General features: G+C 46.3%; 1 protein-coding gene across 1 annotated transcript; it reads right to left on the bottom strand.

Moving 5' to 3' along the window:
• Nucleotides 1-20433: 20433 nt before the first annotated feature.
• DCP1A (decapping mRNA 1A) lies at nucleotides 20434-67101 on the bottom strand. The gene is made up of 9 exons (XM_027835874.1): nucleotides 66967-67101; nucleotides 63134-63174; nucleotides 61791-61918; nucleotides 42937-43003; nucleotides 40107-40245; nucleotides 35050-35172; nucleotides 30341-31012; nucleotides 25164-25379; nucleotides 20434-24212 (listed from the first exon to the last, which is right to left on the bottom strand). Exons 1-9 carry the CDS (start codon nucleotides 67099-67101, stop codon nucleotides 24132-24134), a joined length of 1602 nt encoding a protein of 533 aa, XP_027691675.1. The 3' UTR covers nucleotides 20434-24131.
• Between the last annotated feature and the right edge of the window lie 4988 nt (nucleotides 67102-72089).

Raw genomic sequence — 72089 nt, 5'->3', positions numbered from 1 at the left:
TCGAGATGCTCCAGGAACTCTCCGCTCCTCCAAGGCATCTCCAGACAGAGGATATCCTCTTTCATTCTTGTCTTCCTTCCCCCTAGCCCAACTGTAATGCTTAGTCATCGTGGCTTGCAACCATGCGGCCAGAGCCAGGACTCCACCCAAAGCTGGTGACACCAGGAGAACCCTGTGGCCATACTTGTGCTTCTCCGGAGGCAGGCGGGAGATGAAGAAGCATGCAAAGACAAGCGGCTATCTCACCAGAAATGGGAAGGCACCTGGAGCAAAAACCTTTCCAGTTGCTGTTGTTCAGTCTTTTCAGTTGTGTTCAACTCTTCCTGACCCGATTTGGGGGGTTTCTTGGCAGAGATACTGGAGTGGTTTGCCATTTCCTTCTCTAGATTATTTTACAGATGAGGAGCTTAGGCAAACGGGGTGAAATGACTTGCCCAGAGTCACACAGCTAGGATGTGTCTGAGGCCAGATTTGAACTCAGGGAGAGGAGTCTTCCTGACTTCAGGCTCAGTTCTCCATTACTGTGGCGCCACCTAGCTGCCCCAAGTCCATCCCAGAGAGTTCCAAAATGTCCCCAGTTGAGAGGAGCAACCTTGTTACCATAACCTGGGTTCAAATTCAAGCTCTGCTATCTATTGTCTCTGACCCCTCTCAGTCTCTCTTTCATCGTCTATAAATGAGGAGGGTTGGCAAGATTAGGAGTTCTTGACCTGGGGAACAGGAATGTTAGTCATTTTTTTGGTAACCATTTCAATGTGATTTGTTACTTTTCTAATCCTATGCATTTTATTCATTTAAAAACATGCTGAGGAGGGGGTCCGTGGGCTTTCCCAGACTATTACCAAAGGGGTCCCTCACACAAAAAAGGTCAAGAATACCTTGATTATATAATAGCAACAGCAGAAATTCACACAGAGTTTTAATGTTTGCAAAATGCTTTCCATACCGAATTAATTTCTGGAATTATTAAATAGGGGCAGACAACCCAGTTCTTTGGGTACTCCCTAGGAAAGACTCCAATGGCTGTGGGAAGCAGTGCTTCAATCACACTTCAATAAGGCACAGAGACAAACAGTAAGAAGGGGAGGGGACATAGAGGCAAACGGTGTGGGGACAGGATGGGGTGGTGGAGGAAGGCAGAGAAGAGACTAGGGAGGGGGGGAGTCACTTATGTAACCATGGATTAGAACTGGGAGCACTCAGCCGTATGGATCCAGGTGGTGATGGAAGAGGGCTGGGGGTGGGAGGAGTTTGGGGTTTCATTTTTATAGGGTTTGGTGGGCCACTTTGGGGTTGGTTCATTGATGTATCCACATCACCTCAGAGTTATCAGCAACAGTTGGTATTCTTCTGGTCTTGGTGCATGTCTTATTTAGAGCTCATCTGAAGCCTCCAGAGAGCATGGCAGTTAGTAGGATCAAAAGGATCTTACAGCAAGGCTGAGATGGCTGCCTCTGATTTAGCACATTGTCTCAGGATGGGATTTTTTACTAATTATATGGTTTGCAAGTTCTATTCCTTTGATCTATGGGACAGTATGTAAGTGACTGCAAGTAACCTTCCCCCTTAGCAGTCTTACTTCCTGCTACTGCACCTTCATGCTGGCTCCTTATAAATTTACTTACTGTACTTCTAAAAGTGGGGAGGTGATCAGAAGGACCAGAACAAGATAGTTTTAATGCATATACATTATCATTCAATCTAAACAATAACTCAACAAGGTAGGTATAAATATCTTTCCAGGTGAGGAAATTGAGGCACAGATTGGTGAAAGGACTCCCCCAGCTGTCACAGAGCTAGCCAATATCAGAGGAGGGATTTGAATTCAACTCTTCCTGACTCCAAGTCCAATGCTGTGTCTACTAAGCTAGGCCTAGGCTATGATGTCTCTCCATATATAGATGATCAAGAGTATGACATAATGCAGAGAACATTGGACCTGGTCATCATTCCTTATTACTGACCCTGATAAGGAAACCAGTACCTTGAGGTAGCTGGTGGTACAATGGATAGAGCACTGGGCCTGGAGTCAAGACCTGAATTCAAATCTGGCTTCAGACACTTAGTATCTGTGTGTCCCTAGGTAAGTCACTTTATCTTTGTTTGCCTCAATTCCCTCATCTGTAAAGTAGGGATGACAGTAGCACCTATCTCCCACAGTAGTTAGGAGGATAAAATGAGATAATATTTGTAAAACACGTAGCACAGTGCTAGGTACATAATAGTTACTTGATGAGTACTTGTGTCCCCAGAGAGTGGAATTACCTGGCATTAAAAAGTATGTGCATTTATAAAGTTAGTATTTTCGCCTGTACCTCTTCCATACATGGTCCTCAGCTCTGAATGTGGTTACACCTGCCCCTGACTCTGGTTCTGCCTCCTACAGCCTTTTCTCCATCCTCATTCTCCTTGACTTCTCTGTAGCCTTTCACACTGTGGATCACTTTCTCCAACTTGATCCTCTCTTCCCTCTGGGTCATTGGGACGCTACTGCCTGGTTCTCTTCCTTCCTAGGTGACCACCCCTCTCAGGCATGGTGTCTCTCAGGGCTCTGTGCTGGGCCCTCTTTTTTTCACTTTGTATACTATTTCCTTTGGTGATCTCATCAGCTTCCATGGACTTAATTACCATCTCTATGCTGACGATTCTCTGCTCTTCCTGTCCTGTCCCAATTTCTTTGTTGAGCACCAATTTCATATCTCCAACAGTCTTTCAGACAAGTTGAATTGTATGTTCAGTAGGCATCTTAAACCTGTAACTCTTGTCCCATTGGCATGGGACTCTCCTTGTTGGTGGAACTGAAGGCCTACCCTATATGAGGTGGGACAGAAATCGGGACAGACAAGAGCTTCGGTTCTCATCCAGTCTTGCCTTTGGGGGACTCTTCAAGTGAGAGCCTTCTTTCTTTCTTTCTTTTTTTTTTGGTGAGGCATTTGGGGTTAAATGACTTGCCTAGGGTCACACACCTAGTGTCAAGTGTCTGAGGCCAGATTTGAACTCAGGTCCTCCTGACTCCAGGGCCAGTACTCTATCTACTGCACCACCTAACTGCCCCTGAGAGCCTTCTTTGATTGTAGTCGAGTCAGCTTCAAGCTTTGGGAGAGAAGACGGAAGAGGCCAACCCCATGTCAAGTTGCAGAAGGAAAAGACTCTGGGAAGACATGAGAGAAGCAGGCAGTGTCCATCATGTCCCTGTTCCCAGCTTGCTACCCTAGAGACTTGGGGGAGTTTCCCCTTGGCTGAGATCCAGAACATTCTCTTGGTTGAGCTGAGTTACCTCACCCCCAATAGGAGAGGTCACTCTGCATAGTCCGGTATATATTCTCCTTTGTGTGCCTTCTCCAACTTCTGTTTTGCTAAGATTTAGATAAGTAAGTGGGCTTCTTTGCTATTCACTGTGTTCCTTGTGGAAGCAATAGTTGGTGCGAAAGAAATCAAGCCTTGGATATGGAGCTTGGGGCCAACCTTCCTCCCAAAATGACAAAAGTGATCAAAAGTTAGATGGAGCCTGATCATGTCCCCCAGATGAGCAATATTTTAGGGAGCAGATATACTTCTAGCCTGTATGCCCTGTCATTGAGGAAAGCAGAGTGGTGACCTCTGCCCCCAACCTCCTGTTTCTCTCCAAGGGAGATGGGGGGGGGGGGGGGGGGGAAACAGGCTAGAGAAGGCCTCCCTTTGAACCATACACAATGACAGGCCCCTCAGCACACATGTAGAGACCAGCGCAGCTCCTATCACTGCATGTGTGCATATCTCTACACTCGGGCATTCTGTCTGTAGGAATATAATTTTTGGTTGCTTATATTTTACAAGATCCTACAGTTTGAGGGGGGGTAATTTTTTTTCCCTAAAAGCTTGCACAGTTTACTTTCAGTTCAGGGCTTCTGCATTCTATCTTCTTAGGCTGGCTCATTGTGTTTCAAATGGAGCTAGCAGATCACACCTTTAAGACTGAATCTTTGTCCTGCCAATAAAAGCCCCCAGTCCTCCCCTGAATGGCTCCTCCTTTAGACCTTGATGGATGGAAGAGAGTGTAATTAGCAGTTGTTTTCTACCACCTGCCAGGTTAAGACTTGGAGGTCTTCCCCCATTCCCACCCCAACCCCCACTGGGTTTTGTTTGTGAGTGTGTGTGTGTGTGTGTGTGTGTGTGTGTGTGTGTGTGTGTGTGAGATGGTAAGTCATAAGCCTACTTCTTTTGTCTTCAGTGATTGAATGAGCATTCCCTTGGACAACTGAGGCCTGGGAAATGCCCTGGATTTAGGAAGGTGGTTTGTTTTTTGTTTTTTTATTTTTTTTTTTGGCATTTCCCAGGGCCAGGTTTATTTCCAAAACAAGATTAAGTCTTCTCCTTCTGGGAAGCATTTTTGTTTGCATTTCTCTCTCTCTTTTTTTTTTAATTAAGAGGAAGTAGAATTTTTTTTTAGAGCTACAGTTTTGTTTATGTTATATTATATTCCTGGTTATATCCTGAAATTATTTTTTCATTGTAATTTTGATTTTGTTATATTGAAAGGTGCAAGAACCTTATTCTGACTTGGCTTCATCCTCCTGTTATACAATTGCTATGTATTTCTTGAAAGTCTTAATGCTACTAAATGTATAATTATTACTTGCTATTTGCTGATGCATGAAAAAGTCTTTGGTTTGAATTCACATCTCTTCCTGTACTGTTGCATGGTTAAGCATACTAGACTAATCCAAGAGACCATTTGCTGCAGTACTGTACATTTGTCACTTGCCTTAACATTTGTGTATTAATGTGGGCATATGTGGAACATCTCTAGAAAATCCGCGAGTGGTTAGATCTCCTTACAGCAGGAATAGACCCTGACATTAAGAATGAGGACATTTTAAGGCTGTTGGGCAGAAAAATGAAAGGATTAGGAGAATGTACAATTAAGGCCACTGATGATGTCAAGGCAGTTGAGACAATTCAGGAATTTTTTCCAATTCTGCCTGAGGATTTTGATCATGGAAATATACCTGAGGAATTAACAGTAAGAAGTGGGAATTTCAGACTTATGCACATATTACTTTAAGAAGTAGGATGCCTCCCTTTAAATCAAAGGAGGCATCCCTGCAGAGAGACTGAATGCTGCAATTATACCCCAAACTCAACTTGATCTGCGGATAAGTCAGAGGCCATACTCCTTGTGGTTTACAATTACCATGGGTCCCATATGTCATTTTCTCTGGATGTGAACCATATTCCCTGAAGAAAAATTCTAGGAGACTTTGGTGGGGCAGGCAAGAGCTGCTGGGACACTGGAAAGGCCCCGAGACAAAGTGATGAGACTATCTGATAGTGTAAGAAGGGGATAACTGCAAAGGCAGTGATTACTCTTCTGGAGGCGAGGATCAGTGTTACATACAAATATATACAAACTTTAACTCAGATGTTGGGGGGGTCAGAAGATGCCTATGCTAATTTTGTATCTTAATATCGTGCATTAAGGAGGAAAGCCTACTGGGCTTCTCCTCAGGATAGAGCTGTGCAGAGATGGATACATATAGGTGCTAACTATGGATCCTGAGAATCCAGGACAAATTATACTGTAGATACCGTTCTGGGGCTTGGTACGTGACCCTTATGCAGCTGATGTCTGCAGAGCTATGTGGACACAAAAACTATGGCCAGCAATGGCTGAGGTGGGTCAGGGACTCTTGCACTTGAAGGGTCAATATAATCCACAGGGTTCAGCCTGAGCTAACTCCAGGCCTTCTCCACCATGGGCCACCAGAGCAAAACAAGACAACAGCCCCCACAGTGATGAGTTGTGGTCACAGAACCTGAGACAATCAGGTAAGAGATGGAACAAGAGATGGCCCAATTCTATTGGGCCAGGGGAATGGAGCCCCTGGAAGCCTGACGTAAGATCCTTCCCATCAGGTAATCATCAGAGTAACAGAGCCACTTTTTGTTATAACTAGATTAGATGGACGTACTTATGTTGGTTGTACTGGCAAAAAGAATGCAATATTAGTTACGAAGAAGTTAAAATGTGCTGATCTAGCTTTTGGAAACCAGAGTAGGGCCAGAGAAGGAGGCCACCCCAGGCCCCTAAGGACAGTCACGTTAACATCCTCCTCAATGCCCCATGGGTCTATTCCTCCTAAACTCACAGGACCTCATGCAGGGGTGATGGTGAAAACTGAGAATGTGGACCACAATGCTGTACTGAACAGGGGACCCCAAGCTGCTATCATTTTCCAATCTTTTTATGACAGGTATTTGGGTAAAACATCTTTAAAGTCTACAACAGGGCTTGGACTCAGTGGTTGGAGTGATGAAGAACGTCCATACCTGGGATACATCCAGCAGGACATTGCAAATGACAATTGAACCCAATCCTTATACATGTTGACCATCCATGCTCACTGTGCAGAGGCTTGCAAGAGGATAGAGGTAAGAGATTCCAGTGAACATCACAGGAGCTCTCTACTGGGTCCTGGCGTGTTTAACTTTGAGACTCCCCAGTACCTTGATCGTGGAAGGACAGCTTGAGACTGGAATTCAGCAACCGGACAAGTGTGTTCTCATTTCATGGGTGTGGGATGTGCTCAAGGTGCTACCCAGAGAATCTAGCTCACTGATCCAAACCATTCATAGAAAGATCTAGGATTCCTCCATCTGTGATGGAGGATCTCAGAAACCATCTGGAAGAAATACTGGTTAATGGGATCATCACAGAATCTTGGCAGCCTTTTTGCATCACCCATAGTGGTGGTGTCTAAGAAACATAGCAAGATACCAATGTGTGTCAATTACCAAACTTTGAAGGAAAGGACTAAAGTGGACCAGTAGATGATGTCATGGGTACAAGATGCCCAGGATTGTCTGCTAGGCAGCCTGTGGTTTTCAGTCGTGGACTTGCATAGTGAATACTATCCATGTTCAGTCATTTCCAACTCTCTGTGACCCCATTTGGGGTTCTCTTGGTAAAGTTACTGGAATGCTTTGCCATTTCTTTCTCCAGCTCATTTTACAGATGAGGAACTGAGGCAAAGAGGGTTAAGTGACTTGCCCAGGGTTACATAGCTAGTGTCTGAACTCATGAAGATTAATCTTTCTGATTCCAAGCCCAATGCTCTATCCACTGTGCCACCCAGCTGCCCCACAGTGGACATAACCCAATTCCTATGTCTGAGGAAGACAAGGGAAAGACTGCTTTCAATATCCAAGGGACTCATGAGCTAGCTGAGCAATGCAAAGCTATCCCAGACAAATATACGAGAGAGTGAGCAATCTGCACGTTCACAAAATAGTCCCAGAGAATGGAGGGAGCCCTATTAGGATTATTCACTGCAACCAACTTTTGACCATAGGAGAGTTAGTTGAACTTTTTAATGAACAAGTGGCGAGAACTGATGGACACTGACCTAGGAAAAGGCTCAGAAGCAGAGTATCTCTGTCAGCTGTTGAAAGACTTTCTTTGTACAGTGCCCAGAGATTGACACTGAAAGTAATATATCCAGTGAAGAAAACTGTGTGTATTATTACAGGGTCGGAGATTCGAACCCAGAAACAGTGCCTTTCATGTCCAAAACTGCTACAGAGGGTCACAGGACACAGATTCAACCCACAAAACCCAGAAGTACTGGTAGCCAACCTGCAATGGCCGTCGGCCCAGGGGTAGACACACAAGTCTACAATGACCCTGATGATCAGCCCGTGCCAGCTATTAGCTCTGGCATAAAAACTGGGAGATCAGACACTGACAGAAGGACTAGGCCTGTTAGACCAGTCACCTATTAGACCAGGCGGTAATGCTAGCGATGACTCATGCAAAAAGTGTCGTACGTGTAATTGCATGTTTACTGAATGTTTAATATGCTTATTTTTATTTTGCTGTTCTGTTCATTTGACTATATTTTGTATTATGGTGATGCTACAGTAATATCTGTTGATTGTTTCATGCATATACTATTTCGTATTACTAAATTCTATTTTATATATAGTGATATTGGTGCAGCTGGCTAGCTTACTTTGTTAATTAGCCAAGCTTATTGCTTTTAATTGATTTCTGTGTCCTGTGGGCATACATATACTTCCAAAATGTGCATGTGTTATATGTCCTGTGTGTAGTTAGGCATGTTGTCACTGTGATGTCCTCACAGGCAATGCTCTGTATAGCATCATATCTACTGCAAGTATTGTCAATGTGCATTTCTTTTAGTTTCAACAACACTGAAGATTGGTTACTCAGGAAAAATCATCACTGTTGTTGTGAAGCACTGATTTTTGTGTTTATACTATATACTTATTGATTTCGGACTTGCCTCAGCTGATCTCTGCAAGGGGCTGCAGTTACCTCACTCCCAATGGGAGAGGTCACTCTGTGCAGTCTGGTATATACTTTGTGTGCCTTCTCCAATTTCTGTTTTGCTAAGATTTAGATAAGCAGGGGGCAGCTAGGTGACGCAGTGGATAGAGCACCGGCCCTGGATTCAGGAGGACCTGAGTTCAAATCCAGCCTCAGACACATAACACTTACTAGCTGTGTAACCCTGGGCAAGTCACTTAACCCCATTGCCTAGCAAAAAAAAAAAAAAAGATTTAGAGAAGTAAGTGGGCTTCTTTGCTATTCTCTGTGTTCATTGTGGAAGCGGTATTTGGTGTGAAAGAGGTCAAGCCTTGGGTGTAGAGCTTGGGGTCCACCTTCCCCCTCAAACGACAAAAGTGATCAAAAGTTAGATGATCATGTGCCCCCAGATGAATGATATTTAAGGGAACAGATATACTTCTAGCCTGTATGTCCAATCTCTGCTGTATATAGTTTGATATTTGTTTCCATCTTATTAGACTGTAAGCTTCTTGAGGGCAGGGATAGTCTTTTGCCTCTTCTTGAACTTAGCATAGTGCCTGGCACATAGTAGGTGCTTGATAAAGCCAAGAGGGGGCCAGGAACACATCATTAGATCCAAGGGATGCTAGAGCTCAGCTGGTCCAACTCATATTTTATAGAAGAAGAGACTGAGGCCCAGAGAAAGAGTCAGGACTGGCCCCACATACTTGATGATTCAGAGATCTTGGTCTCCTTGAGGTTCCTCGGATAAGACCCTCCATTCCTTGGCTCCAGGCATTTTCTCTGGCATCCGTCCCCCATGCCTGTAATGCTCTCCCTCCTCATCTCTGCCTCTTGGCTTCTTTAAGTCTCCACTAAAATCCCATCTTCTACTGGAAACCTTTCCCAATGCCCTTTCATGCTCCTGCTCTGGCCCCGAGTGCCTCAAGGCCAAGCATGTTACATTTCATCCCTCATGTATTCCTAAGAAGGTGTGAGGGAAATGAGTCTCTGCCATCGGCTCAAGCCCCAACCAATTGTGCTTCCCCAATTTTAGGGGCTACCTGAACCCTAATTCCATTTTAACCACTTAAAAACCAAATATGCTTTTACAAAGGAATATTTACTTCAAAGGCATAGCATGCACAAATATACAACTCTGTGCCCCAGCCCCCCACAAATATATAACTCCACAGCCCCCTTCCCCCATCACACACACACACATAAACATACAACTCCACGCCCCCCTCCCCTGCCACAAACACACACACACACACACACAAACATACAACTCCCTGTCCCCACCCCCTCAACCTCCCCCCCTACACACACACACACACACATATGCACGCACGCACGCACGCACACACACACGCACACTACTTCTGCCTCTGGGAAGGAGAGATTGGATTTACATTTAGCTCAGTTCCTAGATAGCATCAGTCCCATCAAATTCTAAGTCCCAATCCTCCATGGACTTGTGTCTTGGTACCCTGGCTTCTCATAGCTTCTCCACTGGGCTGGGAGCAACATCTGTCTTGAAATCCTGGCTCCAAGGTCACCATGGCTTGAGTTCCCAGGCCTAAGGATTACACTGACTGGGATTAGAACTGAAAAAGGACAAAACAGACCAAAACCTCCAACCTGAATTTCAGGGCCACAGGGCCTAAAAGGGAGAGGGGGAAGGTGGCTCTTCCCTTATACCCAGTGAAGTGTACGGCGTCCATGCTTTCCCTTATACCCAGTGAAGTGTACGGCATCCATGCTTTGGGTGAGCAGGACTTTCACCCGCTGGACATTGCTGGAAAAGAAGAAAGACTAATAGAAGTCTCAATGAACTCACTTCTGCCCCATCTCCCGTCTTTCATCCCTGTCCAAATTTAGTGGCTGAAAAAGAAAGTCCCATTGTTTTCCAGGGGTATCCAAAGGAAGCAAAGATGTGATTAGGATCAGGGAGCTTGAGCAAATCACCTCTCTGGGCCCTTCACAGACATCATTTCAGGGCTCCAAAGTCTCTGATGAGCATTAATTGATAACCTCAAAGTTCCCCACCGGAGAGCAAATATGCTGTTAAAATCTTCAGCCGACACAGAGATAGGGTGAGTCAAACTCAGAAATAGCTTTTGAGCTGAGATCCTAGGAGGACTCCTGACCTCTTGATGATAATATTGTCATGAAGAATTACCAGGTCACTCCTCAGCTCAAGAAGCTTCAGTGGTTCTGTTTTCCTTTAGAATAAAAAGAGTTAAGGGGGTAGAACAATGCTAGCATTAAACTGTACTGGAAAACAGCAATCCTCAATTGATCAATTGACAAGTGTTTATTAAACACTTACTACGTACCTGGCACTGGCTAGGCCCTTGGGAAATAAATACAGTGGATGAAACAATTCCCAAGCACAAGAAATCTACATTCTGAGAAGGAAGACAACAATACATTGTACAATATGTAGCCCCTGGCTCAAAGTCCACTTTCATAAGACACTCCTCCATGTATGGGTGAAGGATGCAGTTGGTGAGGACTTGGAAGAAGAAGGATCCTGGTCCTCTGGCTTCCAGCTTAGAGAGAGAAGATAGATAGTTTCAGACTTTCTTCAGGCCCCGAAAGGGAGAAAAAGGTTCTGGGAAGAAACCAACACATAAAGGAACTGGCCTCTCCGTTAGGTCTCTATCTCCAGTTTCCTATACCGGAGACTTCGGGGAATTCCTCTTGGGTGAGGTCCGGCACCCTTTATTTCCATTAGGAGAGTTCATTCATTTTGGGTATTATCTTGTGTGGGGGCCATCTCCAGTCATCTTGACCTATGTCTTACCACTGGACTCTGATAACTCTGGAGAAAAGACTGAGACTGATGACTTTGCCCAGCTCCACCTCACTAAAATTCAATTTCCTTGCAAGTCAAGCCATCATCCTCTTCTAGAACAAAGGATGAACCACAACAACGTCTTGTATATATTCTTATCTGTGTACTTTCTCTGATTTCTGTTTGCTATAAGCTTGGACAAGTGGGTATTATTTACTATTCACCATGTGTAGTCTTTGTGAAACTGATATTTGATAGCATGTCAAATCTTGGGGATAGTAATCAGGATCTCAGACCTAAAAAATGACTGCCCCTTGACTAAAAATATTTAGGGGGCAGCTAGATATAATTCTAGTCTAGTGCCTGCTCTCATTGAGGGGGGCAGAATGGTCAGCTTCTAGTGCCAATCTCCTCTTTTGCCTCCTGGCAGGAAATCTGTTTCCCTTGGAAGAGGGTGCGTGGGGAGAGGAGACTAGAGCTATCTTCTATCTTCTCATGCTTCCCATGAGCCTAAAAAGACCTATGTGGACACTGCACCGTACATTGGGAGTGTGTGAGTGCATGCAGACACACACACACACACACACACGGACCTTATCCTCTTTTATAAGGAAGAGAATAAATCTATCACAGCTAAATTTGAGGGAGCTTGGGAAGAAAGGCATTAGCAGTTGGAGGGCTCAGAAAAGCTTCATGTAGAAGGTGATGCTTGATTTTCATCTTGAAAGAAGAGAGGGGAAGCAGTTTTTCAGGCAGAAGGGACACCCAATTCCAATGCAAGGAAGGGAGAGATGGAGTGTCAAATGTGAGGAACAGATAGGAGGCCAGTGTGGTTGAATTTCAGAGTGTGGGGGGTGAAATAATGTCCAAAGAGGCTGGAAAGATAGGTGGTAAGCAGGTTGCAAAGGACTTTAAAAGCTAAACAGAGGAGTCTGTTTTTTATTTTATTTTTGTTTGTTTTTGCTTTTTGTTTTTTTTTTTTAGGCAATTGGGGTTAAGTGACTTGCCTGGGGTCACACAGTCAGTAAGTGTCAAGTGTTCGATTTGAGGTTGGATTTGAACTCAGGTTCTCCTGACTTCAGGGCTGGTGCTCTATCCACTGCACCACCTAGCTGCCCCTCTATTTTTTATTTTAGAAGCCACAGGAAGACACTGCAGTTGGCTGAGTAGGGGAGTGACACAGATCTATGCTGTAAGACAATCCCTTTGCAGTATAAAGTATGGACTGAAACGGGCAGAGAGATCAATCAGGAGACTGTTGCAATAATCTATGTAAGAGAGGTCGATGATAAGCACCTGATCCAAGATTGGAGATACTTGAATGGATAGGGGTCAGAGGTGAGAGAGACATTATGGAGAGAGAAACAGAAAGAGCTGGCGAATGATATAAACCATAATCTGGATTGGGCAGAAAATTTAAATAAAGGGAGATGTGGAAGAGAATGAGGTGTATTCTGACTTCTATAGGATACTGTGTCAAGGGATAGGGATGAAGTGATAGCCAGTGATAGAAAGAAAAGCCAAGGATGCAGTGCCATCAGACAGAATCCATGTCCCAGCTAGGGCTAGTAAATGGATGGAATGTGAAAGAGGTCTAAGATGAAGGGAAGATTGCTTATCACGAAGTAAGAATTCTAGAAAGCACAGTGAAAGAGAAGGGAACGGGTGGAGTGGGATCTATAGAGAGTATGGTTGAGAGTATGGGAATGAAAGGCTAGTAGTTGGGGGTTAGGGAAAGATTTCTCCTGTGGGGTCCATGATGGACTATTGTAAGAATATGGAAGGAAACAGGGAGGATTGTTAACCATAGGGGTAATAGTGGTATGGGATTAAAGGTATTTAATATTTGTTAAATTGCTGTTTGTCATTGTTCTTTTTTGTTCTTTGTACTTTGTTCATCAGGGAGGTGATGCCTTGACATGCAAATAAATTGTATTTAAATGAGGGAGGGCTGTGTGAAGTCACCAGCTTCGATTTCTCTTCTGGAGCCATCTGGGTTCAGTGGTAAGAAATAGATCAGGATGACTGGAGATGGTCCAAGATGCAGTGAAGACCTTGGCCTTTTAAAGTTAAGGTCTTTCAGAGTTCTCACTTTGACTGAGGCAACACCCATTCAGTGGCCCCTTTTACCTAATCTAAAAAATAAAAAAATCAATCAGGAAGGAAAAGTCCCTTAGGGTTTCTGGCCCAAACAGAAACAATTACTATTTACATTCACTCTGAGCCTTCAGGGCCCAAACAATGACCACTAGGTGGTACTTGGGCTGGGACTTATTGTTGGCCAATCAATGAGAGCCACAGTGAATTGGGTTTAAGGCAAGAAATCTACTAAATCACTATTGATTAGAGAAATGCAAATCAAAACAACTCTTAGGTACTATATCACATCAATCAGATTGGCTAACATGACAAAACAGGAAAATTATAAATGCTGGAGAAGATGTGGGAAAATTGGAACACTAATGGGTTGTTGGTGGAGTTGTGAACTGATCCAACCATTCTGGAGAGCAATTTGGAACTATGCCAAAAGGGCTATAAAAATGTGCATACCCTTTGACTCAACAATAGCACTTCTAGGTCAGTATGCCAAAGAGATCATAAAAATGGGAAAAAGACCCACATGTACAAAAATATTTAGAGCAGCTCTTTCTGTGGTGTCAAAGAAATTGAGGGGATGTCCATCAATTGGGGAATGACAGAACAAGTTGTGATATATGAATGTGATGGAATACTCTGAAATGATGAGCAGGCAGACTTCAGAAAAACCTGGAAGGACTTAAATGAACTGACGCTGAGTGAAGTGAGCTGGACCAGGAGAACATTGTACACAGTAACAGCCACATTGTATGATGACTGGCTTTGATAGACTTAGCTCTTCTCAGGAATATAAGTATCTAAGGCGATTCCAAAAGACTCATGATGGAAAATGCTATCCACATCCAGAGAAAGCACTATGGAGGCTGAATGCAGATTAAAGCATACTATTTGCTCTCTCTCTCTCTCTCTCTGTATATGTAGAGCCTATATCATATTGCATGCCATCTTGGGGAGGGAGGCAGAGAAAATTTAAAACTCAAAAGCTTATGGAAGTGAATGTTACAAACTAAAAATAAATAAATTATTTAAAAAAGAAAGAAAGAAAGAAATCTAGCCAGCAAATCCCAAGTTATCTTGAGGGTTTCAGCCATCAAAATTTACATTTACTTAAAATTTACATACTTGTTAAATTATCTGTGGCTTCATGAAGTGGCCACACTCTGGCAAAACTGTCTCAGCAGATAGGCTAAACCAGGTTGAGGGTAACTGACAGGCCTCAAACCCATCTGTGAGTTAGGGAGATGTCTACTCCAAGCATGTGAAGACTTCCCCCAGTGGGATGGGCAGATGAAAACAATTTGTTCCAATGGCCATGAAGGTGGCTGAAGCAGGCACCTTGGAGTGCTTAGAATTTGGTCAGACATCGAAAACACCAAGGTCATGCACTGCTTCATGGGCCATCACCAGTGGTCTTAATTTTTGTCTTGTCACTGGACTTCAATGACTCTGGAAGAGACAGTGAGGCCGACAACTTTTTGCAACTCTGCCTCACTTAAATCCAATTCACGTACAAGTCAAGACATCACCCGTGATGTCATTGGTCCTCTTTGAAAATGAAGGATGAACAACAATAATAACTTTATTAAATAATAGATTATAGATCAAATTGGAACTGGCCAGTTGGGCAACATAGCTTTCTCTCTCTCTCCCTTCCCTCTGTCCACATAGGGTATAACACCCTTACCTTCAGGTGCTCTGCCCAAAGGGAATATAAATTTTAATCTCTGAAACTTTTTTCTCTTTCTCTTAAACACCAGCCTTAACCCCAAATCACTCCGGCTCTCATTGATTATCTACTGTGCCACCTAGTTGCCCCTTAAGAAAATGATTCTTTATTATCCCATTTGGGGTTTTCTAGGTAAAGATACTGGAGTGGTTTACCATTTCTTTCTCCAGTTCATTTTACAGATGAGGAAAGTGAGGCAAATAGATGAGTCTTCCTGATTCTAAGCCCAGTGCTCTATCCACTGTACCACCTAGCTGCCCTTGTTTGCTCATTTTTGCAACCTATTTCTTCTTTCTTTCTTTTTTTCTTTTTTTTAGGCAATTGGGGTTAAGTGACTTGCCCAAGGTCACACACTAGTAAGTGTCAACTGGTCTGAGTCCACATTTGAACTCAAGTCCTCCTGATTTCAGGGCTGGTGCTCTATCCACTGCGCCACCTAGCTGCGCCTGTTTGCTCATTTTTTGCAACCTACTTCTTGACTTGAACTTTATACTAAAGGTGAGCTATGTTATGGGGGCAGGAAATGAGGACAGCTTCAGCCTTTTTCACATTGCTGTTTTTGGAGCTAGTTCTGAGGATTTGGAAGTTTTGGGTGCGAGAGGTGTGGTCAGTGCTCCCTTGCAATCACAATTGATACCGTTCTCAGGGCCCCTGCTACCTTGGGCCTGCAAGCACTCCTCTCCTTCCAGGAAATGTGACCTGGAAGTGGGCACAGACAATGGAGTTTCCAAACTGAGCCTGGTCCTGTGCCTAATGCTAGTACAGTAGTCCCATGTAGTCTCTTTGTGACCAGTTGCCAATCCCCTCACTGCCTCTGGCTCAAGATGTCCCAAAGCTGCTGTTGTTGCTGCTGTCCCAGCCACCTCCAAGGTCTATAACTGGTGTTGCCACATGGGCTTCAGGCTGGCCCCCATCTACCACAGGTCTCTTTGGTCTGGAAAAAGGGTTCACCCTGACTTTCTGTTGGCTCTGCTGCTCCAGAATTCAATTTGAGGCATTATCTTACGTTTGTTTAGAGGGGAATGTTGGGAGAGCTCGTATGTAGTACTTCCTCTGCTCTGCCATCTTGGTCTTTCATTTCATTTAAAAAAAATTTTAAAACTTTAAAAATTCTTGTTTCATCTCTTCAGGAATTTCTGGTTGTACTTATATTTTTATTTGAAGTTTTGCTTGTATACATTTTGGAGTAATTTTCTTCTTATGGGTTTGTTATCTGAGCGTCCCAGTCACCATATTCTTCTCTGCCTCCTCTCCCCACCCCTCCATCCCCCCACCTTCCCCTCAAGCTTTGTTTGTAGTTGTTGTGAAGTTACTCTATTTCTCTGGGTTTATCCCTTGGTTTTCTCTTCACTTACATATTTATTGTGCTTGACATTTTCTTCTGTTTACTCATAGTTTTAGCCTCAGTTTCTAGATTGGGAGATAAGTGATCAAGTACTTTCTGGCATTCTTGGATGTGTTGGGTAAACTTTGGTTCTTGTCCCCTCTTTAGTCTGGATGCCACTGCCCCTGTTAGATCGGGTGGATAATATGAGGTTCTATCCTCTGCCTCAATTTCTGGATTCTGCGTCAGCCTCTTAGAGGTCAGTCCCCAGCAACTTTTGGCCTTGGTCAGTCTTTGGGTTCACCTTGCACAACCTCCAGTTCAGAGTTGATTCCATTCCAGAGTTGATTTCAATCCCAATAAGCCTCAATGAGATGGTCTCAGGCCTCTGGCACAGTCCCTCTGATGATGGAGCCCAGGACCTGAGGGACCTGTTTCCTTTCCCATATTGGTGTTTACATGGGAACCCATGGCTTCTCTACATCTTTTCACACAAGAAATAGTTTTTTAAAAACCAGAAGTCAGCTCTTTTGTCAAAATTGTTTGCTCTACCTAAATTATTAATTTCACACTGATCCATGACTAATAATAATAGCTAGGATTTATGTAGTACATTAAGGTTTGCAAAATATCTCAAAGTTTGCAATAATATCCCAATAACCTTGGGAGGTAGGTGCTATTATTACCCCATTTTGCAGATGAGGAAACTGAGGCAGACAGAATCTTCTGGACTCTAGATCTTATGCTCTAGCCACTACATTGTGTATATATTTTAACACCTATTTCTTCTAAGACTATGAATTTTTTCTTGATAAATTTCATCACTATGCTATTTGGTGTAAGAGGCAGGAAGACCTGTGACACTGAGAAGTTTGGGGATTTAATTTGCCCAAGTAACTGTTGAAGACTATTATGTTACAGTTGAATTGCCAGTCTGCATCAGTGGAAGGAGTTTGAGAAATTATAGGTAGATACAAAAAAAAAAAGAAAAATGCAAGATCAAAAAATTATTGGCGATTATATATTCAAAATCAATATACTATTGATTCTAATATCACATTAACAAATGGCATCACTTCCTTGATTATCCCAATGCTTTTTATAAAATTGGACTGTAGGGATAGCATCAATACCACTTGTGACTTTTATGAGCCAGCTATAATATAATATATTTTAATCGACCCAATTTAATCATAAGGTACATCTCACATTAGATGTATTTCCCACAACACATATTTCTACAAAGTCCATTCCATAACCCTTCTTTTCTTAGGGAAGGCTATCGCCATACGACATAGTGATAAAACCCCTAACAAGGGACGTGAGTGAAGTTCATCTGTCCTTTTCCATTCTCCCACACCATAGGAACGTACCTATTAAATAGGCCCTGGAAAAAAGATCACAGACCCTCTGGGTGGACAGTCCACTATGGAAAATCGATCCAATATGTGGAGGTCATCTTTTGATATTTCATGGGCGCGCCTGCAACACTGGGACTATCTGTTTCCCTTTTCTCATTACACGACTCAGGTGATACCTCCTTTGTGAAACCTTCCTGATGCACCAAGAGCACTTTGTCTGGATCTCCCCTCTGTGCCCATCATATCTTACCTAATCTGTGTCCATGAGATAGCTCCACTAACAGAATGCACTTTCTGAGGACAGGGATCATCATTTCTTTATCACTGTATTCTCTACACTCCCAGGACCCAGGACAGTGCCTTACACCATGTTAGGGAGTCACTTGAGATGATACTCAAACCATCGGTCATTTTCCAACTTCTTGTAGAGAAGTCCTCTGAGATCTTAATTTTCTAAATAATATGCTTCCTTCTAGCAGCTTAAAGGATACTTTCCTTTGTCATTGCAGTTTTGAAAATTAATGATGTACATGGGTGGGTTGTTTTACTGGGGGGCTTCTGCAAATGGCTCCACATAATTTTCCATTCTGTTCAGTTTGGCCATGATAATTGCCTGAACTTTCTAGCTTTATCTAGTTATTTTATTTCTCTCTCCCAGGCTGTCCTAGCTTATCTTTTTAATTCCTCATGTGTAGGTTCCCCTCCTTTTTCTGGTGTCGGTTCTTTTAGCTCCTTCAGTGTACACAATCCTGTGTGTGTGTGTGTGTGGGAAAGAGAGAGAGAGAGAGAGAGAGAGAGAGAGAGAGAGAGAGAGAGAGAGTGGAGAGAGAAGGAAGGAGGAAGAGAAGAGTAGGAAACTTGCACTGATGCTTTTCCGAGATGAGATGACATGGGATTCTATACACCAGGCCTGTACAACCTGTGGCTTGTGGGCCACGTGCCGCACGCCAAAGGATTTCCTCCACATACAAAGGTCCTCTGGCGTGCAGCAGGTTGTGCAGGCCTGCTCTATACGTATGCCAGGGAGGCTCTGAATACCAGCTCAGCAGTGAATGCATCTTTGGAAGAGCAGCCTAGCTAAATTGTCAATCAACAAGCATTTATTAAGAACCTACTATATGCCAGGCACCACGTTAAGCACTGGTGATACAAAAGCTGGCAATGAAAGGGATTACTTTTTCAGTCATCGCCATTTTTGAAGACCATCTCCTCAGCTAGGGTAGGATTTCAACATACAATAATGGAAAGGATTCCAGTAGCGATAGAGTCATTGAGTGGCGGGCCAGACTCTTGCTCCATTTTGCTGTTGCCTCATTTTGGCCACAGGTCCGGTAGCTTTGTTATTTACCTTCTCAGCCCACAACAGATTCAGAGCAGTAAATTAGGTGTGGGTGAAGGGGAGGTGGACAGCTGTGTAAGGATTAGAACAGCACAGCTTGGTCTGGGGCTACTTAATGTAAAAGCCAGTGGGTATCTACACCTCAAGATCCCGTGGTTTCCCTGTTGTGTAAAGGAAGCACTTGGGTCTTGGCTTGAGGTGCTCAGACCTGGGTTCTAGTCTCTGCTCTGCCACATGAAGGACCTTGGCCAAGTCTCTTAACCTCAAAGTCCCTGTTTCCTAAGTTACAAAATGGATTTTTCTTGCTAAATTTATACTCATTCGGTATCAAATGAAATAATTCTGGGAAAGTTCTTTGGCAAATTGTAAAGTGGTGTTGTAATGGAGAAATACAAGATGCTATTATTGTATTGCATCATTATTACAGCAATTATTGCCAATGATGTACCTGAGCCTATTGTCAGTCAATCCGCAATCTTATGTGCCAGGCACTGTGCTAAGCACTGGGGATACAAAGTGAGGCGAAAGACAAGCCTTGCCCCTGAGGAGCTCACAATGTAAAAAGATAGGGAAATGCACGTGTGTGTATATGTACACACACACAATATATACATACGTATACACACACAAACACACACATTCATTTAAAGATTGCCATAAAGGATAGGTTTAAAAGTTTTCTGTACTCAGAACAGGAAGATTCCTGAAGGAACTCCAACCTCAGAACCCCCAGCCCTGGTATCTCTGCCAGTTCAGAGTCGGCATGGCGTGGCGATGACGCCAGACTCGGACAAAAGAAGTTGCTCTAGCATTTGGAAGGGGTGCAACCACAGGCAGATCCAGTTCTCATCCAGAACCGAGGACTTCGGCCACCTGATTCACAGAGCAGTGAGGAGAAAACCGCTTTAAGCCATTTCAACCCACCCCGTGGCCCCCCACATTCGGCAGTTCTAAATGCCTCAGGGCGTCTTATGTTGTTTTCTGACCGTGTGCACGCATGTGCGCGTGGATGTGCAGGGGTGCACGGGCAGCTCCCCACAGGACCCTGGCACAGTGCTGTGTTCAGAGAAAGAAGGCAATGGTAAACATCACCGACAAAACACTGCCCACCACGCACACTGCCCTGAATGAGATCAGCAGAAGTAGCCCCACTTGCTGGGAAGTGTTAGGAGCCTGGCAGCCTCTATGCATTCTGGCACCAGGTCCACGTGGAAAGGTTTCCAGATGTAATTCTTCACATGGGCATGCAGGGTGGGGCGACCCTTCACTTCAAGCCACTGCGGGGAGAAGAGTATGCCTTTCTTAAGTAGTTCCCAGATGCTGAGGGGCAGACATCAACAATCATGACAGGGTGGGAGGCCAAGAGCTGGGTTAGCCGGGGCTGGGGGAGGGGTGGCAGAGAACTGGCGGTGACCTTAGCAACAAAGGTTTGCAGCTGGATGTTTCTACTTCTATAAATGAAAGGAAAATGCAGTTGAAAGTTTTGTAGGTGAGAAAACTTTGTTTTGAAATTTTATTAAAAAAATATACTCGCAAACATACAAAATTTAGGATGAAAAACGCTCAGTTTAAAACATGTAATAACTTAATATTTGCGAACACACATGGATGGTAGAAAATTTATATAATAAAAAAAGTTAGTGATGCAGTATTGATGTTGAAAAGAAAAGACCTATTTCCAGAGATTCTTACGTCCACTTCCTAAGAAGGGAAGCACACAGGTCACGTTCGTGAACGCTTGATGTGTGGAACAGCACGTCGTAAGAATGGGAAGTAGAGATTAAACAGTAACACACAAAAAACAGAAACCATTTCCAATCAAATAGAATGACCAAAAGAAAACGCCATTGCCTCACTTAAAAATGAATAACGCATCTTAACAGCTTTGATGACGTCAAACACAAACTGGAGGTGAAATATATTGCACACATTTTTCCTAAATTAAGCGGAAAAACAAATCAGGCCAGGATCTGGGCCCCAGGTCTGAAGCCGGTCACCTTTCCTTAATATTTAAATATGTTAATCCAAACGGCATTATTGGTTTCACAAAGGAACCTTGAATAATAAAATATCAACACAAAGCAAATGTTTGCTCAGCAGCAAATGTGCAAGAAGACAATTATTCATTCTTTGTTCAGTGAAACAATCTGAATCAGGCTGTAAGCTGCTTCCCCGGCCCTGTTCTAAAGCTTTTCCCAATGTCCCCTTCTCGTGGGTGGCTTTTATTTCCTTAGGCCCCCTGCATCTCTCCCACTTCCCTGTGAGCTGCAGAACAGAAGCCACTATCTGCAGCAGGTAAAATGAAAAAAGAAAAAAATCAGGACTAGGGTCTTTAGGGAAAAGAAAAATAAAGCAGCAGGTTTAAAAAGAGCTTTTTGATAGAAAGATGAATGGGGCTTGCTTTCTTTTTTAAAAAATATCACTGGAGAGAAGAACATGAAGTGCTTGGGTAGACAGAATTTGTTTGGAAAGAACTCTTTCTAACTTGGCTTCTGCATTCTTAGAATAAGTAAAATCCGAATCAGCTCCTTTTAGTGAAAACAATACATCCCTGTTGACGATGGTAATGAGTCTCTGGGAAGCCCTCCGTGTGGCAGGGAGTCTGTCCCGAAGGCCAAGGAGGCTTTCTTGTTCTCAAAGCTCGTTGGAGATGCCCTGGAAAGGGGAGTGATCGGTCTGGGGAGGTGACTGCACCGGAGAAGGCAAGACAGCAGGACACACCTCGGACCCTAGCTCAGCAGCTGCTCGACCAGGATGACATGGCTGAGTGAGACTTGCCTTCGGAGCGTTCAGTTCAATCTTCGGTTTTAAACCTGTGAGGATTTATCCCAGACACTGCTGAAAATGGAAACGGGCGATCCAAGCCGGTACGAGGTTCTGGACAGTTCAGGAGGAGGAAGTAATAAGGCGACTGAGCTGCAGCTTTTGAGCAGGGTCGACCAACAGCCACTACCCAGAGAGGTTGGCCTGCCCTATCCAGAGACTCCTGCCTGAATTACCTCAGGAAGTATGGCAGTGTAGACCTGGCTTATGTGTTATAAATAATTCTAATATGTAATTATAGAGGTTAAAACTAAATCATCTTTTTAAAATCTCCACAACTTGGGCACTTAAAATTTTAATGTTTCACACGAAGGAAACCTGGTTTCCTTGGATTAGCTATTTAAAAGATGTAAGTGTATGGAACAAATCACAGAAACTTGTCAGAGATGTTCTCTCCAGAGATTTCTCTCTGCCTTTCCAACGGGCTCCAAATCCCATTTTATTTTAGGCCTGTTACAAATCGCTAGCCGCTTGCTGATCAGTCCGATAGTACGACACAGGTTGTACTGTGATCAGACCCTCATCCCCCAACTTACCAAAGCACCCCATTCTGCTGGACCAGACCCGGGGATCCTGAGACTTGCTCTCTTGTTCTCTTTTTCTTGGCTGACCCAAATCATTTATTTTTGGTTGTCAAATGTATACACTATCTTGGAAGGCAAAGTACTGTGAGAGTGGGCACTCTCCCTTGCCTCCCTCCCTGAATTCAGCCCAGGGTCATCAGCAAGACTCAGAAGCTAGGACAGACAAAGCCGGAAGCTCATTAAATAAAGCAAAGCCAATAAAACCAAGTCCTTTCATGCAGAGAAACGAAGGCCAAGCTAAAGTTATTTAATATACTTAATATGTGTCACCTACAGAAAACTCCGCCAGAAAAATCGATGACTGAGTTGCCTCGAAAGCTCACAAGCTCGTTCCTAAGAACAATCCCGTTTGTCAGCGTTACCCACAGCGTGTCTTCAGGACGGCGGCCGGAACCAGGTGGGCTTCTCACCCTAGAGTCACTAGGACAGTGCTCGGAAAAGTGAGCCGGGCATCTTACGTGGTTACAAACGACAAAAGAACCGTCTCGTGTAAACCAAGACACTTTGATTTCAAAGGCGACTGTAAAATGACTATTGCTGAAAGAAATGGGAATCTACATTAAAAGGTCACATGCCCTATGGGAAGAGACACAAAGCACACGAAGGAGTGAGAGCAGCAACCAAGGTGCCTTTATATGTCATCCTGATACCTGGGCTGGAGGGCACCCACGGGTGCAGCAAGTCCAGCGGCCAAGCTCAGAACTTCATTCATCCGCTAGAGATGAAGCGATGGGCGTGTCCCTGTTCCCTTTCCTGCATAGCTTTATTCCTATTAAGTCAAAGGTGTGAGGAACAGTCGGACCCCAGGGGTCATGTTGTATTGGTCCAATGGTTGGTTTTTTCCTTACAGTTAAGAAGAGGGATCTAAATTGTTGTGAACTCATGCTTAGATAGAAAAGGACAATGAGGTTACATACACTTAGTAGTAGTTTTCATGTATAAAAAGAAACTTGATATCTCCTTTAAAACCACCTGGCAGTTAAAAAATGTTTTTAAGTCTAACAGGATTTTGGCTTTGCCAATTGGCCAATTAAGTAAAATATGAAAAAGAAAAGGTAATTCTCACACCAGCAGCCAGATTCGTTATGGTCTGGTCAGTATTAGGACAACAATTAAAAAATAATAAATTTTTACCATGAAACTTCAGGACCTTAAGGCCCAGTGACACCATTCTTATCCCATAACCTGCAGTTGAACAAGAGTCATAAATACGTCTTCAGCTTAGGTGGGACAGACAAACTGGAAACCATTCTGCGTTACAAAATTTCCATCTTATCCGAATTTCACTGGTAGGTCAAATCTCAGGACGAGGGGGCTAAAGGCGGCTCCCTTTTGGAAGCAAATGATCTTTGCAAGGTGGAGCACTGCATGAGGTCCCTGGGATGAGCACTTCACTTCCCAGTTCCACTCCCTGCCCCGTGTGTCTTCTGAACTGGGGGAGGTCACACATCTCCATCCTGGTGGACCACACATGCTTGACGCTGATGACAAGGCCCATGCAATTTTTCATAAATGGTCTTTTTTTTCCCACTACAATAAAGGGTTGCTGGTGATGCTTCACAGTGAAATCTCCATCATTTCTGAGAATATAACCTTAAAACATTCTTTAAGAACAAGTCTCTCTCTTTCTCTCTCTCATAGGCTCAATTTCAGGACTTTCCAGACTAAGCATTGTTTCTTTAAAAATGAAACCTCTCATACCAGTTCCATTAATGAGGCGTATTTGTTACTGAGCAGACATCCACCCCCTCACACAGAGTGCCCGGTGGCTTTAGCTCAGGTCACTAGAGCTGCAGGTTATTTATGTTCTTGGTCAGGACTTGCAAATAGACTTCGTGAAGTGTGCTGAGAAAGCTGGCATCATTCTGTGGGGGAGAGAGAGGGAAACACACGGCTCTGGTAACTGGCAACATGGTGAAACCTACTTTAGATCTGACTGACACCAAGTATGAGCTCAGAAAACACAACATACAAACCAAGAATGTGTAACAAAGACCACCAACAGGTGTCTCAACAAAGGTATTGCCTTGGACGCCTGCTGCCTGGGTAATCCTGGGCAAGGCCTGAGGCCACGCTCCAAGACCCCAGGTGGCAGAGAAGATGCTGACCCCGCTGCCTTCCTAAAAAGAACTCGGCTGTGAAAACAAAGAGGAAGGACGCTTGGCATGGATGTATGAGTTGGTTCTTGCCCCATTCTCAGCCCTCAGGCGAGGGGGCTCACACCAGCCACATTTGTGCCTCAGCTGCAGCCTGGCTCCGTGACACCCAAGCCTAATTCCATGAGAAAAACTGAGGTTCTCTGGCACCAACAGCATAAGCATCCTGTTAACCCACAGCTGTGCCAGGAAACCTCAGGTGGGATGCACTGACTTGGCCTGCTCCCTGCTCTGGAGCCAGTCCTCCACTCCTGCCCTGCTGGCTGCCACCTCCCAGGCTGAGGGCAGAGGCTGGTGATGGACACCGCACAGTAGGCCTGCAGCCCAAGCCAAGCTCAGCTCAGGCTGACTCAGTGACCGGTGCGGGGGTGTGTGTGTGTGTGTGTGTGGGTCCGCCTGCAGCAGCACCTGCCCATGAGCGCCGCTTTAGAAACCGGGGCCTGGACACAGGTGTACAAGTTCGATTAGGCTGGAATCTATTTTGAAAGCAAACAGAATTGGACCAATAACTGTGGGGAAGAAGGGAGCATTGGTCAGCTGACCCTGGCCTCCCTGAGAAGATGCAAAACCCCAAATTCCTTCTATTGAAAAGTGAATTACCTTGTGAATTACCACCCCCCCCCCCCCCCAAAAAGTGAAAAGTGAATTGCAAGCCATTACCTTGATTAGATGTATTAATGTGTCCTGGAGCTGAGACCGGCTGAGAACCAAAGGAGGTTTTGTTGGATGTTCTGAGGCCCCGCCTGATCGAGAAGGGGGACTGGCTTTCTTCTCTAGCTCTGGGGGTTTTGTCACGGACTGCTGGAAAACACTGGGCGACAAAAGGACGGAAGAAGACGCCGACGTCGTTGACGTAATGAATTTGGGCGAGGAAACCTGCCATCAGAAAAAGGCGGTAAGAGAGCAGTTAGTGAAGGAGACATTAGGCAGAAAGGAAACAAATTCTAAGGAACATAAGCTGTAAGACCGGGAAGGAATTAGGAGAAAATAAAATCTGAAAACCACATGCTTCACGAATATACATTTGGTGGAGGAGTCTGAAAAAATGCTTTCCAGTTTATTAAATTCTCCATTATCAACAAAGGATGAAAAAAATATTTTCACCACTGGAATGATCTTAGAGTCGTTACAAGATCCTGAGATTCAATCATCTTGAACTGAAATAAGCTACACAATGTAATTAAGAGCACTATGAGACTGTCCTATGAGAAATTAACGATAATAATAGCTAGCCCTTCATACAGTGCTTTGTGGTTTGCAAAGTACTTAAAAATATTCTCTGATTTATTTCTCATAACCACCCTGTGAGGTAGGTGCTGTTATTATCCCCATTTTACAGATGAGGAAACGGAGGCAAACAGAGACTTGCCCCGAGCTAGTAAATGTTGAGGGCAGATCTGAACTCAGGTCCTCTTGACTCTAGGCCCAGTGTTCCATCCACTGAATCTCCTGTTTCAGAGATTCAGATAACGACAAAGAACAGCATAGACTCGGTCCCACAATCCAAAGGCCCTTCACCACTCGGCCCACTCTGAACGAGGCACTGTGCCAGGCCTTGTGGATATGGGTCCTCCCCTCAGCTGAGGGATGGATGAGAGCTGCACAAACGTGCCCCACACACAATCCAACAGGATGAGAACGTAGGAGAGGGAGGCCAAGTGCTCTGAGGAAACATGAGGAGGGAGGGATCACTTTTGGCTGAGGGGATCTGGGCCAGGCTTCATGAAGGCCTGGGTGGTGCCCGAGCCAAGCCTGGAAGGAGAGGGAGGATTCAAATAAGCAAGCAACAAGCATTTATTAAGTGCCTACTGTATGCCTAGCACTGGGGATACAAGGACCGAGAAGGAACTGCCCTTCCACATCAGGAATTAACACAAAGCAGTTGATGCTGAACACATAGGGGACTGATTTGTGCCTAGAAAAAGCCCTTTGGCAGTGGGGCAGAGGATGGACTGTGGAAGCGGGGTGAGGCTGTACAAGTGAGGGGGAGAGTCACAGGTGAGAGGGATGTGAAAGGAGGAAAAGCAGCCTCTGGCAGCTGATCTGCTCTAAGGGCGCAGCAGAGGGCGGAGGCCAGGAGGCTGGCAGGGAGTGCAGGATGAGATCTTTCAGGGACACTCTGGGTTTGAGACATCTCCGGTCCATTCAGTTTGACAAGTGTGAGTTTGTGGTGTCGAGAGGCCGACGCTCAGGTAAGATGGGGGCAGCTGGGTGCCCTGGGCATCACCGGAGATAGGAACACCTGGTCAGCAAGAACCACAATGCCCAGGGCACGTGGCCACACACAGCACAGGGGCCGGGCCATTTCCACAGTCCCCCAGCTGCCTGTCTATCCTAGGTGTTTCGGGGCAACAGTAGTCCCATCTTGCCTTTCTGCTGCCTATCAAGCAATGAGGCTGGAAAAGAAAGGAAGGAAGGTAAGGGAAGAAAAAGAGAAGAAGAGGAAAAGAGGTCAAAGGAGGACAAAGAGTCAGGAGGTGATGCTTACACTCGGATCCTCTCAGCCAAAATGTCTCCTTGGTCACCCGCTAACCAAAGAGACCTCGGGTGGAGAAAGACCGTCAATACTCTCCAGACATGGCTAGTTCTGCAGGCCCACACGCTTACTGTGATGTGCCTGGAGAAAACCATGGGCAGGCAGCAACTTCACAGCCCCGATTTTACTACACAGAAACTAAATTAAATTAAATTTCTGTTAAACAGAAATTAAAGCTGGAGTTCATGGCAACTACTGATCCACCTCCAGACTCCCTGGTGGAAAATGTGTTACAAATCAGGGCTAGTTGGGATATTAAGGATTTGTGGAATTCCAATGATACAGAAAGGAAATTTGTTTCTTTTCTTTTTTCTTTTTTTCTTGGTGAGGCAATTGGGGTTAAGTGACTTGCCCAGGGTCACACAGCTAGTAAGTGTCTGAGGCCGAATTTGAACTCAGGTCTTCCTGACTCCAAGGTCAGAGCTCTATCCACTGCGCCACTTAGCTGCCCTCAGAAAGGAAATTAGTGACATCCTACCCAGAATGTCACCCACAAAGTTAAACTGCTAAATAGAAGGCCCTGGGAAAAGTTTAGTTGCAAATTTCTTGCAATATTCCGAGAACTATAACAATCATGAGGGCCAAGGAACCTCATGAAAACTTTGCCACTAAGTTGCACTGACATGGCAAACTGGCAACGACGTCTCCTGTTTTACAAACAGGTCTAGTGTTTCTTTACGTGTAGGGAGGGTTACCAGTCTTCATCACAGACCATCAGAACAACACACAATCACACTGTTTTCCATGGAGCTAAAGACAGTGGCTGATGGGAGAGCAAAGAGCTATTTACAAAACTCCAAACTAAGAAACTCCAAGGGCTACAATTTGGCAGAAGTATACATCTACCTAACTCCTCTGTCAGGAAGGAAGCTCCCGTAGAAGACAGCAAATAACTGATCCACCAGAGATCCAGGGGCAAGGCCAATCCACTGACGCTACACCATCTAGGGCAGGGAAGACGACTGTTCTCCAGCTGGCCCTTGTCAGACAGACACCTTTCTTTCCAGGAGCCCACGAGACTGTGCAATGTTACACCTGCCCAGGGGTGCAGCACATGAGACAGAGAGCCTCTCTCTGTCCTCACAATCTCCTCCTGTCCTAAAAAGGTCCTATCACCAGTCAGGGGTAAAAATGAAGCAGAAAAGGATCAGCTGCTAACACTAGAGCTTCAGGAACCTGGGTCTTGCAGTTTTCTAGGCTGGGTTCCAGACGAGTGGTTCACTTGTCTCCTTTTCTCTGGATTCCTACTGTCAGAATGTGTAGGTTCTTGTATCTTCTTTTTGTCTTAACTGTCTAGCTTGAGAGAGCATGAAACTGAAGTCACTCGTGCAAACAAAATCAGGGCTGACCAGCACCCTGAAATAACCCCAACCTACAAGACGGGGCTCTCTGAGACCCTACAAATGGACGGGCCAGGATGTCATGAGCTGCTCATTGAGGCATTGCCCCCCGCTGCATGCCTGTGCCTCGTCTCAGTCCCCAGCCTCAGCTGTTCTCACCACTGACCCTGCTCACCTCCGGCACCCTCTGCGCCACTCCTCTCAACTCTTCAGCGTCTCTTTCTCCCTAGTCTCGGGGCTTGACCTGGGCCTCGTTCCATCTCATCCAGGGTCCCATCATCCTCCCCAGCCACACCCCAACTCATGCATCTGGAGGGCCTCCCTCCCTCTCTCTGGGCTTCTTATCTGTCTACAAATATGGCCATACTTCCCATCTACCCTGGGGCACCTCTAGCTTCACTGGTGGCTTTGGCTTCCTCTCCACACTCTCTGGTCTCCATTCCTGCTGTTCCTAATGAAGCCCTTCTCTCCACAACGGCTAAAGTGTTCAAGAGTCAAACCCTTTGGCTTTGTGGCAATCTTCCTCCTCCTCGCCCTTTCGGCAACACTGGATAGCACCGGCCTCCTTTCCTGATCCTTTGACTCTTGTGACAAGATCCTCTCCCTTTTTCTCCTCCTATTTTTTTTTTTTTGGCTTTTTGGTGAGGCAATCATGGTTAAGTGACTTGCTCAGGGTCACACAGCTAGTAAGTGTCAAGTGTCTGAGATGGAGTCAGGTGGACCTGAGTTCAAATCCCAAGGCTTGAGCTCTATCCACTACACCACCTAACTGTCCCTTCTCTGACTCCTCTTCCTCCCAACTCATGACTTCCACGATCACCTCAATGTGGCCAGCTCCCAAATCACTCTTTCCAGTCCCAGCCTTCCCCAGGGCTCCAGGACACCCTTTCTTTCTTTCTTTCTTTCTTTTTTTTTTAAAACTTTTAGGCAGTTGGGGTTAAGTGTCTTGCTCAGGGTCACACAGCTAGTAAGTGTCAAGTGTTTGGTCTGAGGCTGGATTTGAACTCAGGTCCTCCTGACTCCAGGGCCGGTGCTCTATCCACTGCGCCACCCAGCTGCCGCTGCCCCACTCCACTTTCAACACTAATGGATGCCCTTCACCTTGATGCTCTGCCAACACCTCAAAACCAGAAGTCCAAACGTGCCCTCACCATACCTGCCCAGAATGCTTCCCTTCCAAGCTATCACTCCTGTCTTTTCCTGTTCTCCACACTCAAGCATTGTCACCAATTACCCAGACTGCGGCAATGGCCTTCCCCAATCAGGCTCTCTCTTCTCCAGTCCCCGCATCATACCAAGTACTTTACATATGTGACCTCATTTAGCTTCTCAAGCACCTTGGGAGGCAGGAGAGACCAGGAAATGAAGGCGTTAAAGGTCGGGTGATTTGCTTAAGGCTGGTTAGTGGCAGAGGTGGGATCTGAACCCAGGCCTTTTGACTCCAAATCAGCAGATCTGCCATCTGGCTGCAGCTACCCTTTCCAGTCCCACTCTCTCCAGTAGCTCCTCCTTCTGCTTGGTATAATTATGGATGACATTTGCATCGCAGTTCTGGGTCCTGCAAAGTCATAAACGTGACAGCCAGGACCTCTCTGAGAATGAAATGCCCTGTGGATTTTGCCTCTGGCACTGAAGCCAATCCACCTTGCCAGGACAAGGGGGTGGCTGGCCTCAATGCCCTCCAACGCCCTTCCCTCTCTAAATCTGTGACCATGTGCCCCGATGGAACGGCCTATTCAACTGAATGGAGCCGACTGACTCCTACCATGACCCATTATCTTTTACTTTGGCCTCTCACCTCCTTTGTGGAAATTACGTGCACTGAACTTCAGAGGGAAGACCCTTCAGGACCTAAAAACCAACTGGATGCAGGAATAAGCTCCCACTCCCACAGACTGCTCAGGGAGAGGGCTCTGAGGCCCAAATCTCAGTGCCTGCACTCACTCTGAGCCGACTCCTACCTTCAGGGAAGGCCTCCCAGCAACGCCGAGCGTGGCTGTGGCCCCTCTTCTTCTGGCGTGAGGCTCTCTGAAGCTCTCAGGGGTTGCGAGCTGGCTCGCCGACGAGGCAAAGTGGGGTGCGATGGGGTTCTTGGGGAGCGCCGCCGGCTGCGGGGTCAGCTGGAGCTTGTGCAGAAGGCTGGCGCCTGAAGTGCCTCCTGGGCCCGTCCCACTCAGCGGGGCCACTAAGTGGCTCTGGGCAGCAATCAGATTCCGGGCCTTGTGTCTCACTTCAGGCGCTGGCTGGGTGAGAAGAGAAGACCGCTGCTGGGGAGCCTTCTTCACGGTCGGGGAGCTGGTGGCCTCAGCTGCTGGAGCTGCCTTCACTATGGGGCTCCTGGGGACTGTGCAGTTGGACGAGCTCTTCCTGTCAGGTGGGGCCAGGGGGGCGGGAGCCTCCTGCTGCCCCACGCTGGGGCTGCTGGGCTGGACGAGGGGATTCTCTGGCTGATGTGCTCCTCTTGATGACTCAAAAGAAAATGGCGAGAATAAGTCATACTCTTTGGGGGAGGCGTCAGCTGGCAACTTCTCGGCTCCTTCCGAATTGGGATATACGATTGTTGGCTGTTCCTTTGGCAACGAGGTTCCGAATAATTCTTCCACTGTGAGGTGCTTGTGTCCCGATGGAGCAGGCTGCAAAACAAGAACACCACTGAGAACCAGGCCAAGTGACCAGCTTTCCTACTGCTCACCGACTTACAGCACTTAACAGTCTCAGGAGTGGTCTTCGTCATAAGCAAAAAGGAAGCCTGAGAACAAGAAAACCTAAAAACATCTGATGCTCTTGGGACACCAGGCAAGGTGCCTTTAACATGTCCATGAGAAACCATGGCACAACTGGGCTTTAATAACTAGGGTTCCATTTTGGAGACTTTGCTCCTGTGAAATACAGGTGGCTGGCATCGAGGGAAGAGGGTGGCCTGGGATCTAAGAAGCTGTGAGTTCAAACATGACCTGGGACATTCAATAGCCGTGTGGTCTGTGGTAAGTCTGAGGCTCAGTTTCCCCATCAGTCAATAGGGTTAACCGATGATATAATGCAAATAATCTTGCAAAGCTTGAGTGCTTTACCAATGTCAGCGGTTGTTACATCCACCACAGAACTGACAGAGACTTATTTTAGTAAACAAATGTAAGTGAAAAAAATTCTGATCTGGATTCTAGCTCTGCAATGTTGATTATTAAAAAGATCCAGACCTGGGCAGACCACCTGAACAAGGGGAGGTCATCAAGTACACGTGTACAGAGTATGAATTGCTCCATATACTTAAAAATAACTCAAGTACTCAGCAGTTAAACAGAGAGCCCAACAATAATGAGGAAACAAACCCCAGCTCTGCCTTTTAGGACAGGCCACCTTACCCAGAACATTCAACTGATTTGGTCAAAAGGTCACTGAGGATCCATAAGAAGCCTTGATTTGGATAAAATTTTAAGGCTAAGAATGAAGAGTTCCCATATTATCATTGTAGGAACTGCCTTCTTTACTACTGGAAGCTCTTCAAAAGAAAAGGCCTTCATGATTCCATCTGTAACTGACTTTTCTGATTTTTAAGACAGGCAGTCCCTGATCTTCAAATGGGTCATGTTTCAAAAGTTCACTTCCCATGTTCCTATAGAACGGTGTTTTCTACCCATTGCACTAAATGACTTCTTATTGCCAAATCCCCAGGTTCAAAGATCTGGAACTGGAAGGGATCCTCGAGACTGCCCCCGCCAATCTCTCATTTTAACAAACAAGGAAGGAGATAGAGGCTCAGAACACTGCCCAAGTCATGGCTGGCAAGCAGCAGGGGCAGGGGTTAGAGTAAGCCTTTTACTAGCTCCTCGAAAGCTCTCTGATGCGCTCCCCTCCCTCCAGTCACTCAGCTGCTGGACAGTCACAGACCTTCGTGGTCGCCACTCACCTGCTCTACTTGAACAGCTTCCTCATCGGCTGCCACAAAAAACCATCTTCCTCAGGCCTAACAATGGTCCAAGCCTAGCATTTGCAATCAAAGAGTCTGGGCTCAAATTCTGGCTCCGCCACCAGATAACTGTGATTGGGCCTGCATGGGCCTCTTTCCCCATGTGTAAAGCAAAGGGGCGGAACTAGCTGACCACTAAGGTCTCTCCCAGCTCTAAATCTATGACACCGTGATTCCTGCTTAAGAACCTCCGGTGGCTCCCTATCAGCCCGAGAATAAACTATGAAAGCTTTAGCTTAGTCAGTGAGGCTCCAACTTCTCTACATCCCATGACTTCTCTCTCAATCCCTTCACACTGCCCAACCATCCCATTAGATGCTGCTGGAACTCAGCACTTCATCACCTGTCCCCATGGATTTGTGGAAGCCCCGCCTCAGCCTCCGACCTCCCACTTAAAACAGAACTGCCTTATCTCATCTCCTCTGGAGGAGACCATCCTTGCTGCTGCCACCTCCCATGACCTCGTCTCTGCTCAGTAGACGGTGACATGCCCTCCATCCCTCTAATAGGAGGTGAGCGCCCAGTGGGCAGGAGCGGCTCCCTATGGCCTTTGTAGCCTCTTGACACAGGCCCTTCCACAACAAAGCCGCTGAACTGGCAAATTATGAAGCGCATGAAGGGCTGTCAGCAAATACTAAAGTAATATTTCCCTTGGGCCAACTACATTGAAGCTAGTCTATTTTTGTCTAATTAAAAGTTGACTCCAGTTGTTGAAACATCTGACTGGCTGATTGTAGGCACTGCCAGGGGGGGCCAATGAATCAAGACATTTCCTTCTCTGGTTGGGAGAGCTGAAGGTTGACCAAGAGCTCTGCTCAGGCCCTTTCTTTGCAGCTAACTTCCTACCCTAAGATTTGGACCCGGAAGGGGCTCCAAACCGCCCAGGCAGTGAGTGACCAGCAGGGTCTGCATCCGAACCCCTGGCCCTTCGCTCCCAATCCAGCACTGGTTCTCTGAAGGCTACAGAAACAGAGCAGAATCTGCCACCTGCTGCCAAGATGGAGAACCTCTGGCATGGGGACAGCGCGCTGCCTTGGGCTTAGCCCCTGCCATGGAAGGCGGCATAGGCTTTTTACCTCCAGCTTGGCCTCCAGTCATATGACTTGTGAACCAGGCAAAAACATCCCCCTTCCCCCCAATTACAAAAGGCATGGGGGCTATAACCTGCATCACTGGAATCGGGGGTCTTTGGAAGTACCAAAGTGCTACTTGAAGGTCATTTTGAGGAAGAAGCCATTGTTGCAAAGTCAAAATTGGATGTAAAAACTATGAAACTGTTTCATATATAACAATGTCAACCATTTGGACCAATGATTAAAGAAAAAGTAAACATCAAGCTTGACCACTCTGTTCCTGTCTCATCTGAATGACACTGCTCTTTGATGAATTCCATGGCTCCACTGGGGATTTAGTCTCTTAAAATTAAATGTTACACCCTCATTGTCTCCACCAAAGGCACCAACTTGACACGAGACAAAGCAAGCCTTCTTCTCACCATAATCACCCTTTTTTCTTCTTTCTCTCATGAATGAGTATTTTTCCACCTGCCCACCAGGCTAGGACAACAGTCCCACAGGGAGGGAATTCCAGAGGAAATCACGGAGCTGATTGGTGGTTTTCTCGTACCATTACTTGTTCTTCCCCACTAGATGGTGCGGTGACTAAACAAACACTCGGGCCTGGTTAGTCTGCTCATCACAGCAGAGATGATTTCAAGTTTTGTCTTCACTAAAGAAACACACTTTACAATCACACATGTGAGATGTTAGAGTACAGGAAACTGAGGGACATACATAGCTTCAGACAAGCATCCATCAGCACACCAGGAGATTTTGTTAGTTTGGACTCTGTGATGCGGAACTTTAAACAATTAAATCCTTTTATTCCACTCTAGTCCAAACAATTATAGGATGCACAGCATTTAGGAAATCCATCGAGAGATGCCCTCTTAGCTTGTTCATCTATTAAAAATCATACCTCTCAAGGGAAACCCAAAACGGCTAGTCGGGCTCTAAAGCAGGACTCAAGGAACAGGGGCAGGGGCTGCACCTGGAAACTCCTTCAGCAAGGCAGGTCGACAACTCATGATCTCAGAGTGTTAAGGGACCTTCCCAGGGTCACTGGGCCAGAATGTTGGGGGTGTGTGTGTGTGTGTGTGTGTGTGTGTGTGTGTGTGTGTGACTAGAACTCACATCTTCTTGGCTTTAAGGCCAGCCTCTCTATCCACAACAGTATGCTGCTTCTCGCCATTTAAAAGTCTATAGAAATTAGGAGTAGCACTTGTTTCTGTGAGAGGCAGTATGGCGGTGCAGAAAGGTAGCCTAGGTGTCAGAAGCCCCGAGTTCAAGTTTCCCTCTGACACACACTGGAGGAAGTCATTAAGTCTCTTAGGGCCAAGGTGAGTGGCGAGCCTCACTGGTAGAAGGAGTTTCCTCACCTAGGAGGTCTCAACACTAATGAGATCTTAGGTGGGCCTCCCATCTCTACACTCTGTTTTTGCAGCATTTCTGAGACCTTCCAATTGATGTGGGGGAGGGTCGGGGACTTAGAACTGTGTGCCCATGCACACATTGAAGACTTAGGGATAATAGCCCCTACCTGTCAGAGTCTGATTTGGGGGATGGGGCGGAACAATCAGGCTTAAGTGACACACAGCTAATTGTCCAAGGCTGGATTTGAACACAGGAGAACATGCAGACACACCTTCTCCTGTGTTTGTAATCCCGGGGATGTCTCTTCCGATGTCTCCTCAGCACTGCCAGGGTTTGTGAGCCGAGCACTTGGTTGTAACCCAGGGCTTGAGATGGTTGAGTCTGTAATTTGATTCTTTAAAAAAAGAAAAAGGAAAAAAAAAATCATTCTATAAGTATGGTGACCCAGTTCTCCACAGGAGCTCTCCAAATCTGAGAATAAGAAAGCTGCTATATTTAATTAAGAAGAAAATTTAAAAGCCCATTTCTGTGTATGCTAACGTAATAATTTCTAGGAACTTTTGTAAGATTTGCTTTAGGAAATAAAATTTTAGCAATAATTTATTCTACTCCTTTATTCTTTATTCCTAGTAATGGAAAAACCCATGATTACACTTAAGTTAATGTAACTCAATAGAAAGCTTTCCAGAAATCAGTAGCACATCTCCACTTGTTACAGCCAATTTACATGGGGTTTTAAAAATATCTGTTAAAGACAAGCTAAAGACCAAAGCATACTTGTTCTGACAATCTTTTTAAATAATACTTATTTTTTTCCCCAGTCACATATAAAGACAATTTTAAACATTCATTTTCTAAAAAATTTGAGCTTCAAATTTTTTATCTCCCTCCCTCACCTGCCCCCTCTCTAAGACAGTAATCTGACAATCTTTTTAAAGAACTTTATTTTTAAAGGGCAACAACTGGAAATGGGATGAAAACTATTAACAAAGAAATCGAATCTATTTTCAGCTTTCTGGGTCCATTTTTGAGACACATTCTCCAAATAGAAACAACTCTGAAAACAAGTGTTAGACTTCTAATAGGAAAACGTCAGAGGCAGTCTTGAAGAAGGGACTGCTCTAATACTCTAAGGATGGCAGAGTTCATCCATGAGGGCACTCCCGTGACCAACAGGGAACCCAAGCTTTCTATGCCTACTCTTACTCGCAGCCCCACAGCTCTCTTCCCTGGGGCTTCCAACCTGGGGAGGCTGGGCTTGGGGTGAGAGATACACTGTCAATCACTAGGCTTATACTCGAAGCCTCCTCAGTTTGGAATGACCTTCCAGAGCTTATGCTGTCTGTTGGCACAACTATTTAAAACTCAAAGTGGCCTCGAGATCACAGTGCTTATTCTGGGGAGAAAAATCCAGAAAGAAGCCAGCTATCCCTCTTCTTGCTCCTGTACAAATATATCATCAATTACTATGAGGTTCAACAGCGGCAGGGGCTCAAGCAGACATTGGTGAAGCAAGAAAGTGTGATTTTTCTGTCCGCATAACCGAACATGTGCGTGTCTGCAGATTAGGCTGACACACATGTTCAGGAAGGAATTACAAGGTGGGGCACTATAAAGGGTAGAGATGCTAAGGCCCATATCCCTGACGGACAGGACAAACTAGCCAACAAAATACAAGGTATTAAAACAGACAGGCAAGAGCGTAAAGGATCTTTTTAGATGGCATATCCAATTCATTTGAAGTCCGAATGTTTACTAATTTCCTCACACAGATGTGACGTGCTATCTGAGGAATTAAACTCCTTTAGAACCCTAGATGCGATCATAGTACCATGGCTTTTATAAACCTTCCTCCTTATCCTCTCTCCAAGTAGACAGACTCACTGTCTGTCTCCTCTGGGCAGGAGGGGAACCCCCAGAATGTCATGGGCAGAGAAAGGTTTTTCTATTCAATGCAAAAACACAGATTCTGGCGGCACCACTACCTTTGTGCGTTATAGCACTAATCAAGATGACAAGTCTACTCTGACAAGGACAACTCTCCTTCAAAGAGGTGATGTTTATTCTACTATTAAATAGGAGAAGTGGTTTCAAAAATTAGGAATACACCTTTTTTTGGGAGAGGGGCACACAAGAAAGCCATTTATTTAGCTTTTTAAAAAAAATTTTATCCCCCCTACTAATTACATGTAAAAACAGTCTTTCCAGGTTTTTCTGAAGTCTGCCTGCTCCTCGTTTCTTATAGCACACTAGTATTACATTCCATTCAGATACCATGACTCGTCCGGCCATTCCCCAATGGATGGGCATCCCCTCAATCTCCGATTTTTGGCCACCACAGAAAGAACTGCTTTAAATGCTTTTGGAGTACAACATTATTAAGTAAATGTTAGATTCAACCAATCCTCTCAGGGTTTTGTTTTACCATAACCCTAGGAAATCTTTCATGCAGGTCACATTTTGGGGGCAATTTTCCTTAGACCAGACACTTCTCATTTTTTCCAGAATGATAGCTCCCAGAAGGAAAAGGCTCATGGTTTTCTTTACAGATGTGTATAATTCAGCTACCGTTCCTCCTTCTTACTTGGGGAAGAGCAATGACCCCCCGATGTCAGGGTCGCGGCGCAGCGCGTCACAGTGGCTGCTCAGTCCAGCACGAGCTTGGAAGGCTCGGACACACATTGGGCACAAAGAGTCTGTCTCTAGATCTGTGCACCACACACCTCCTTTTTGTTACCGAGTCTGCCCTGCTCAGAGTGCTGAGCCTTCTGTGACGTAGGCATGCCACGCAGGGGGGTGCTGTCCCGGCATCTCCCACATCTCCCGATGATTGCAAAGTTCTTCGGAGAGACCTTGAGGGTGTCCCTGCACCACCTCTGACCTCTGTGTGGGTTCTCCATAAAACAGTCTCTTAGGTAATCGTGTGTTTGGCACTTGGGCTATTTGGTTGGTCTACTGGGATTGCGTTCTCTGCAGCTGAGTCTGAATGCTTGGCAGTTCACCTTGAGAGAGGACCTCGGTGTCTGGTGCCTTATCTTGCTGCAGATGACTGCACACCTAACGCAGTCTCTGAGGCTGAAATGGAACAGACTAGGTACAGATCGATTCTCTGTTGCTTGTGCTAACTCTGGCCTGACAATTAATATCAAGCAAACACAGGTTCTCCACCAGCCAGCACCACAGCCACCCATATGTGGAACCATCAGTTACAGCAAATGGAGAGAGTCTGAATGCTGTAGATAATAAGTTCACTTACCCAGGCAGTATACTTTCCAGGGACAGACACATAAGGGATGAGGTTGATGTACGCATTGCCAGGCTAGCTCAGCATTTGAGAGGCTCCAAAGGAAAGTGTGGGAGAGAAGAGGTATTAGACTGCCTCCCAAACGAAGGTCTACAGAGCCACTGTGCCGACCTCATTGCTGTATGCTTGTGAAACCTCCCAGCACCATGCCAAAAACTGAATCGCTTCCATCTGAACTGTCTCAGGGAGACTCTGAAGATAATTTCGTAGGCTAAAACCAAAGGCCTTTCTTTTGCTGTTGTTTGCTTATCAAACTCTATGAACCAGCCAAGGTCAGCTCCACGGTTCAACATTAGTTCTTGCCAGGGCATACACACGGTGTCACCCATGCCCGGCTGAGCCTCAAGTTACAGGAAGTGACAACGGCGAAGCGCAAGTGCTCGCAGGCCTTCCCAAGTAAATAAAGCCTTAAGAACAGGCCTCCTGATGACCTGGATGCCTGACACTTGAGGCTCAGCTCACTGAGGGTGATCACTGAATCATCTAGATGACGACTTTTTGGGCCCTAGTAACTCGTGAAACACAGACAGGCTGCAGACCACACTGGTTAAGGGAGCTGAGCCCCTGAGGAAATCACACAACTTTCCAAGTATTTCCAACTTGATGGAGCAACGTTACTGCTGCCAGAGGGAGATGGAAGCTGTCATCCAGGGTTAAAACTCCCACCGGAGGTTGAGTGGAGAGAATCTCCTGGAATCTCTGGAATCTCAGACCTGAACACAGGTCCGAGCCGTGCCTCTGGGAGAACAAGCCAGCTGAGGGATGGGTCTCAGGCCTGCTCTGCCTCATACTCGAGGCTTCTGGGAACAAACTGAGGCAATGTTCCTACACCATTACCTTTAGGTTGTGTTTCAACAAAACCAAGGGCTTTGGTGTTCCGGCATGTGACATGGGCCCTTAAATTTGGAAAACTACCATCCTAAAAAATGTTCTTTACACTTTTCAACGTGCAGGAAAGCTCAGTTAACTCACGGCACAACGGAGAAAGGGACAAAGGGAGAACGCTACATTCCACTCCAGAAATGAGTCTCTGGGTTTAATTCCAATTCCACTTGAAGCTGCAAAGCCTTTAATTGTTATCACAGTGGGATGCAAACCAGCAGCACTTCCCCAAAGCCAAAGCCAGCCATCAGACACAACTGCCCGCTACTGAAGGACTCTCCCAGGCCCCCAAGAGTAACCCTCACATAGGACTAGGGGCTGGGGACAACGGCGGAGGGCATGAAGAGGCCCACAGTCCTTTGTCTGGCCAGGTTATCCAGTGGTTAGAGCCACGTGGCACCAGGAAGAAAAGAATTCAGATCCAGCCTCAGACCTTTATTAGCTGCCAAGTTCCTTCTCTGAGTTTCCATGTTGGTGAAACTGGGATAAAGAGAGCACCGATCTCACAGGACTCTTGTGAAGATCAAAAGATCAAACATGTGAAGCACTTTTCAAGGCTCTGGGGGCTGCGGAGATGCCAGCTGTTATGTTAACAAGCACAAAGCTCCTGAGCACGCAGGAGACGATTCCCTCCCATGCGTGCCAATCATCATTCAGAAAAATGTCAAGTTTCCCATTGTCATCACCCATGGTCTCTACTGCATGGGTCACAAAAGGACTTACAGTTGTAGCTTTTAAAATAGTTAGAAGTTTTAAAATGTTCTTTGAATAAACAATTTTAAATCCCAAGGATCTTTAAGCTACTACCATTGGTGGCAAGTAATGGTAGATGCCAATTACAGTTTTTCTTAAAGGCAAATTATTACTGTTGTGTCTTAAAATCCAAAAGATAAAAATTTCAGAAGTCTGCTGTGCACACCACAAAACTTTCTTATTGGCACAAAACAACGGCTTAAAAATAATAAACAAGACACTGGTTATGGGGGGTGTTATAATTCATTTGAGGAAAAGAATGTATTATTTTCAGTGAAGAGAACATCTGTATATGGAGAAACACTTATGTTGCGAATAAAACCCCCAGCAGCCCCTTGGCTCTTTTTTGCCTTTCTTCTCTTTCCAAGTCCACCCAGCCCAGAACTTACACGCTCATACTCGTCCTTGGCTTTACTCAGCATCTCCAGGATGTCCATGGGTCTCTTTTCCCGGTGTCCATTGGCTCGGCTGGGGCTCTGCCTGTCACTAGCAGCCTGCTGGCACCTTTGGGTTTCCTGCTCCACCACTCTAAAAATAAGAATTTAAAAGTGTTTGCCAGCTATATAATCTGCCCTAAGAACATCTTGGAGGCACAAACCTTGGAAGGAGACAAGTCTAACTAGCCAATACATTTAGAACGATGCAAACCCATTTCACATTTGGTAAGCTATAAACACAGAATTGACATGTATGCTATTTTTTTAAGGAGTAAGCAGTAAACACACATGTAAAACTTTCCACTTATGTGTAATCTTTTCACCAGAAGGATCTGAAAGCAAATCAAACAATGTGCACTGGCAGCAATAATCCTGAATTTAGACAGGATCAATGGAGATGAAGGGGGAAATGTGGAACACTCTGCAGTAAACTAAATAACAAGCAATAACACCCCCCCACCCCCCCCCACCCTGGTTGCTCAGCAGAATGACTCAGTACCCAACATCAGTAGGCTTGCACAGAATCCAATGGAGAAAAAAGTTTTCCAGAAAGAAAAAAAAAAGAGGTGGGTAGCATCTGGGTTATACCCCAACCCCTGACAGCAGTCATGGACATTTCAAGCAAAGCGAAGTCTAAAAGCTCTCAGTGTCCTCCGAATAGTAAGAGGACTCTTGCTCCTGCTGACATCCAGACGAGGCTGCCTGGCCAGGCCAGGTCCCTTCTCTAGGCCCACATCAATCTCCCGGGGGAACTCCTCCCTGCTGACTAACACTCCTGCAGCTGAAGAGCCAGATGGAAGGACAGAGAAGGATTTCAAACTCTGGGATAAGTCTGAGCCATATTCAGTTGGAGATGCACATGGGTTCTCACCATATCACCATGTGATTCTGGCCCAATGAGCAGTCTGCAGAGTTGGATGGACAGAGTGGAATGACTGAGGTATACTGGGCTGGCTAAGGGGCTTCCTGAGGCATGGCGGATAGAAAATCATCAGCGTGCTTATTTGCTACAAGATATAACCTAGAGGACGCGTGAGGGCCTTTACTACCAGTAGGTCCTTGGCAGGCTCCATGACCTCTTTGAACTCTGCATATATTTACTATTACTTGCAAACGAGGAGTATGGGGCAGGAAACTCCGCTTGGGGGGAGGAGCGGGCAGAGAACCTGGATCAGAACCATCTCATAGAACTTTAGCTTGAGGATGCAGCAAACGAGAAAAGGGTCAGTTCACTGGGAATCAGTGTTACTCCTTAGTTAGGAGTTTGAATCTACCTCAGACACTGACTAGCTGCATGGCCCTAGGTGAATCACTTACTTAGCCTTCCTCAGGCTCAGTTATCTCATCTGTAAAACGGGGATAATAATAGTATCGACATATAGCTGTTGTCAGGATCAAATGAGAAAATAGATGTAATGTGTTTTACAAACCTTCAAAGTGCCATAGAGGCTAGCATTTATTGTTACTGATAAAGTACTATATCAAACCTATAAAGAACCCGAGTCAGAAAACAAATGATGGAGAAAAGGAAGTGGCCCATTGTGGCATTAAAGGCAGTCGCTCTGCAGTGGCTCACAATCTCAGCAGACAGCCAGGAAGCAAGGATGCCCGTGCTCTTCGGGGGACAGGAGAGGAAGCAGTGACAAGGAGGAGCTATCTCCCATCTTTCAAATAAACCACCTCTGACGTGCTGACTAGTGGCAGGGGCAGGGCCGGGGAAGCCAGCAGCTGATGGGTCCCTCTAGAGCACGGGGCTTTTTGTGTGCACTTTTCATCTGGGTCTCTTAAGCAAGAAACCTGCCATCCCCTTACAAAAAGTCACTTTTTAAAATGCAAATAACTTTGGGAATGAGATGGTGCCTGTCATTCATGCATTAATGTGTTAATTAATTAACATTAATTAATGCACTAATTAATTAAGTCATCGAGAATTGGGGGTGGGGAAGACAGATCTCAGCAGATAGCCACAGCTGGGCGGGGAGCAAGATCCCCAGAGGAGAAGGGGATGGGGAGGTGGAGAACAGGTCTGACCCAGAGGCCTGTGCCCAGGAAGTAAGCAACCAACTCCACTCCTTCAGTTCCTGGGACCCAGGACTCAGATTCATTTTAGCCACAAGGCAAAGAGAAAAAGTCCAGGAGTGTTGACCTCACAGGCTAGTTGTGAGAACAAAAGGAGATCATTTAAGTGTTCGGTAAATGCCAGCCAGCGTCATGATTACTGTCAGTTAAAATGTGTCTTTATGGAGGCTGCGAGGTCGCGCAGTGGATAGAGCACCGGCCCTGAAGTCAAGAGGACCTGAGTTCAAATCCGGCCTCAGACCAAATGCTTGACACTTACTAGCTGTGTGACCCTGGGCAAGTCACTTAACCCCAACTGCCGAAGAAGAAGAAAAAGAAGAAGAAGCTGACCGTCATTTTGTAAGAGTTTCCAGGGCTAGGGTTCTTAACCTGGAGTCCATGGACTTGGTTTTTTTTTTTCTTTTTCTTTACAAAATGTGTTGATAATTTTACTTCAATACAACTGATTTCCTTTGTAATCCTCTACTATGTACATTTAAAAACCCTGCTCTGAGAAGGGGTCCAACAGTAACCCCCCCGCCCCCAGGGGTCCGCAACACAGAAACATGAAGCACTTCGAGCTGAAGCCACCAACTCCCAAACAAACCTGCTGGAAACAGAACCATGGCCCAAAGCACCTTCCAGGAAGAAAGGGACAACAGGGAAAACATTCATGTCTCATTGATTAGTCAGACAACTATGGAATTAAAAGGTGGATACTTACTTGGCCATGAGTTTGGCTATGCGGTGACAGTCATTCTTGTCATAAAACCAGATACTGTAAATTGACACTTGAAAAATAAAAAAAAAATTAAAATGAGAAAAAGAACTTCACAAATGATCAGGAATCAATTGACAGATCAAAGCGACCCATGACCATCAAAAAGTAACCCGGAAGACACTGTCACCCTCACACATGGGTTGGGAGAGAACTGCCGGGGATCTGATAGGGAAGGGATCTGAACCCCTGAGAGGAAAAACCCTGGACCTTCCCACCTGGCCAAATCTCTGGCGGCCCCCTGAGGCTACAATCCTATCCACTGGCCCCTCATTGTGGCTCTGCCAATCTCCCAATTGCCCCTGGCCACTTCCCACCCTTAATCCTAGACTCCACTCTCCCTTGGCCAGGTGGCCTAGGTCCCAGGCATTCTGTCCACCCCAGCTTACTGGTCACTCCCATCCCGATCCTCCTCAGACCCCTCCTCCAGTCACCTCAAAATCCTTGGCCACTCCTGGATCCCTTTCTGTGTATAAAATTCATCTTGTCTCCATTAAGGTGCTGAGATTCTTTAAGAGGCTAGCCTAGGGCTCTTAAGATCTGGCCCATTTGCATTAGCGATTCAAATGCTTAAATTCCTTAAGAGTCTGACCAATATGGTGGATGTTCTAATAAACCTTGTCTTTGGCTGAAAGAAGTTTTGGGTCGAATTCATTTGGGCAGGACCCGCATGTTGTGATTCTGGGGTCCCAGCATCCCTAAACCTCTAAGCCTCAACATAACTAAGTTCGCCCACGGAAAAACACCTGTCAGAATTGAGATGGCCAACGGTCACAGGAAAAGTCATTAAGTGGTACGTGTAAGAAAGATTTTAGGGGGTTAGGCTTCCACAGCAGGATAAGAAATTCCAGGATCTTGTGGATAGTTCCTCAACCAATCAGAAAGCACTCCAAACTTTTCTATAAACAACTAGTTCTTAAGAAAGAGCCCTAGAGGCTAAACCGGTTGAAACCAGCCAGGTTCAAGGACTGGGCTTTGCCAGGCAAAGGCTTTTCTACACTGCCCTTTGCTTAATAAGCTTATTGAATATGAACTGACACACCCCAAGGGCAGAGATAGCCGCCATTTTTAACATGGGACCCACAAAGTGGGTGGAGCTAACAGAACATGGACGAACATGCGATGGACTGTCCAGGAAGGGTATAATTCAGATGATCTAGACCAAGAGAAGCCCTGCTGGGTGGAGTATGGATCTTACTAAAGGTTTAAAAGTTGATTCTACCACTGAACCAGTGCCCACGTGCTACTAAAGTGCGTTGTGCCTGCTTCTCTCAAGAGAAGCGTAATAAAGGCTTTCCTTCACTCACTGTAGTAGACTTTTATTTCAGATTTTTCGAACAGTATGAATTACTGATTGATACGTTTTCAACAATCAATAGGGCAGAAAAGCATTGGAACCCCTGAAAATTGCCTCCGACTCGGACGATAATCATTTCCAACAAACCAAAGCTCAAGAGAGACGCTCCTTGCCCCATGAACCACAGTACCTCTGACAAAGGATTTCTCACCAATTTTATGGCTGAAGATGAAAACAAGTAGTTACAGTTTATTGCTGTGTGGTAAAAAAAAAAAATCATTCATGTTACTTGAAAGAGCATAGAAATGATTCTAGAAATGGAACAATCAGAGGAGGGGCAAAAAGCCCCTCGGGGGAAAGGACTCCTGGGTAAAAACTGCACCTGAAGATTTCTCCCCATTTCTTGCACGCTGTGGTGGTGGGGGGGGGGGGCAGGCTGAGCTGAGCTGTAGTTATGGACGAACCAAGCAGAACATCATTTCAATGTAGGTGTGTAAGACCTTCAGGGAAATGTGCTTTCCCCTTCCCTGCCCCTACTGGTGCTGGCAACTTGGAAAGGTCGGCCCTTCTCCTCGCCTGCCCAGGCCCCATGGGGCCAGCCCTGGGGAGTTTCAAAGAACGGCTTACACCTCATCTTTTACAGATGGAGCAGTGGCAATGCACATGACAGATGTTTTTGTCTCTCAAAGTGTAACTTTGTCCACTGCGGCTTGGTTTTGTGAGTTTTAACTGATATTTTATATTTTGTACTTAAAATTTCATGTAAAATGATTAATGAAGCAGAAAATTTGTGAATAAAACTTAGTAATTCTTTAACAAAAATTTGCTAGGTATCGTACAGACTGAGAACTGGGAAATGGATGTGGGATTTCTTGATTTAAGATTCGCCTAGGTGAGAGAACTTCCTTGAGGAAAGCAAGGCAGCACCTTCTGAGAAGGTAGGTGATTTGCCCAGGGCCGCTCAGCCAGTTTGTGTCAGAGGCAGTATTTGAACCCAGGTTGTTTCGGCTGCAAGGCCAGACCTCCATCCACTGCACTGCTCAGAACGTGGGGAAAAAAACCAGTGCAAGCATAGAAAGTGCAAAAGAGGATTCTAGAAATGGCCTAAGCAGAAAATACAACGCCAGCCCCAGAAGTCGGGCTGCAGCAAGTTCATCTCAGCACTACAGCCTCAGGCTGGGTGCCCTCGGTTAGCAGGAACTGTTTTAATGGCACTATACTTGTTCTGTAAAATTCTCATGTGCAAATTATAATAATAAAAATCAATCAACCCAAACACTCACAGGCTTCCAGTGCTTATTAGCACAGTGCCTGGCACATAGTAGGCGCTTTAAGAAACATTTACGGATTGATTCCAGATCACTTTTGCACTCTCCTTCTTGCCAGTTCTATAGAGGCAGCCCCTGGATGCTGAGAACACACAACCGGGCTTGTGGCAGCAAATGTCCCAGCAAAGCATGCCTTCCAACTGTCACATGATCCACACAGCTAAGCCAGGCAGGAAGAAACATTTGCACCAAACCCAGGCTCAATCAGTTGTTTTATATCAATGTACTATAAGAGACATGTTTTAGGGGCAGCTAGGTGGCACAGTGGATAGAGCACTGGCCCTGAAGTCAGGAGGACCCAAGTTCAAATCTGGCCTCAGACACTTGACACTAGCTGTGTGACCCTGGGCAAGTCATTTAACCCCAACTGTCTCAACAAAAAGCAAAAAAAGAGCCACGTTTTTATTATGTTTGTATGTATATCTATGTGTACACATACACTCTCTCAATTGTGAAAGACTTAATAGCTCTGATCAGTCTTTTCCGGGGCTATTAAAATAGCTCCTCCCACCCGGGGCATCCAGCCTGACATGACCTGGCTGCAGCCCAACGCCAGGGCTGGGGTTGTATTTTCTGCTCAGGCCATTTCTAGAATCCTGTTCTGCACTTTCTGATAAATGACCAACCATAACTCCAGAAGACCAATGATGGAGGGCTATCTCACCTCCTGACAGAAATGATGGACTCCACATGCAGAATGAGATACTCTTTTGGATATGGCCAATGCAGAATTTGTTTTGCTTGAATATGAATGGTTTTTACAAGAGTTTTGTCCCACTTTTTCTCCCACCCTGAAGGGGGAGGCAGTGAGAATCACACACACTCTCTCACACACACACACACACACACACACACACACACACACACACGCAGGTATATATACATGTCTAGTGTGACAAGTCTCAGTACAAAATTACCAAAACCATCACTTGAAAGTTAAATTATTTAAATTTATTTTATACTTTTGCAACTCTGCAAATTTTGAAGAATAACATTTTCATTCTGATTTTAACAAGGCAGAGCCTGCTACTCCGCCTGCTATTGCTGGCACAGTCACACCAAACCACATGGATCCATCAAAATCCTTAGATGGTCTTAAGTCTAGGATTACAAATACAAGCCTTTTCGTAACTGACCAGCAGCTGATTACAGTTTTTTCAAAACTCAAAAATTGTAGGATTTTAATAGGAAATACATCAATATTTCAAAATTTTAAATAATTAAACTTTCAGATGTTGCCTTTTTAACCTTTGTAGCATTTATGCTACTGACATTATTAAAGCTCCAAATTACTCCAAGACTTTGGGGAGGGCCACCTGAAGCTTTTTATTTCTCTGAAATAGAAAGCTCATTCTGCACATGGCGTGCACCACGTCTGGGAGGAGGTGGAACAGCTCCCTTCATTGGTCCTTCGGAGCCTTTGAGCCTTTCACAGCCCTTTGTCTTCACAACGCGGCTCTTACTGCATGAAGTGTTCTCCTGGCTGGATCATTTTCTTCGGTACCAGTTCAGAGAATCTTCCAGCTGTCTTTGAAACCAAGTCTTTTGGAATTCCTTCCAGCCCAAAATGTTCCATTACTTTCACCCGCCATATTTTCTGCAGTCATTCCCAACTGATGGGCACCCCTTTAATTTCCAGTTCTTTGCCACCACAAAAAAGCTGCTATATCTAGAATTTTCTTTTTGTACAGATGGATCCTTTTCCTCTATCTTCCCTGCCCTGTGCCCATCTCCTTGAAGCACAGGCCCAATGGTTACCCTGACACTTTATAGGGTAATCCCAATCAATGATCCCATCATTTCTGAGCACTGTCCACAAGATCTGAACAAGTAACTGAAGGAAAAAAAATCAAAAAGAAAATCTCATACCCTAAGAGAACTTCCATTTCTACCTTATTGGTTGATGGGTCAGAGCTTATGTTTATTGTAGTCTTCAGAAAAGGGGTTTTGGGGAAATCTTCCAAATAAACAAACCCCCAGTTCTCCTAAGCTCCCTCCAACACAGCTGAATATTGATTTACTGACTTCATCACTCCATTCAAAATTCAGCTGAGGCCACAAAGAACAAGTCCCAAGCTGGTGCTTCCTCCAAGGTTTCCTATGTCTGGGCCCATCAATGTAACTTGATGAAAGAAGTTTCAGATGCAAAATTTGTCAGGATGACCAGAAGGACATATATTTTTTGTGACAGAGAAATTAAATGTTTTCATAAGGAACTTTAAAAATGAACTGTAAAGAAAGAATTAAATATTGATCATCAAAATAATTCAATCACAGCCGACACCTTGTCATGACACCTATTTTTTATCCTTCTGCAGAAACAGAAGCATCGTCACAAAGGCACCATGTCCACGTTATCAAGAAATTCTTTCCCACCACCCTGATGCCCCTAAAAAGCTTTTTCAGAAGCCTGTTTGCTGAAGAAAGGAAGATAAGCAACTTGAAATGAGAGCTTAATGGGGGGAACGATAAGAGTCACACTCCATTCTGCCAAAAAGAGCTCTGTAGAGGTTCAGCTACGCTTGCCAAAATCCGACCTGTCCGCCAACATGTCAAAAGCTTGACTTCCTGAGCCTGGCAGCGAGTCAGAGGGAGTTACCAGGAAGTCGATCAATGTCACTCATGAGAAAATGCAGACAAGCTAACAGATAACTAAGACCCACGAAGGACAGCGTCTCCTTGCTACCTTGATGGGCCATGAAGGCACAACATTCTGCCAACAAGCAGCATCTTCTAGTTAAACTCATCTGGGGACATTTCTTTACATAATGCAATTACATAAGGCAGTTATTAAGCCCTTACTATATGCACAAGAAACTTACTAAGAGGCAATAAATAACGTAAAGATAGAGATGACCCAGGTCTTGCTCTCAAGAAGATTATAATCACATGGGGAAAGGTCAGGTACTAAAACAACTATGGTAAAAAGAAACATGAGTTACTGCAAGAGACATCCAGACAAGGAGTTCTGAGAAACAAGAGAAGGAAGCGGCCTTCTGCATGGAGGAGGGAGCCCTTGGAGGGGACCCTGAAGAGAAGACTTCCAAATAACAACATCCACAAAGGCTCAAGCCTGACAGTCACAGGAGCCCAGAGGCAGAGGAGGAAGGGACTTCAGAGGCTAAGTCCACAGCCCACTTTACAGATGAGGAAATCTGCTCCAGGTACACACAGCTAACGATCATCAGGACACAGCAGGACCACATTGGCTGGAGTGTGGAGCACGGAAGGGAAACAGTATGAAGTAAGGCTGGAAGCTATGAATGAATGAAGCACTGATTAAGCATCTACTGGACACAATGACTCCATAATGTAAATCACCAAAATGCACTAATAAGCACAGTGATGACCAATCCTGACCCCAGAGAAAAGACAGGGAAAACACCTCCCTGTGCCACAGTGGGTAGTGAAAGATGCCAGTGCTGGTTAGCCTGACTGTTTTTCCCTGCTGAAAGGGAAGATTCAGGGGGTGGGCATTGGGCATGTGGAGTCAGAACAAAAGTATCCAAAAAACCTCAAATGAAACAAAACAAAAACAGCTGGAGGGCAGTGAGTGAGTGAGTGAGTGTGTGTGTGTGTGTGTTGGGTGGGGAGGATAGAAAGCAGCACCACCGTGCATTCGTCCCCTGGGCTGAATTTGCACTCCCCCTTGTCCCCCAGTTTTTCTTTAAATGTGCTCTGGATGCTCTTTTCATTCTGTACACCAGCATCACTTCCCAAATTATCCCCATGCCCCAATCCCATCCTTCCTTATAGCAAATAAGCCCAGACAAGCAAAACAAAGTCCTCTCAAGTCAGGACTGGTCACCAGGCTGAAAAAAGCTCTGTTGTCTCTCCACATGGTTTTCCTTTAAGTCAATGTCACCAAGTAAATTGTTCTTCAATTTCCGCCTGTTTCACTCCGCATCAGTTCATACAAATCTTCCCTGGGACCCCTTCCTTCACTTTGCTTTCCATAAGCAGAACAAGTATCATTCCTATTTTTTTGGATGAAAAAAGTTGAGGCATGGAGAGGTAAGGATCATAGGATCATAAACACCAAACCAGAAGGGACCCCAGAGGCTAAAATGAGTCTAAACCTCTCATTTTACAAGTGAGGAAACTGAGATCCAGGAAAGTGAAGCTTTCTGACTCTAGTCAATGCTCTGCATTTGCCCCAGGCCTCTTGCTTCCACCATCAGGGTTTTCTGCACTACACCACTGATTTAAGGACATGACATCTGTAAAGTACTTAGATAGCTCCTGGCAGAGCAGGCACTACATAAATGCTTATCCTGCCCCCCCCCCCCCCCACACCATCATCCTCTGTAAAATTGTAAGCACCAATACAAGGACTTGGGCTAACACTGAGCAGCAGGATAACCAGGCAGAAAGTGAGTCAGGAGAGCTCTGGTTCACAGACTGTCTGAGAAACACTTCCCAGCTGTGAGCTCGGGCACGCACCGAAACTTCTCTGACTCTCCGTTTCCTCTTCTGTGAAACAGGCACAACATTACCAAGAGAACCCACCTCTTGGGGCTCCAAGGAGCTCATTGATGATAATTGCTCTGCAAAAACTTGTTTAAAGTATTCTATAACAACTGAGAAACAGTCAAGGAACAGGCAGTTATCAGAGGGAGAAATCAAAGCTATCTATAGTTATATGAAAAAATGCTCCAAATCACTAATAATTAGAGAAATGCAAATGAAAACAACTCTGAGGTACCACGTCATACCCATCAGATTGGCTAACAGGACAGAAAAAGAATATGATAAATGCTGGAGAGAGATACAGGAAAGTTGGGACACTGATGTGAACTGATCTACCCATTCTGGAGAACAATGAGGAACTATGCCCAAAGGGCTATAAAACTGTGCATATCCTCTGACCCAGCAATACCACTACTAGGTCTGTATCCCAAAGAGATCCAAGAAAAGAGAAACTGAAGGGATGCCCATCAATTGGTGAATGGCTGATCAAGTTGTGGTATATGACTGTGATGGAATACTATTATACTACTGTGCTATATGAAATGACGAGGGGGATGGTTTCAGAAAAAAAGAGTTATACCCACTGATGCAGTTAAGTAGGCAGAACCAGGAGAACAATCCACACAGTAATAGCAACACCGTAACGATGATCAACAGTGAAAACCTCGGCTACTCTGACCAATACAACGATCCACCTCAATTCTAAAAGATGTGATGAAAAATGATTATCCCCCTCCAGAGAGAGAACAGATGGGCTCAGAGTGAAGATGAAGCACATTTTTTCCTCTTTCTTTTTATTCCCCAGAACATGGCTAATGTGGAAACGTTCTGCACCACTTCATATGTGTAATGAACATGGCGCTTCTTGCCTTCCTGAGGGGTGAAGGAGAGATTTTGGAGCTGAAAAGGTTTCCTCCTTTCTTTATTTAGCACAGTGCTGGGCACAAAGCAGACACTTAATAAATGCTAATAGAAGCACTGAGTCAAATCCAAATGACCTTGAAGTTCACTGGAGATGCTCTGAATGAGGAATAGGGATCACTATGATAGAGCTTTTTCTATATTATTCTGAGAAGTGATTTTCAATTATGAACATAAGGACGCTGTTTGACCTATGTAGAGAAAAGAACTAGAGGCACTTTAGTAGAGTGGATAAAACATAGGACCTCGTGTCAGGAAGATTTGGGTTCAAATCCCAACTCAGGCATTTACTAGCTATGTGACCCTGGGCAAGTCACTTGACTTCTTGGGCCTCAATATCCTCTTCTATAAAATGAGAAGTTTGGTTTTAATGGCCTCAAAGACTTCTTACAGCACCATATCTATGATCTCACAAAATGGCCTTAAATTGTAAGCAAATATATGTAGACTAAACACAAGAAGAACCTCCTGGATTACAGATATGCCTACAAATTGGAACAGACATCAGAGGTAAGCCTGCCCCTACAGGAGCAGAAGACTGGGGTTGGTCAGAGCCTCTGTACCCACTGTGGTGACCACTTTAGGGCAAGAGTCAATGAGCAGCACTAGTGATCCCACCCAGCCAGAAGGGGGATGATAAGGGTGGGTCTGGCCCCGGGGAAGACGTGTTTACTAAATGTCTGTTGAGTGGAATGGACTGAAAGAAAACGGTGGTTGGGAGCTCCGGCAGGCCTGAAACCAAGCACAGGAGAGGCTGGTAAACATGCTAGCAGCCAGTAAAATCCTTGGGCAGCTGGAGAGAGGATAAGGGGTACTTACATATTCACTGGCAAAGAGGCCTAAGTTCAGAGAATAGAAAAACCGGGGGGCAGGATAGGATAGAGGGAAACATAGTTAGTCTTTCACAACATGACTATTATGGAAGTGTTTTACATGACAACACATGTATAACCTATATCCAATCGCTTGCCTTCTCAATGAGGGTGGGTGGGGAGGGAGGAAGGGAGAGAATTTGGAACTCAAAGTTTTAAAAACTAATGTTAAAAATTGTTTTCACATGCAACTGGGAAATAAGATATACAGGCAAAGGGGTATAGAAATCTATCCTGCCCTATAGGAAAATAGAAGGGGATGGGGATAAGAGAAGGGCAAGGGGTGATAGAAGGGAGGGCAGATTGGAGGAAGGGGTATCAGAATGCATGCTGGGGGGAGGGGAGAAATGGGGAAAAATGTGGAAATCAAAATCTTGTGGAAGTAAATGTTGAAAACTAAAAATAAATTAATTAATTACTTAAAAAAAGGGGGGGAGGTCTAAGTTTGAAAGACTATTTGATTTGTTTATTGGGCAGACAGATGTGGCTATGCAGTGGAAGACCAAGCACTTAAATCCACTGTGTTTTCACAGGTAGCACCCCACAGCAGAAGGCTCGAGGGTCAGTTCTGTCCCTGACCAGCCACGTCTTCTGGGTAGTGGCTCCGAGAACTCCTCCCTCCCATATAAAATGGAGGCACCGAGCTTTGATCAGCAGCCCGGCCATCTCTGATGCTGCCCGCCAAAGTGGGACCAGCACACTACAGGCCACAAAAACCACTAGCTAGTCTGAGTTACAACTCTGAGTCCTTGAGCCGATTTCTGCTCCTTCAATTTCTTTTTTTCTGCAGCTGCTGCTTCTTTCCACTTTCATTTGACAACAGGTTTCATTACACGTTCTTAAAAACAAAAATCTATCAAAACCAAGTAGAAAGACTAGACCTCATAGGCTCTAAAAACAGCAAATTCAAAGGAAACAAAACTAAAATGAAATGTATTCTTGATGAGCTCAATAAGAAATAAATGCTGATCTCAGATCCCACTATAAAGTAACCCCAAATACCACTGAAATGGTTTTGGATGGAAACACAGGATCACTCAAAGTGCCCATTCCCTAACACCACAAATCTCCCTAAAGCAGGCGTCTTAACCTGGCATGTGTGAACGTGTGCTGAGTGGCTTTGCTTTGTAACCCTATGCATTTTATTTCATTCATTTAAAAACATGATGCTGAGAAGAGTCCACAGGTTTCTCCAGATTGCCAAAGGGGCCCAGGACACCAAAAAAGAGTAAGAACTCTGCGTGAAAGGATCAAGAATTTTTGGTGGGAAATAAGGAAGGGAATCTACTTTTAATATTTTGAAATGACAATGAATTCAGAGAGAACAAAGCAGGCATTCAAGAAGATCTTCTTACAATAAACCAACAGCAACATCTGACTGAAAACCCCCCAGCCGGGCTCAATGACCCTCACGTGCTGATGGCGCTTTCCCATCTTCCCATTACCGAGGTGACCACCGCCAGGCTCCTGCCTTATCTTGGCCCCGAAGGCTGGACTAATGCAGTCTCCGCACAGCCCGTCAAAGAGCCAGACAGACGACATCAGCGTGTCCGCTGCTGATGGAGGACGGCCTTCCTTCAGCTCAGAGGCACTGTCCTAACACCTTGCCAAGGTGACAGAACGCCACAGCTCGGCTTGCCTTTTTTTTCTGTGAGACCTGACCCGAGGTCCGCAGAGCTTCTGCCTGGAGCCAGAGCTCACACATGCACCTGAGGAAATTCGGCAGCAGCCTGTGCTGCTCTTAGGTCTGGAGATTCCTGACAACGCCGAGGGCCACCTTTCTCAGCACTTCTGACTGTCCTGCCCTTGAGCTGGGAAAGGACGAGTCAGGAAACAAGAAAACGCACCATTCTGTGGCCCTTCTAGAGAAGCTTTCCAGCTGGCACCTGCATTTTCAACACCAGGTAAATGAGTCTCCCTGACCCTACTGAGGAACTAATTTTGATTACAAACCTTCTCCATCGAAAGCCAGATCTCAGATACAAAGGAAAAGTTGTAACCGAAATGGAAATGGGGGAGCCCTTCACACGGACTTCTGGAGGTAAGTCTAACGATTATTTCCATTTTCCATTTTATTTGTTTTAGCTTCTGATTTTCTTCTGCAAAATTAGCTAAAGATCAATATGCTAAGGTAATAATAACAAGCCATCCAAAAGCAAACATTTTCTCCAGGGAACACTTGTGTCCACAAAGCCTTCACATGTTAATGGAGAGCTCTTGGAAACCTGTTTCTTGTTTAAAACATGCCTATCTGTGACAGAAGGGTGGAGGGGGGCGGCAGCTTTTCTTTTGGAAAGGATGGAAAAATCTCTCTTCACATATACACATATATGCATGTACGTATTTAAAAGCTGACTCTCATACACATTTTAAACTGTAGAAAGTGACATTCGGGAGCAGAAGGGGGCAAATGACACATGTCTAATGTACCATAACCACAGACCTAAACAGCCAGTGGCTTTTAATCAGTCAAGATGGAAGCCTGTATTAACGCAAGGATGGAAACCGTTTTTGCCTGAGATAAAGCAACAATTGTTTCCAACAAATTACATCCTATCTATTAAAAACACCAAAGGAAAACAGACCAAACAGTGACAAAAGGATAGTTTTCCTCCTGGTAACTAAACTGTTCAAGGAGGCAAGAAGGCTGAACCAGGGGAGGCTAAAGACCCGGGGCTGTCCCCGGGCTCTGTCTCTTAGGGGCGCTAAGACCCCCGACAAATCACAGACCACTCAAGGCCCAAGAAAGACCAGGTGACCGTGCTAGTCCCTCCGTCAAGTCCCAGAAAGAGAATGTTTCTATATGTCAAGGGCTGAGCAGAGTTGAGGACATTGCCTCAGACACTTACTAGCTGTGTGACCCTGGACAAGTCACTTAACTGTGTTTGCCTCAGTTTCCTCATCTATAAGATGAGCTGGAGAAGGAAATGGCAAACCACTCCAATATCTTTGCCAAGAAAACCCCAAGTGGGGTCACAGAGAGTTAGACACAATTGAAATGACTCCACCAGCTAAAAAGAGGTCGCCTGGAATCCCCAGAGTGGATTGAGCAGGAGTGCCATGGGCAGATCTGTGTTTTAGGGAGAGTGTTTTCCTGACTTTCTGGCAGATGAATAGTTTAGAGAAGGACCTGAGGCAGGAAGAGCAATAGTTCAGACAAGATGAGATGAGGGCCTGACTGCAGAAGGTGAGATGGGGATAGACAAGAGAAGCTAGAGACAAAAATGAGGAGCTCTGGCTCTTGATGAGACATGAGGAGTGAGTGAGAATGAGCCCAAGTTGGTGACCGGAAGGACGGTGGTGCCTTCCACAGAAGTGGAAAAGGGTTTGAGGGGAAAGAGGAGCTCTGCTTTGGACTTGATGAGTCTGAGATGTCCCCCGGACACGCAGGCTGAAATGTCAGATGGAGGGTTGGTGGCCCAGGACAGAATGGGGCTGGATGTTTAGATCTGATGATTAACAAAGTCCCGGGAGCCAATGGGGTCACCCCATGAGAGAAGATATGGAGAGGGTCCAGGACAAGCCTGGGGGAGCAACCCTAATTGAGGGGGGAGGAGGAGGTGGTGCCAGTGAAGGAGACAGAAAGAGCATCAGACAGGAAAGAGGAGAAAAGGTAGCAGTATCAAATGCAGAAGAGGGGTCACGTCTAATAGGAGTGGCCCGCAGGGGAGGAACTGGGGGGTCCAGGACCCACAAAGAAGACACGAGGACAAAAGCTATCAGAACACACATTTCAGGTCTTCCCCGATACCCAGGTCTGCTGATAAAATTCTGAAAGGAAAAGCTTTCCTTAAACCATGGTAACAAGCCTAGTCACCTGAAACGGTTTCCATGTGGGTGGCAAACGTCTCTCCTTTCCTGCCCTGACGTTCCGTATATACTCTCCCTATTATCTGAACACTATCTTGCAGAGCCAGCTGAAGAGTCCCAAGCCTTGGGGTGGCGAGGCACAGCCAGTGCGGCAGCCTCTTGGAGATGTCTCACTATCCCCAAAACAAGGATAGCCCGAGTATCTATAAAATGTGTGTGTGTGTGTGTGTATGTGTGTGTGTGTGTGGGGGGGGTTCCCCTCTACAGAGGAGTTTTATAAAGACAGAGCCAATCAGCACCCGGGATGAGAAGGTGTGGATGGCTGGAGCTGCCTCGGAGGAAGGACAGGAGGTCAGAACACCATTGACACAGAACAGGATACATGACCATCAAACACTAAAATGATAGCCCCTACCCTGCCTCCATATGAAACAGATCTCATCTCGTACCCTGTGCTTTTCAGAGTGTACTCACAGGCACGCCCCCATCCGAGGCCTCGTCTGCTGTCTTATCCTGGGGTGGATGTCACTCTGGGCTCCCCAAGGCTAGGCCAGGAGCACAACCTCTGGCACGGCTAGTGATACACAGGGAAAGTTTCATGTGGAGGTCTAGTCACTGGCTCGATATCTGTTGTCTAAAGACCAGCCTCGCTCTGTTCAGAGTGGCTGGCCACAAGGCAATGGTTTTAAAGGCCATCCTCTAAGTTACTAAGGGAGGCTGCTACCTGCATCACTGAATGACAGGAAAGCCCACAGTGGCTGTATCTCACCCACATGATCTAGGGCATTTGACTACCACCACAGCAGCTTGTGCGCTCCAGGCAAGGCAGGTATTCTTTCCTCCTAGGTAGGAGCAAACTGATAGGCCCAAGAAAGCAGGCTAGGCAAGCAGCACCCCCTGCCAAGCCACACTGGGAGCACAGCCCCTTCTGCCATCTCGGTTCTGGGTGATCCTGTTTAGATTTTACGGGGGGCACAAAACTCGGGGAATTATTCTGGTGGCTTTTCACAATCTTTCAAAATTTTGTTTCCCCAAATACCATCAGTTCTACAGCAAAGCCAGGGCAATGCTGTAACTGAGTGGCAAGTACAGTGTGGTGACAAGACCATAGACACAGAGCTGAAGGAACTTTAGAGGCCATCAAATTCAACTCTTGTATTACCGAAGAGGAAACTGAGGCTCAGAGGGCAAAGTGATCTGAGTGTCTGAGGCAAGACTTGAACTTAGGTCTCCTGACATCAAGCCCAGCATGCCCTATCCATTGCACCACACTGCCTCTCATGACCCTTGTACAGCCAGGCCTCCCCAAGTATCCAAGCCATCAGCACATTATTGGCTCTTGAACAAGCACAAAGACAGTCAGTCACAGGTCTGGACTAAGTTTCTGGCTCTTCAGGTGCTTAGGATGTGACATTAACGACCGCTGGATTTGCGAGCTTACAGCTGCTCCAACCCTGAACCCTGAAGAGAGGCAGGCCTTGGGCCTCCAAAATTCACATCACATCATGTTCGCATCTGGTTATGTGCGAGCCTTCCACAAACCAAAAGAGTTACCGAGGATGAAACATAGGCACACGCACACGCACGGAACTCTTGCTGCTAAGAGCCATCCCTTTGGTTCTGCTCACATTCACGCGATCAATCAGGTTGGACAGTCAGCTTATGCTCTCCTTCCCAGGGCACCCAACCAGATGGGAACGAACTTTCCCCTGAAAACAGCAAACCTCTCTCTAACCCAACAGCCTGCAAGGCAACCTGCTCTCCCCCGGGTACCTGCTTGCAGTTTTTAAGGAGCAGGCAATCTGAGAGGCGACGTGGCCGTCTATCCCACCTGAATGAGGGCTTTCATGAAAGATGAGCCTAGCGCATCACGTCACTGAACATTCCGTTATATCTGGGAGCCCTTACTCATTTCAACAGCCAGCCGTTTAACGTAAAACTTGGGTGACGACTAATGTTAAGAACCATCAAGCCCGACAATTCCCACTCAGTAAGATCATAGATTTGCACATTTTAGTTCCTTCCAAATCTGGGTCTGAATCACCGTAGACTAATATTTCCCCCTCACCATCCAAGCGAACAGTTATTAATACAGACATGTGCCTGCCTTTCAAAAGCACCAAAGAGTTGGGTTTTTTCCAAATTTACCCACACTATGAATTATCAAAGAGGCAAAGGTCAGGGTAATTATCTCAACAGATGAAGTCACTGAGAAGAGAGAGATTCACTCTCTTTTGCTTAGAAATGTAAAAGTAAAGCTGGGAACAGAACACAACAAAACATCTAGCTTTTAGCAAGCTTTAATGCTTCTAGATTTATAAAATGTTATTGGAAAATAAAGATGACATAGACCTCAACAGTGTCAACTCTTTCCTTCATTCCAACAAGCCTACTAAGTGCAAAGAAAAGCTCTTTCCCCAAAGGAGTTTCTCTCCCTAACGGGGTTATTTTCTGCAGCAGGAATCTGTATTTCGACACAACCCCATGATGGGCTGAGTCAGGAGCAGGTTCAATAATTCAGGGTGTTAACAAAGTCTTCCAGGAGGAGATGGTGGCAATGGGGTTTAGGAGGGAAGGAGCTTATGGCTCCAGGCTGGAAGGAGACCAGCAAGGCCAGGGCCCAGAACCCGTGAAGGGCAGGAGCAGGTCCTGAGCCTGTGAAGGAGGGCTGGTGCCCACCTGAGACATTTGCAGTTCATCCTAGAGGCAATAGGCAGCTACCCAAGATTCCTGAGCAGGGAAGTGGCACGCCCAGATTTGTGCAGCAGCAAGATTACTTTAGCAGCTATGTTAAAGAGGGGATGAAGAAGAGAGCTTGGATTCAGTCACCCAGTTGGGAGCCAATGGTGCGCTGCACAGGAAGAGTGAAGGCCTGAATTAGGCAGCGGCTGGGGGGGGGGGGGGAGAGAGTGCCATAGTGCAGAGTGCTAGGTTCAAATCCTACCTCAGATACATAGAGCTGTGACCCTGGGCAAGTCCCTTCATCTCAATTTCCACATTTCTACGGGTCCTAACAACTCTAAACCCACAATTCCACAGTCCCATAAGAGGATGAGTTTGAGAGAGATTGTGAAAGCAGAAATAATAAGAATCGGTTTCCCAGACAAGAAAAAAATCAAGGCTGACTCTCAGGTAGCAAACTTGGATAAATGGAAGGAGGATGGCGTCCTTACGAGAAATATCAGTTTGAAGGAAAGCTGGGTTTAGGGGGGAGGATACTGCACCCAGATATCCTGAGTGTGAGACGTCTATGGGCTGGGATGTCAGAGATACAGAAGAGGAGCTCAGCAGAGACACGGGCTGGATGTGGAGATCGGGGAGTCATCAGCCTAGAGATAACTGAACCCATGGCAACAGATGAGCTCACCAAGGGGGCAGGGGAGGGGGGCAGAGACAGAAAAGGCCGAGGCAAAGCTCTGAGGGCTACCTGGGGCTTAGGAGTGGGATAAGGATGATGACCCAGTAAAGGAGAGGAGTAGTCAAACTGGTAGCAGAGAACCAGGAGAAAGCGGCACCATGAAAGCCTGGTACAGAGACAGAAAGCAGGAGGAGAAGGTGGGGGACAGATCTGGATGTTACAGAGAGGTCAGCAGAAAGTCCGAGAAGAGCCTGAGAGATTTCAGATTTAGCCTCTGTAAGACAGCTGGCAACCTCAGAGAAATAGCTTCAATTAAGGAGTGATATCTAGTCCAGGAGCAGCTGAGACGTGTGAGCTAAATGCTCATTTATTTTGCTTAAGAGGACTTTTTATGTTACACAGATGAGCTGAGAGGGGGCAGGAAGGGCAGGGCATTGGATAGTGAAAGTGATACCAAAAAATACTTATTTACAACTTGAAAAAAATTGAGTAAAAAAATGGGGTGGGAGAAGTTGAGGCAGCGAGAAGAGACAAGACAGAGCAGAAAGAAGCCTCCATTGGAACCCCACGGCTGCCACCTCCTCTATCTGTGCCCCATGGCAAGTCTCTGAGCCTCAGTTTCTTCAAGTGTAAAGTGGGGGTAAGAACACTGGCAGGAACTACTACATGGCCTCGTGGCGAGACTCCAATGAGATGACGCCTACAAAAACCTTTGCAAAAATTAGACAAGGACGCAAAGGCTCATAGAGAACCTTTCTTAAAACCAGTGGCTTGAAGGAAGCCCGGAATGACCCAGCGATCAGATGTGCAGATGAAGAAAAGAGTGGACACGTAGCAGGCACAGCAGACTGCAGAACTCCAACACCCCCAAATTCTAGAGGTTACACCCAGGGCCCACACGGACAAAATCCACGGTAATGAGGCTTAAAGCAAAGCCCAACATTTCAATTACAAAAGCCAAGGGCACAAGGACAAGATGGGAGCGGGGAGGTGAGACAATCTGTCGGACAAGATGACCCGGTTGTTTTAACAGACTAACCACTCAGTCTGATTCATGAGACTGACACGGCAGAAAAAAGCTTACCCAACAGAAGGCGGCATGAAGAGAACATGGTGCTGAGAACAAAGCAGGTGACCGCAGCCCTGGTGCGTCTACCTGAAGTGCTGGGTTCAATTCTGGGGACAACGTCTACGAAGGACACTGACGAACGTGTGCATCCTGAGGCAGACTGGGGAGATGATGAGGGAGGGGACAGGAGACAATGCCAGAGGAGGACCAGCTGGAGGAAACGGGGATGCCTGGTCTGGAGAAGAGGAGCCAGCCAGGGAGCCCTGACAGCAAGCCTCAGGGACACAAAGGGCTGTCACACAGAAGACGAATTAGCCTTGTCTTGAGTTAGTGGGTCAACCAGTCTTTAGGAAGCACCTACTATGTGCCAGGCACTAGGCTAAGTGCTGGGGAAACAAAGAAAGGCAAAGACAGCGCCTGCCCTCGAGCTCAGCCTGAAGGGGGAGACAATGTGCCAACAACCAGAGGGTCAACTGATCCACTGAGCGTGGTGTCCGAGGGGAAGGACGGGACTGAGCACCCAGGGGCTGGGGGCGGGGGAGGCTCCTGCACAAGGAGGCCTGTGGGCAAAGTCAGAAGCAGTAGGGGGAAGCCGTCAGAGCTGGGCTTCCTGATGATCAAAGAGAGCAGCTTGCACTGGGAGGCCACCCCGGGGGTGCCCAGCTACAAGAGATCTCTCCCCACTCTGGTTCGGGGATTCTATGCCCACAGAGGGCAGTGTGACCTCGTGTCCCACAGAGATCCAGGGGCAGAGCAGGGACCAGACAGCCCCAGGTCTCCTGAGGGCCAGCCCAGGGCTTTCCCCAGGGTACGGAGCTTCCTGTTCTTTAAGGCACCCAGAGTGCATCGTTTCTAGCACTGAAGACATTCCTCCTGAACCAGTTATGCCCAGTTATGACCGCCCTCCAGAAGAGCTCCCAGGCTCAGAGCTGCCCACCTCAGGAGCCCAGTGATCTTTTCAGAGCAGCTTTCACAGCAAAGAAGGGCCAATCTGCCACCATATCACGGTAGGGTCCGAGATCCCCGGGTTCTACTTGGCTTTCTAATACGTCCTCAGCAAGTGCCGTACCACAAAGAGAAGGGCCCAGGAGAATCCTGTCTCTGAGATGGTTTCAAAGAAGATCGTGGTGGTGGAAGATGCAGACAGCAGTCTTGGAGGTGGCTGGGAAGGCCAATTCAGGTAGAAGACTTTCCCCCCACAAAAGCAATGGGGAGCCGGCACAGTGGGGGAACAGGGAGAAGAGAGGTCCTTTACCACAGGCTGCCATAGGCATACATCCAGAAAAACCCTCAGCTGGACGTAGCCAGTGGCATTTCTTTCTGTCTACACTAAATTCTGTGCTTTAGAAGCTTGGGCTGCAGGAAATCAGAAATCATTACCCAGTGCATGCTCAGCTCTTAGAATGAGAGTCACCTTAATGCTGTTCCAGGGGAAGGTGTCTGATTGAGCTCCAGAATTAGAGCATATGGAGAGATTTAGAAAGCCCTGTTCTTCTCCGACTGCCACAAAGGGCTCCCCCACCCCACCCTGCCAGACTTAGCACTCAGCTGTAGCTGGCCTCACACATAAATAAATACTATAGGTCACCACCTGAAACATCCCCTATATCTGGACCCCTGAAAGAAAATGTCATCACACCAAATATCATTGGAACACGGGAGCACTGGTACTCACGGCTGGCATTTCTGTAGAGAAGAAATGGCTCGTGGAGCTGGAATTCCAAATCTTTGTTCACGGGTTCCACGAGGTTCGTCATATTCAGCCGATTCACGATCGTGAAACCGTGGAAAGGCGAAGCTGACCTTAGTTTTAATGGAGAAAAAAAGCCAGGTGATCCTGGGGCATTGGATTTTTGCTCAAATGCAGAAATGCCCACCCCTTTCATTTCCATCCCAATCACTATATGAGCATGTTACGCAGAATCACGTAGCAAGGACTGTCCTTTGTAGCCACAGTGAGAGACGTGACAAGAACAGGCTTCACCTTCCAAAAGGGATCCTCATCAACCCGGTCCTATGGCCTGAGGCCCTACAGTGGCAACACCGTCAGGAGGCTACGGAGCAGTGAGAGGCCCTCGGCCAGGTCCCAAGGCAGATCCATCTTCTGCTGAACTTGGCATTACCACGAGCAATGGTAGTAAAATAATAACAATAATACTCTGAGGTTTGTAATAAAGCACTTCTTCACATGAAGGAGAGATGATTAAGATGATTAGATTGGGCCTGAAGCGATGAGCTCCCGAAGGACTAAGTAGGAAAGTGAGCCTGAGATGGGAATGTTCCAGACGGGGGTCCCAAACTCCCCAGCACCATGGCCTGGCTGGCTCCAGTGTGCCACAAGCACTACAGTTAAACAGTGACTTTAAAGCCCGATGTCAAGCCCTCTTGGGGGCTGGGGCTCTTTGCAGCCCCATTAAAGCTTCTGGGGAAAAGCAAACATTTCTGATCTGGTCAGAGAAAGCTAGGCTTTCCAACATCTCCTGAAGGCACCACCCATACAGATCACTCAGGGTAACCTAAGGCAGGTGACCCCCAACTTGGGAAACACAGGCGGGGAGAAGCCTGAATTTACTCCGAGGAGTAACTTAAATCAAAAGAGGACAAAACCAGCCAAATCTCATTTACATCACATATAGTGACTCGACGTATTTCAGTATTTCAAAGAGACCTTCTGAATGAGTATGTAGAAAAAAGAAGTAAGCCTGCCGGAAGACCGTGACAGTCCTTTATTTTCACCGATCTGTACACTTTAGAACATACCAAAATAATGACTTGTTTTCCAACTCTGAAATCAGCAGGGCCACACGGGGGCTTTGGTGGGCCCACATATTCTGGTTGTTTAGTCTTTTTCCGTTAACGATACAGCATAGGACAGAATAAGGCAATAGATAGGGTAGGAATCAAAAGGAGGAAAATCTTAATACCTTCCCGGAGTAAAGTCATTTACAGTCACCACCATTAAATTAAAAAACAAACAAGCAAACAGAAACTTGAGGTCTCGCATTTTAAAAATCTTACCTTCTATATACAAATAAGGTCCCTTCTATGTCAGTTTTCTCCTGCAATAAAGATCATTAAAAAGACAGTTATGATCATTTTACTTATATAACCTCCCTTCAAGTAACCAGCTTGTCATTGTACTAATGGAATAGTAATAAGGGAAAATCAATGTTGAAGTGTCCTAGAGACCTCACCGGCTCTCCAAGGTATTGGCTTTCTTTTTAAAGGGAGAAAACTTGGATGGGAGGCTATTTTATTCATAATCAGATTAAGAGTTTTGAGCCAGATTCCCTGGTTTGTTGGGGTTGTTTTACTTCTGCTCCAGGAGCGTCTGCCCCTTTCAATGTTTACCAGAGTTGACAGGAAGAAGGGAAAGTTGGCTTCTGTACTGATGATAATTTCTTTTGTTTGGGGAGTTTCGCTCAAAACAAACAACTAGTGGCAAACATTTTATTTCTACTTGTAATTTCTACAAGTTGTGATAAACATTATTAAGACATGTTTTTAAAAAACCAAAACGTTAACACATTTTCAATCGTATGATGTGCTAAGAACACTGGAATCGCAAATCCAGTCTCAGGCACTTCTCTGCCCAATCCTCCCAGGGCCTCAGTTTCTTCATCTGTAAAACTAGATAACAAGACTTAAGCCTGAGGGAATCCCAGATTTCCTGATTTTACAGAGAAAGCAACAGGAAGCTGAGGACCTGTCCATCCTGAGTCCTGGGCCTCAGAGCAGGGCCCACTCAGGCCATATCTAGCCAACTCTCAGCTGTGCCACACCACTGTTGGGTTGTGTAAGGTATTTGTCAGGAAAACATTCTGCAAACTTTTGGATTTTTAGGGGATCTCCTTGATTTGTTGTAAGTATACACATGTGAACCAAATTCTAATGATTTGTTTAGGGACTTGGCCTTTTTTGATTTTCCTTCTTTAGGCCAGAAATCCTTAAAAAATTTCAGTTGAGATAATAAAAAACATCAGAATAGCAGGAATCATCTCCGTAAATTTTCCCCAATGGAAGCATGCTACTTTTATCCCAGCAGGCCCTCCCTGCCCTCAGACTTTCCATACTCTCCCTCACAATCAGTTCTTCTTTTTGGGGTCTCTAAGCTACTAGGCCTTCATCACCCTTCACTGGTACCAAGCTGCTCTTCTGTCCTTTGGGAAGTGTTCTCCAAATCATTTGATGTCTCCTAGCCATAGAGTCAGGAAAACTCTTTCTGAGCTCAAATCTGGCTTCAGCCACTTACTAGCTGTGTGGCCTTGAGCAAGTCACTTAACCCCATTTGCCTCAGTTTCCTCATCTGTAAAATAAGCTGGAAAAGCAATGAAAAATCACTCCAGTATCTTTGCCAAGAAAACCCCAAATGGGGCCACAAAGAGTCACACATGACTGAAACCACTGAACAACAACCAAGCCATGAGTTCACAAAAGCAGCTGGAATTGGTAAATGCCCCCAGCCAGCTCATCATTAGACTTTCTCACATTCTAAGCAACTTCACCATTTAAATTTTCAAGTCCCAGGAATCTACAGAAAGAAAAGTGAGGGTGGAACTAGCCAGCCACAGAGAGCCATAGGACGCCTTTACTTGGTATGGGAGCTTTGCCTCTTATTTATTTGCATAAAGTTTAGGAATTAGAGATACTATAACTTGCGTGCACTAGGAAAGGAAACAATCCTGGCCTCCACAAACAACATAGTCAACCCTGGGTCCCCCCAGCCCTGCAGCAGAGGAGAGGAGACAGACTTATAAACAGAGGAATACTGGACACTATGGGAAAACATGCCTGGAAGAAACAAAGGAGACAGAACCAAGTGGAATGAGGGTTTCAAACAAAGAATCCCAGTAGGAACCCTGCAACAGTGTGTCATCCCATGATACATTACACAGCCTCCCATGGCTTTGTTAGGTGGATACAAGGACTTAACAAAGTGTCTGTTGCATTACTGATACAATCAGCTGAGTAGAAACTCACACAAGTTTGAAGGGCTGGCTTGAACCTTTAAAAACTACCCACATTTCTGGGGGAAGGAAGAACAGAAAATTGATTTTTAAAAAAATTTTTTTATTGTCTTTTAATTTTTTTAATTAACAAGTTGGTTTTCTCTTCCTCTTCCACTCCCAATTAAAAAAAAAGAAGAAGAAAACAAAAGTCCTGGTAAAATAATCCGCCTGGGGGTCAAGCAGAACAGATGGGAGGCTCAGAACAAAGGAGTTGAGCAGCCCTAGCCTTTAAGAAGAACATCCCGTCACTGTATTGCCAGGGGGAACACAGGCCTATGGGCCTGTTCATTTAAAATCCTCAGGGCATCCAGAGAATATTCTGGGACCTGGTTCTCATTGTCCTTCATGCCCTCTGGGCCAAAAGGACCTTGGAAACCATGAGTCTTCACAGATTTAATGCCCTCTGATCAGTTTGTGAAGCATGAGGCAGGGCCCAGAAGATCAGGGCTCTAGATCAATCAACATTTGTGAAGGCCTGCTCTGTGCCAGGCACTATGCTAAAGAGTGGGGATACAAAGAGGCAAATGACAGTCCCTGCCCTCAAGGAGCTTCCAATCTGATGAACCCTAGTTCTATTATTTACTAGGCCAGGAACCTCACGGAAAAGACTTAAACTCTCTGAGAGGAAGCACTTTCCTTTCTTGTAAAATGGGCAGACAGCACTGGAGTGGGAGTCAAACCAGGGTTCAAGTCCTGCCTCAGACCCTTCCTCCAAAAGCATGGGCCAGTCAGTCTGAAGAGTCTCTAAAGACTTAGCTAACCTAAATGTCAAATGACTAGGAAATCACCTGGACAAAAAGGTGGGACCCCGGAGGCAAAATCTAGATCTGGAGGAGACCTTAAAGGGAGGCCCAGGGGTAAAGGTGCCGCCCAGAGGGATCAAGCGCTTTGTGATCCTCCACTGCGGCTGGTGGGTCATCCATGGGTCATCCATGGCGACACTGAGTGGGTGGAACAGAGTACCACCCAAGGGGCGTTTTTCAACCCAATCATCCACGTTTCCAACGAACTCGATGAACCAAAGCCATTCAAAGAGCGATGGAGACCAGAAAGGGTCCTTGGCTTTGAACTCCAGCTGTCAGCGCCGCCCCCCCACGGGGAGGGGGAGGAGCCCTCCCCCCACTCCCCCAGATGGAGGAGGCCCCCAAACTCCTCTACACACGTCCATTCCAACCCTGGGCAGCTTTTAGTTACAGGAGGTGGAAGGGAAGGCCGTCTGATCAGATCCCCTTATTTTACAGATGGGGAAACTGAGGCACAGAGAGAGGAAAGCACTAGACCTATGCTCCTACGCAACGACTTGTCCTAGGTCACCGAAGTCGTTTTGGATTGAGTCAGGATTTGAACCCTGGTCCTCCCATCCCAATCCCCCTTCAAGAAGGCCTTCCATAGCGGGCTTGTATACAGTTGTTTGCTTCTCTTGGTAACTCCAGCGCCTGGCATACAGCAGGCACTCATACGCGCTTGTTCTAAGATTGAGCAGCATTTATGTGACGCCTACTGGATGCGCCAGGGACTGTGCTAAGCGCTGGACGACTACGATGTCCTCTTACACAGGAGGAAACTGAGGCCCAGACACGTGACATGACTTGGGATCACAGGGCCCTAGCCTTCGGACTGGGGGGGGGCCTTCATTTGACAGATGAGGAAACTGAGGCTTAGATTGGGGCGGGCAGGGCCTGGCGAGGGTCCCCCTGCTAGCAGGGGCCGGCGGAGGGATTCGAACCCAGGTCTGGCTCAGCGCGCTCGCGGCCCCGCCCGGCGGTTAGGCCCGGGCCTCAGTCTCCCCGTCCGCGGAATGGGCGCAGCGGCCACGGCGGCAGGCCGGAGGGCGGCACTCACCCACTGGTTGGCCTCGGGGCTGAAGGTGTAGAGTGCGACCTGGCCCGTGAGGTCGGCGATGCTGGTGATGTAGGGGTCGTGGCGCCTCAGCGCCGCCAGGCTCATCTCGGCCCCGGCTCGGCTCGCCGCCTCCATCTTGGCCGCCCCCCCCCCCCCCCCAGCCAGCCAGCGGCCCGGCACCGGAAATGGGGGGGCGGGGCCGCCCATTCAAACCTCCGGCGCCGTGGCACTGACGCAAGCGCCGCCGCGCAGGCGCGTCCGCCGTCTCCGACGCCGCTGACGCCGACGCAGAGTCCGGGCAGCGCCCGACCCCTCCTAGGAGGAGGAGGAGGTCCAGCCTCTTCCTGTCCCGCCCTCCGACGCCGGATCCTGCGTCGCTACGCACGGCGAGCACGAGCCCGTCAGCCAAGCACGCGCCGCTCAGGGCGCACCTGGCGCACGCGCGCGCGCGCAGCCGGAGGGCGGGGCGGCCCTCTGCTATGATAATAATGATGGATCGGGAGCTTCATGCAATGATGTAATGATAAAAACCGCAACAACCCCGGCAGAGCAGGCGCCTAAAGACGAGAGCATTAAGAACGATAACAGCCGAGCAGGAGGCCGCTAGGGGGCGCCATGGTGCCCAGGGGGGAAGACTGAGCCTCTTGAGTTCAAATCCAGCCCGTGTGACCCTGGGCAAGTCGCTTCCCGCTGTTTGCCTCGGTTTCCCCATCTGTAAAACGAGCTGGAGAAGGAAATGGCGAACCACCGCAGTATCTTTGCCAAGAAAGCCCGAAATGGGGTCTGGGAGAGTCATTCGTGACCAAAGTGACAACTGCAGCTCTTGCTATTTTTATGACCTTAGATGAATACTATTCATGGTATAGTAGCAGTAGGGATACAGTAGCTCCATCGAGCCACGTTTACATTCTATCAGTAACTAATGCTAGCAGCTTTTACATAAACATTTTAAGATTTGCAGGGTGTCATCTCGCTTAATCCCCATAGCAGCCCTGTGGGTTAGGTGCCTTCATTATCCTCCTTTTACAGGTGAGGAAACGATCCTATTTATCCACATATGATTGCGCAATGATATGATTAACCAATACAAGTATTGTGATAATGATATCAAATGGCATCAATAATATCATAATGAGCTATAACCGTAATAAGCGATGTCATCAGGCTCACTTGAGAAGCGAAGCAGTGCAGTAGAGTGGATAGAGCCCTAGGCCCAGAACCGAGGGAGCCCCGAAGGCCCTTTTCAGCTCTCCGTAGATGGGTCTAAGATTACTTTCTGCACCTGCCAGCGTTCCAGGTCAACTCTCTCAGATGATATTGCCAGGCTGCTGCCAGCCCCCTTTGATACAAGGAGTTTTCTCATCAGTGAGTTCCCTGTGCAAAGGGAAATGACAGATCCCGTCCAGATCCCAGTAATAGGGATCATGGAGAAAGTCTGGCGTTTCTGTGATGCCAAAGTGCCTTACGTGGATTGTCTCATTAGATCTTCACAAAAAACCTGCAGGTGCTATTATTATTTCCATTTTACAGATGAGGAAGGCACCTTTGAGACCCTTGAGGGCCTCCCCCAATTTTTTTTTAAAGATGAGGAAACAGGTTGAATGACTTGCCCATGCTGCCAGCTAGTCGCTGTCTGAGGCTGAATTTGTACTCGGGTCCCCCTGACTCCAAGGCTGGCGTCTCTCACCTGACCACAAATGCTGGTTGAAATGAATGGAGTGAAGGGCCTGCAAGGAAGCATCAACAGCTGTAGCCGAGGATGACGCTCCTCATCCTCCCCGCATTTCTTAAATGCTCATTGGCTGGTCGGTTCTCCATCACTGAGGAAGACGGAATTCTTGGCCTCCATGGGCAGCAGCCCCGGCTGGGAGGCACCTCCTCAGGTGACCCCGTCATTTTACAGAGGAAGAGGCTGAGGCCTGGGGAAATCAAGTGACTTGGCCAAGATTACGTGGCTGGTAAGTCTTAGAGCCAGGATTCAAACTCATGCTCAGTGCTCATTTGTTCTGTTGCCTGTGGGCTCTATTGGAAGCATGGGGAATGGAGCATCTTGTTTTAGGAACAGCAAAGAGGCCGGCGAGTGAGTGAGTGAGTGTGTGTGTGTGTGTGTGTGTGTGTGTGTGTGTGTGTAGGGGTGAGATGTAAGAAGACTGAAAACGGGGACAGGGGGTCTAGGGATTTGAATGCCAGCAGGGAACCACTGGGCTTCATTGAGTAAGGGGAAGAAAAAGAGGCCAAAGCAGCGATTGAGGAGAGATTGAGGATCCCACAGCTGGATCCCGCTCCGGACCTCTGAGCACAAAAGTTTGCCTTTTGCCCTTTGTCATTTGGAAGCTAAGTAGATCTCACAGAGAAAAGTATTTCCTTGGTACGTGTACAGACAGGACGGGTAGGATTGCAGCTGCCACAGCTTGCTAGTCGAGGTCACCAGAGTGACCACTTGCCTTATACGAGTTCCATAGAGTCAGAGGCCTTTGGGTGAGAAGTGTTATAGTGCTGAAGAACTGGGTGCTGGCGGTCTCCTCGGCTGGTCTTAGATACAACCTTCACCTGACTGGGCAAGTCCTTCAGGGTCCTTGTTTTGCCGGTGAAGGGGGTGGAGGATAATCCTTTATGAAATGCTTCCTGTGTGCCAGCCAGGGGGCTGAGCCCAGTACAGAATCTCAGCTGTTCAGGCCAGGGCTTCTGATTTTTCGTCTGGTGCTCTTCTTGCTATATGGCCTCTGGGGAAGTCTTGCATACTTCTTGCCTTTCCCAAACCAAGCTTTAAACCCACTGATTCGAACGCCCTGGGGCTGAGCCCTAAGATATCCAGGGGAGGAGGTTCAAGGCCTTTCTTCTCTGACCTGTGTTTGGGGGTAGATGGTTTGAGGACATCTGCTTCTTCACCCCAGAGTTGGAAGTAAGGGCTCGGGTACTATGACGGCATTGTGGATCCTTTTCAGGGAAATTCATTCTGACCCTTTAAATCAGGTGGTCAATCAGCCTTTATCACCTGCCTGTTATTTCAACTTTCACCTGGGGCTCTAAGAAGTTGTAGCATATGGTGTGGCCACAGCCCGGGAAAACCATCTTGGCAGATGGGCTAAACCAGGTGGAGGTGACAAATGGGCCTCAAACCCACTGGGGATTTAGGGGCCGTGTCTACCCCAAGCATGTGAAGACTTCCCCTGGCAGAATGGGCAGATGTGAACAATTTGTTCCAATGGCCATGAAAGTGACTGAAGCAGGTGCTGTGGAGTGCTTGGAGCTTGGGCAGACAAGGAGTTGCCGAGGTCACCCACTGCGTCCCAGGCCATGCCAATCGTTCTGACTTTTGTCTTGTCATTGGACTTTGATGACTCAGGAAAAGAGTGAGGCTGCCGACTTTGTGCAGCTCTGCCTCGCTGAAACCCAATTCACCTGTGAGTCAAGAAATTACTCTGTGATGTCATTGAAGCATGAACAAAGTTATGTTGTTCTATTGTGAATTTTCTGACTATATTATTTGGTGAAATGCCTTTACTTTTGAACTAATTGTGTCTTCTGGATGACTAGAGAAAAAGTAAGCACATTAGTAGGGGCTCACGAAGTATGGCTCTGATTGGATTTGGAACCACAGTACTTTGATCTTAGGGGTAGATATTCTGGGGATTCTTTGGGTTGAAAGATCGGTAGAGCATGTTTATGAATACAGACGATTTACTTCAGCTTGGCACAGCCTTGCCTATGAGCAATGTTTGGCTCACTTTCAGCGGTGTAACTTTCATATTCAGTTCCTTAATCTCTGTTTTGAAGGCTTTTCAGCAAGGTTTTGACAGGTAAACATGCTGACTACGCCATTTCTTAGGTAGGAGACACAGGAGGGCTTCTAGTACCTCTCACTAGCAGGTTTGCTTTTGTTCTGGTAAGACAGGAAAACCGGAATAGAGTTATAATAAGGGGTTAAATAAGCTTGCTTGATTCTAGTCTAGTCTTCTCAAAGGGAGTTTGCTGATAATGGGAGCACCAACTCCTACAGCATTCCCTAACAACCCTTCTCGGGGTCAGTGTGAAGGGTGGGGCAATAACCCCTCCCTCTCAATGGGTCAACGGAAACCAGTACAGCTTGTGAACTCCCCTAAATCCCCTCTAGCCTCAGTGGAGGTTGGTTGAGGCAAACACACAGATTCCCCCTCCCAGGCCTCAATGGGGGCTGATCAAGGCACGCACAGCATTCCAGCTTGTGCATTCACCCCTAACGGGGTCCCCACTCACTGACCAGTGTCCACTTGCTTTATAGGGCAACAGACAAAGAAGGCACATTGCCAATAATAGCCTCACAATTTTACATTACTTCATCCCTATAGCTAGTGCAGCTGCACAGGAGAAACTGTTCTGAACCATGATTGTGAGAACTCATATCTAACACCTGGGAAGTAGAGATTATTATGGCTATGGATCCTGGGAAAGAAGATTCTAAGAAAGAATAGCCAAAACCTACCCCACACACTAAAATTCACCTTACGTGCAGGTTCTCTTGAGCATTCTCCATTCCCAGAAAACTTGAGAACTTTTCTCTTTCACACGTAGAAGACAAGATCAGTCAGATGCTTCCTGATGCTCACCTCTCCTCCCCTCTCCCCTGTTTCTGTTTATGACAGCCATTTAAAATCAGAGAATCATGTTTAGAGCTGGAAGAGTTTTTACTCTAACCCCATCACTTTCTAAGTGTGGGAACTGAGGCCTAGAGAGATTAAGAGACTTCCTCAGCACCACACAGTGGCAGAGCAGAAGCTCGAACCCAGGGCCTCAGACTCCAAATCCTGTTTCCAAGACGCCACAAAATGTTTACTGGGAGATTTGTTCTTCTTGCTATTTCCACACCGTCCGGGGGGATGATGAGCCATAATCCCAGTTCTGTCTTCGTGGAGTCCTGCCATTGCAGCTGCTACTACTTTCCTCAGTTAGGGCCCTCGTAGCCTCTTACTGATCTTGTTGTAAAAGCCCCCTACTCTGATTGCTGCTTCATCTCTAACTCATCTTTTATTTCCATATTGACTCCCAAAAAGCTGTCAGTCACTCCCCATTGCCTAGAAAATAGAGTGCCTGGCATTTAAGACCCTCTGCCTTCTAGCTCTGGTCTCCCTTTCATTCCTTACTAC

Source organism: Vombatus ursinus, unplaced genomic scaffold, assembly GCF_900497805.2.
Source record: "Vombatus ursinus unplaced genomic scaffold, bare-nosed wombat genome assembly UNPS02014817.1, whole genome shotgun sequence".
In the NCBI taxonomy this organism is placed as follows: domain Eukaryota; kingdom Metazoa; phylum Chordata; class Mammalia; order Diprotodontia; family Vombatidae; genus Vombatus; species Vombatus ursinus.
The sequence above is the reverse complement of the archived record's forward strand: the minus strand, read 5'-3'. Positions and strand labels throughout refer to the sequence as shown.

What these genes read in the sequence shown, in the direction of transcription:
- DCP1A (XM_027835874.1), bottom strand. Translation starts at nt 67,101, where the DNA reads ATGGAGGCGGCGAGCCGAGCCGGGGCCGAGATGAGCCTGGCGGCGCTG. An exon ending in ATAGCCAAACTCATGGCCAA is followed by an intron (nt 40,246 to 42,936) that starts GTAAGTATCCAC and finishes TCTTATTTTTAG; the next exon opens with AGTGGTGGAGCAGGAAACCC. An exon ending in CTGGGAGGCCTTCCCTGAAG is followed by an intron (nt 25,380 to 30,340) that starts GTAGGAGTCGGC and finishes TTCTGATGGCAG; the next exon opens with GTTTCCTCGCCCAAATTCAT.